Source organism: Ambystoma mexicanum, chromosome 9, assembly GCF_040938575.1.
Source record: "Ambystoma mexicanum isolate Mex_15411 chromosome 9, UKY_AmexF1_1, whole genome shotgun sequence".
Taxonomy (NCBI): domain Eukaryota; kingdom Metazoa; phylum Chordata; class Amphibia; order Caudata; family Ambystomatidae; genus Ambystoma; species Ambystoma mexicanum.
Window position 1 is genome coordinate 78,382,734 of NC_090931.1, and position 72,089 is coordinate 78,454,822.

Below are 72,089 nucleotides of genomic sequence, written 5' to 3' on the forward strand. Positions count from 1 at the left end.
ATGGAGCCACTCCCTCCTGACAGCAAAGCCCCTAGTTGGAGTCACTCCCTCCTGACAGCACGGTCCCTAGATGGAGCCACCTCCCGCTGACAGCACAGCCCCTAGATGGAGCCACTCCCTCTTGACAGCATGGCCCCTAGATGGAGTCACTCCCTCCTGACAACATGGCCCAAAATGGAGTCACCCCCTCCTGACAGTATGACCCCTAGATGGAGTCACTCCCTCCTGACAGTATGGCCCCTAGATGGAGACACTCCCTCCTGACAGCATGGCCCCTATATGGAGCCACTCCTTCCTGACAGCATGGCCCCCAGATGGAGCAAATCCCTCCTGACATCATGGCCCCTAGATGGAGTCACTCCCTCCTGACAGCACGGCCCCTATATGGAGTCACCTCCCCCTGACAGCACAGCCCCTAGATGGAGCCAATCCCTCTTGACAGGATGGCCCCTAGATAGAGTCACTCCCTCCTGACAGCATGGCCCCTGTATGGAGCCAGTCCCTTCTGACAGCATGGCCCCTATATGGAACCACTCCCTCTTGACAGAACGGCCCCCAGATGGAGCAACTCCCTCCTGACATCATAGCCCCTAGATGGAGTCACATGGCCCCTATATGGAGCCACTTCCCCCTGACAGCACAGCCCCTAGATGGAGCCAGTCGCTCTAGACAGCACGGTCCCTAGATGGAGTCACTCCCTCCTGACAGCATGAACCCTAGATGGAGCCACTCCTTCTTGACAGCATGGCCCCTAGATGGAGTCACTCCCTCCTGAGAGCATGGCCCCTGTATGGAGCCACTCCCTCCTGACAGCATGGCATCTGTATAGAGCCACTCCCTCCTGACAGCATGGCCACTGTATGGAGCCACTCCTTCCTGACAGCATGGCCCCTGTATGGAGCCACTCCCTCCTGACAGCATGGCCCCTAGATGGAGCCACCTCCCCCTGACAGCACAGCCCCTAGATGGAGCCACTCCCTCTTGACAGCATGGCCCCTAGATGGAGTCACTCCCTCCTGACAGCATGGCCCCTATATGGAGCCACTCCCTTCTGAAAGCATGGCCCCTAGATGGAGTCACTCCCTCCTGAGAGCATGGCCCCTGTATGGAGCCACTCCCTCCTGACAGCATGGCCCCTGTATGGAGCCACTCCCTCCTGACAACAAGGCCCCTAGATGGAGTCACTCCGTCCTGAGAGCATGGCCCCTGTATGGAGCCACTCCCTCCTGACAGCATGGCATCTGTATGGAGCCACTCCCTCCTGACAGCAAGGCCCCTAGTTGGAGTCACTCCCTCCTGACAGCACGGTCCCTAGATGGAGCCACCTCCCGCTGACAGCACAGCCCCTAGATGGAGCCACTCCCTCTTGACAGCATGGCCCCTAGATGGAGTCACTCCCTCCTGACAACATGGCCCAAAATGGAGTCACCCCCTCCTGACAGTATGGCCCCTAGATGGAGTCACTCCCTCCTGACAGCATGGTCCCTAGATGGAGTCACTCCCTCCCGAGAGCATGGCCCCTGTATGGAGCCACTCCCTCCTGACAGCATGGCCCCTGTATGGAGCCACTCCCTCTTGACCGCATGGCCCCTAGATGGAGTCACTCCCTCCTGACAGCATGGCCCCAAATGGAGTCACTCCCTCCTGACAGTATGGCCCCTAGATGGAATCACTCCCTCCTGACAGCATGGCCCCGATATGGAGCTCCTCCCTCCTGACAGCATGGCCCCCAGATGGAGCAAATCCCTCCTGACATCATGGCCCCTAGATGGAGTCACTCCCTCCTGACAGCACGGCCCCTAGATGGAGTCACCTCCCCCTGACAGCACAGCCCCTAAATGGAGCCAATCCCTCTTGACAGCATGGCCCCTAGATGGAGTCACTCCCTCCTGACAGCATGGCCCCTGTATGGAGCCAGTCCCTTCTGACAGCATGGCCCCTATATGGAACCACTCCCTCTTGACAGCATGGCCCCCAGATGGAGCAACTCCCTCCTGAAATCATAGCCCCTAGATGGAGTCACTCCCTCCTGACAGCATGGCCCCTAGATGGAGCCACCTCCCCCTGACAGCACAGCCCCTAGATGGAGCCAATCCCTCTAGACAGCATGGTCCCTAGATGGAGTCACTCCCTCCTGACAGCATGAACCCTAGATGGAGCCACTCCTTCTTGACATCATGGCCCCTAGATGGAGTCACTCCCTTCTGAGAGCATGGCCCATGTATGGAGCCACTCCCTCCTGACAGCATGGCATCTGTATGGAGCCACTCCCTCCTGACAGCATGGCCACTGTATGGAGCAACTCCTTCCTGACAGCATGGCCCCTGTATGGAGCCACTCCCTCCTGACAGCATGGTCCCTAGATGGAGTCACTCCCTCCTGAGAGCATGGCCCCTGTATGGAGCCACTCCCTCCTGACAGCATGGCCCCTGTATGGAGCCACTCCCTCTTGACCGCATGGCCCCTAGATGGAGTCACTCCCTCCTGACAGCATGGCCCCAAATGGAGTCACTCCCTACTGACAGTATGGCCCCTAGATGGAGTCACTCCCTCCTGACAGCATGGCCCCGATATGGAGCTCCTCCCTCCTGACAGCATGGCCCCCAGATGGAGCAAATCCCTCCTGACATCATGGCCCCTAGATGGAGTCACTCCCTCCTGACAGCACGGCCCCTAGATGGAGTCACCTCCCCCTGATAGCACAGCCCCTAGATGGAGCCAATCCCTCTTGACAGCATGGCCCCTAGATGGAGTCACTCCCTCCTGACAGCATGGCCCCCTGTATGGAGCCAGTCCCTTCTGACAGCATGGCCCCTATATGGAACCACTCCCTCTTGACAGCATGACCCCAAGATGGAGCAACTCCCTCCTGAAATCATAGCCCCTAGATGGAGTCACTCCCTCCTGACAACATGGCCCCTAGATGGAGCCACCTCCCCCTGACAGCACAGCCCCTAGATGGAGCCAATCCCTCTAGACAGCATGGTCCCTAGATGGAGTCACTCCCTCCGGACAGCATGAACCCTAGATGGAGCCACTCCTTCTTGACAGCATGGCCCCTAGATGGAGTCACTCCCTTCTGAGAGCATGGCCCATGTATGGAGCCACTCCCTCCTGACAGCATGGCATCTGTATGGAGCCACTCCCTCCTGACAGCATGGCCACTGTATGGAGCAACTCCTTCCTGACAGCATGGCCCCTGTATGGAGCCACTCCCTCCTGACAGCAAGGCCCCTAGTTGGAGTCACTCCCTCCTGACAGAACGGCCCCTATGTGGAGCCACCTCCCCCTGACAGCACAGCCCCTAGATGGAGCCACTCCCTCTTGACAGCATGGCCCCTAGATGGAGTCACTCCCTCCTGACAACATGGCCCAAAATGGAGTCACTCCCTCCTGACAGTATGGCCCCTAGATGGAGTCACTCCCTCCTGACAGCATGGTCCCTAGATGGAGTCACTCCCTCCTGACAGCATGGCCCCTATATGGAGCCACGCCCTTCTGACAGCATGGCCCCTAGATGGAGTCACTCCCTCCTGAGAGCATGGCCCCTGTATGGAGCCACTCCCTCCTGACAGCATGGCCCCTGTATGGAGCCACTCCCTCCTGACAACAAGGCCCCTAGATGGAGTCACTCCATCGTGAGAGCATGGCCCCTGTATGGAGCCACTCCCTCCTGACAGCATGGCATCTGTATGGAGCCACTCCCTCCTGACAGCAAGGCCCCTAGTTGGAGTCACTCCCTCCTGACAGCACGGTCCCTAGATGGAGCCACCTCCCGCTGACAGCACAGCCCCTAGATGGAGCCACTCCCTCTTGACAGCATGGCCCCTAGATGGAGTCACTCCCTCCTGACAACATGGCCCAAAATGGAGTCACCCCCTCCTGACAGTATGACCCCTAGATGGAGTCACTCCCTCCTGACAGCATGGTCCCTAGATGGAGCCACTCCCTCCTGACAGCACAGCCCCTAGTTGGAGTCACTCCCACCGGACAGCATGGCCCCTAGATGGAGCCACCTCCCCCTGACAGCACAGCTCCTAGATGGAGCCACTCCCTCTTGATAGCATGGCCCCTAGATGGAGTCACTCCCTCCTGACAGCATGACCTCAAATTAAGTCACTCCCTCCTGACAGCCTGGCCCCTAGATGGAGTCACTCCCTCCTGACAGCATGGTCCCTAGATGGAGTCACTCCATCCTGACAGCATGGCCACTGTCTGGAGCCACTCCCTCCTGATAGCATGGCCCCTAGTTGGAGTCACTCCCTCCTGACAGCAAGGCCCCTAGATGGTGCCACCTCCCCCTGACAGCAGAGCCCCTAGATGGAGCCACTCCCTCTTGACAGCAGGACCCCTAGATGGAGTCACTCCCTCCTGACAACATGGCCCAAAATGGAGTCACTCCCTCCTGACAGTATGGCCCCTAGATGGAGTCACTCCCTCCTGACAGCATGGCCCCTATATGGAGCCACGCCCTTCTGAGAGCATGGCCCCTAGATGGAGTCACTCCCTCCTGAGAGCATGGCCCCTGTATGGAGCCACTCCCTCCTGACAGCATGGCATCTGTATGGAGCCACTCCCTCCTGACAGCAAGGCCCCTAGTTGGAGTCACTCCCTCCTGACAGAACGGCCCCTAGATGGAGCCACCTCCCCCTGACAGCACAGCCCCTAGATGGAGCCACTCCCTCTTGACAGCATGGCCCCTAGATGGAGTCACTCCCTCCTGACAACATGGCCCAAAATGGCGTCACTTCCTCCTGACAGTATGGCCCCTAGATGGAGCCACTCCCTCGTGACAGCATGGTCCCTATATGGAGTCACTCCCTCTTGACAGCATGGCCCCTATATGGAGCCACTCCCTTCTGACAGCATGGCCCCTAGATGGAGTCACTCCCTCCTGAGAGCATGGCCCCTGTATGGAAACACTCCCTCCTGACAACATGGCCCCTTTATGGAGCCACTCCCTCCTGACAGCAAGGGTCCTAGTTGGAGTCACTCCATCCTGACAGCACGGTCCCTAGATGGAGCCACCTCCCACTGACAGCACAGCCCCTAGATGGAGCCACTCCCTCTTGACAGCATGGCCCCTAGATGGAGTCACTCCCTTCTGACAACATGGCCCAAAATGGAGTCACCCCCTCCTTACAGCATGGTCCGTAGATGGAGTCACTCCCCCCTGACAGCATGCCCCCTATATGGAGCCACTCCCTTCTGACAGCATGGCCCCTAGATGGAGTCAGTCCATCCTGAGAGCATGGCCCCTGTATGGAGCCACTCCCTCCTGACAGCATGGCCCCTGTATGGAGCCACTCCTTCTTGACCGCATGGCCCCTTGATGGAGTCACTCCCTCCTGACAGCATGGCCCCAAATGGAGTCACTCCCTCCTGACAGTATGGCCCCTAGATGGAGCCACTCCCTCCTGACAGCATGGCCCCCAGATGGAGCAAATCCCTCCTGACATCATGGCCCCTAGATGGAGTCACTCTCTCCTGACAGCATGTACCCTAGGTGGAGCTATTCCCTCTTGACAGCATGGCCCCTAGATGGAGTCACTCCCTCCCAAGAGCATGGCCCCTGTATGGAGCCACTCCCTCCTGACAGCATGGCATCTGTATGGAGCCACTCCCTCCTGACAGCATGCCCCCTGTATGGAGTCACTCCCTCTTGACAACATGGCCCCTAGATGGAGTCACTCTCTCCTGACAGCATGTACCCTAGGTGGAGCTGCTCCCTCTTGACAGCATGGCCCCTAGATGGAGTCACTCCCTCCCGAGAGCATGGCCCCTGTATGGAGCCACTCCCTCCTGACAGCATGCCCCCTGTATGGAGTCACTCCCTCCTGACAGCATGGCCCCAAATTAAGTCACTCCCTCCTGACAGCATGGCCCCTAGATGGAGTCACTCCCTCCTGAGAGCATGGCCCCTAGATGGAGTCACTCCCTACTGAGAGCATGGCCCCTGTATGGAGCCACTCCCTCGTGATAGCATGGCATCTGTATGGAGCCACTCCCTCCTGACAGCACGGCCCCTAGTTGGAGTCACTCCCTCCAGACAGCATGGCCCCTAGATGGAGCCACCTCCCCCTGACAGCACAGCTCCTAGATGGAGCCACTCCCTCTTGATAGCATGGCCCCTAGATGGAGTCACTCCCTCCTGACAGCATGGCTCCAAATTAAGTCACTCCCTCCTGACAGCATGGCCCCTAGATGGAGTCACTCCCTCCTGACAGCATGGTCCCTAGATGGAGTCACTCCATCCTGACAGCATGGCCCCTAGTTGGAGTCACTCCCTCCTGACAGCATGGCCCCTAGATGGAGTCACACCCTCCTGAGAGCATGGCCCCTAGATGGAGTCACTCCCTCCTGAGAGCATGGCCCCTGTATGGAGCCACTCCCTCCTGACAGCAAGGCACCTAGTTGGAGTCACTCCCTCCTGACAGAACGGCCCCTAGATGGAGCCACTCCCTCTTGACAGCATGGCCCCTAGATGGAGCCACTCCCTCTTGACAGCATGGCCCCTAGATGGAGTCACTCCCTCCTGACAACATGGCCCAAAATGGAGTCACTCCCTCCTGACAGCATGGTCCCTAGATGGAGTCACTCCCTCCTGACAGCATGGCCCCTATATGGAGCCACTCCCTTCTGACAGCATGGCCCCTAGATGGAGTCACTCCCTCCTGAGAGCATGGCCCCTGTATGGAGCCACTCCCTCCTGACAGCATGGCCCCTGTATGGAGCCACTCCCTCCTGACAGCAAGGCCCCTAGATGGAGTCACTCCCTCCTGAGAGCATGGCCCCTGTATGGAGCCACTCCCTCCTGACAGCATGGCATCTGTATGGAGCCACTCCCTCCTGACAGCAAGGCCCCTAGTTGGAGTCACTCCCTCCTAAAAGCACGGTCCCTAGATGGAGCCACCTCCCGCTGACAGCACAGCCCCTAGATGGAGCCACTCCCGCTTGACAGCATGGCCCCTAGATGGAGTCACTCCCATCTGACAACATGGCCCAGAATGGAGTCACCCCCTCCTGACAGTATGGCCCCTAGATGGAGTCACTCCCTCCTGACAGCATGGTCCCTAGATGGAGTCACTCCCTCCTGACAGCATGGCCCCTATATGGAGCCACTCCCTTCTGACAGCATGGCCCCTAGATGGAGTCACTCCCTGCTGAGGGCATGGCCCCTGTATGGAGCCACTCCCTCCTGACAGCATGGCCCCTGTATGGAGCCACTCCCTCTTGACCGCATGGCCCCTAGATGGAGTCATTCCCTCCTGGCAGCATGGCCCCAAATGGAGTCACTCCCTCCTGACAGTATGGCCCCTAGATGGAGTCACTCCCTCCTGACAGCATGGCCCCTATATGGAGCCACTCCCTCCTGACAGCATGGCCCCCAGATGGAGCAAATCCCTCCTGACATCATGGCCCCTAGATGGAGTCACTCCCTCCTGACAGCACGGCCCCTAGATGGAGTCACCTCCCCCTGACAGCACAGCCCCTAGATGGAGCCAATCCCTCTTGACAGCATGGCCCCTAGATAGAGTCACTCCCTCCTGACAGCATGGCCCCTGTATGGAGCCAGTCCCTTCTGACAGCATGGCCCCTATATGGAACCACTCCCTCTTGACAGCATGGCCCCCAGATGGAGCAACTCCCTCCTGACATCATAGCCCTAGATGGAGTCACTCCCTCCTGACAGCATGGCCCCTAGATGGAGCCACCTCCTCCTGACAGCAGAGCCCCTAGATGGAGCCAATCCCTCTAGACAGCATGGTCCCTAGATGGAGTCACTCCCTCCTGACAGCATGAATCCTAGATGGAGCCACTCCTTCTTGACAGCATGGCCCCTAGATGGAGTCACTCCCTCCTGAGAGCATGGCCCATGTATGGAGCCACTCCCTCTTGACAGCATGGCATCTGTATGGAGCCACTCCCTCCTGACAGCATGGCCACTGCATGGAGCCACTCCTTCCTGACAGAATGGCCCCTGTATGGAGCCACTCCCTCCTGACAGCAAGGCCCCTAGTTGGAGTCACTCCCTCCTGACAGAACGGCCCCTAGATGGAGCCACCTCCCCCTGACAGCACAGCCCCTAGATGGAGCCACCCCCTCTTGACAGCATGGCCCCTAGATGGAGTCACTCCCTCCTGACAACATGGCCCAAAATGGAGTCACTCCCTCCTGACAGCATGGCCCCTATATGGAGCCACTCCCTCCTGACAGCATGGCCCCTAGATGGAGTCACTCCCTCCTGAGAGCATGGCCCCTGTATGGAGCCACTCCCTCCTGACAGCATGGCCCCTGTATGGAGCCACTCCCTCCTGACAGCAAGGCCCCTAGATGGATTCACTCCCTCCTGAGAGCATGGCCCCTGTATGGAGCCACTCCCTCCTGACAGCATGGCATCTGTATGGAGCCACTCCCTCCTGACAGAAAGGCCCCTAGTTGGAGTCACTCCCTCCTGACAGAACGGCCCCTAGATGGAGCCACCTCCCCCTGACAGCACAGCCCCTAGATGGAGCCACCCCCTCTTGACAGCATGGCCCCTAGATGGAGTCACTCCCTCCTGACAACATGGCCCAAAATGGAGTCACTCCCTCCTGACAGCATGGCCCCTATATGGAGCCACTCCCTCCTGACAGCATGGCCCCTAGATGGAGTCACTCCCTCCTGAGAGCATGGCCCCTGTATGGAGCCACTCCCTCCTGACAGCATGGCCCCTGTATGGAGCCACTCCCTTCCTGACAGCAAGGCCCCTAGATGGAGTCACTCCCTCCTGAGAGCATGGCCCCTGTATGGAGCCACTCCCTCCTGACAGCATGGCATCTGTATGGAGCCACTCCCTCCTGACAGCAAGGCCCCTAGTTGGAGTCACTGCCTCCTGACAGCACGGTCGATAGATGGAGCCACCTCCCGCTGACAGCACAGCCCCTAGATGGAGCCACTCCCGCTTGACAGCATGGCCCCTAGATGGAGTCAGTCCCATCTGACAACATGGCCCAAAATGGAGTCACCCCCTCCTGACAGTATGGCCCCTAGATGGAGTCACTCCCTCCTGACAGCATGGTCCCTAGATGGAGTCACTCCCTCCTGACAGCATGGCCCCTATATGGAGCCACTCCCTTCTGACAGCATGGCCCCTAGATGGAGTCACTCCCTGCTGAGAGCATGTCCCCTGTATGGAGCCACTCCCTCCTGACAGCATGGCCCCTGTATGGAGCCACTCCCTCTTGAATTCATGCCCCCTAGGTGGCGTCACTCCCTCCTGACAGCAGAACCCCAAATTGAGTCACTCCCTCCTGACAGTATGGCCCCTAGATGGAGTCACTCCCTCCTGACAGCATGGCCCCTAGATGGAGTCACTCCCTCCTGACAGCATGGACCCTGTATGGAGCCACTCCCTCCTGACAGCATGGCCCCTGTATGGAGCCACTCCCTCCTGACAGCAAGGCCCCTAGATGGAGTCACTCCCTCCTGAGAGCATGGCCCCTGTATGGAGCCACTCCCTCCTGACAGCATGGCATCTGTATGGAGCCACTCCCTCCTGACAGCAAGGCCCCTAGTTGGAGTCACTCCCTCTTGACAGCACGGTCCCTAGATGGAGCCACCTCCCGCTGACAGCACAGCCCCTAGATGGAGCCACTCCCTCTTGACAGCATGGCCCCTAGATGGAGTCACTCCCTCCTGACAACATGGCCCAAAATGGAGTCACCCCCTCCTGACAGTATGGCCCCTAGATGGAGTCACTCCCTCCTGACAGCATGGTCCCTAGATGGAGTCACTCCCTCCTGAGAGCATGGCCCCTGTATGGAGCCACGCCCTCCTGACAGCATGGCCCCTGTATGGAGCCACTCCCTCTTGACCGCATGGCCCCTAGATGGAGTCACTCCCTCCTGACAGCATGGCCCCAAATGGAGTCACTCCCTCCTGACAGTATGGCCCCTAGATGGAGTCACTCCCTCCTGACAGCATGGCCCCGATATGGAGCTCCTCCCTCCTGACAGCATGGCCCCCAGATGGAGCAAATCCCTCCTGACATCATGGCCCCTAGATGGAGTCACTCCCTCCTGACAGCACGACCCCTAGATGGAGTCACCTCCCCCTGACAGCACAGCCCCTAGATGGAGCCAATCCCTCTTGACAGCATGGCCCCTAGATGGAGTCACTCCCTCCTGACAGCATGGCCCCAAATGGAGTCACTCCCTCCTGACAGTATGGCCCCTAGATGGAGTCACTCCCTCCTGACAGCATGGCCCCGATATGGAGCTCCTCCCTCCTGACAGCATGGCCCCCAGATGGAGCAAATCCCTCCTGACATCATGGCCCCTAGATGGAGTCACTCCCTCCTGACAGCACGACCCCTAGATTGAGTCACCTCCCCCTGACAGCACAGCCCCTAGATGGAGCCAATCCCTCTTGACAGCATGGCCCCTAGATGGAGTCACTCCCTCCTGACAGCATGGCCCCTGTATGGAGCCAGTCCCTTCTGACAGCATGGCCCCTATATGGAACCACTCCCTCTTGACAGCATGGCCCCCAGATGGAGCAACTTCCTCCTGAAATCATAGCCCCTAGATGGAGTCACTCCCTCCTGACAGCATGACCCCTAGATGGAGCCACTTCCCCCTGACAGCACAGCCCCTAGATGGAGCCAATCCCTCTAGACAGCATGGTCCCTAGATGGAGTCACTCCCTCCTGACAGCATGAACCCTAGATGGAGCCACTCCTTCTTGACAGCATGGCCCCTAGATGTAGTCACTCCCTCTTGAGAGCATGGCCCATGTACGGAGCCACTCCCTCCTGACAGCATGGCATCTGTATGGAGCCACTCCCTCCTGACAGCATGGCCACTGTATGGAGCAACTCCTTCCTGACAGCATGGCCCCTGTATGGAGCCACTCCCTCCTGACAGCAAGGGCCCTAGTTGGAGTCACTCCCTCCTGACAGAACGGCCCCTATGTGGAGCCACCTCCCCCTGACAGCACAGCCCCTAGATGGAGCCACTCCCTCTTGACAGCATGGCCCCTAGATGGAGTCACTCCCTCCTGACAACATGGCCCAAAATGGAGTCACTCCCTCCTGACAGTATGGCCCCTAGATGGAGTCACTCCCTCCTGACAGCATGGTCCCTAGATGGAGTCACTCCCTCCTGACAGCATGGCCCCTATATGGAGCCACTCCCTTCTGACAGCATGGCCCCTAGATGGAGTCACTCCCTCCTGAGAGCATGGCCCCTGTATGGAGCCACCTCCCGCTGACAGCACAGCCCCTAGATGGAGCCACTCCCTCTTGACAGCATGGCCCCTAGATGGAGTCACTCCCTCCTGACAACATGGCCCAAAATGGAGTCACCCCCTCCTGACAGTATGACCCCTAGATGGAGTCACTCCCTCCTGACAAGAAGGCCCCTAGATGGAGTCACTCCGTCCTGAGAGCATGGCCCCTGTATGGAGCCACTCCCTCCTGACAGCATGGCATCTGTATGGAGCCACTCCCTCCTGACAGCAAAGCCCCTAGTTGGAGTCACTCCCTCCTGACAGCACGGTCCCTAGATGGAGCCACCTCCCGCTGACAGCACAGCCCCTAGATGGAGCCACTCCCTCTTGACAGCATGGCCCCTAGATGGAGTCACTCCCTCCTGACAACATGGCCCAAAATGGAGTCACCCCCTCCTGACAGTATGACCCCTAGATGGAGTCACTCCCTCCTGACAGCATGGTCCCTAGATGGAGTCACTCCCTTCTGACAGCATGGCCCCTAGGTGGAGTCACTCCCTCCTGAGAGCATTGCCCCTGTATGGAGCCACTCCCTCCTGACAGCATGGCCCCTGTATGGAGCCACTCCCTCTTGACCGCATGGCCCCTAGATGGAGTCACTCCCTCCTGACAGCATGGCCCCAAATGGAGTCACTCCCTCCTGACAGTATGGCCCCTAGATGGAGACACTCCCTCCTGACAGCATGGCCCCTATATGGAGCCACTCCTTCCTGACAGCATGGCCCCCAGATGGAGCAAATCCCTCCTGACATCATGGCCCCTAGATGGAGTCACTCCCTCCTGACAGCACGGCCCCTAGATGGAGTCACCTCCCCCTGACAGCACAGCCCCTAGATGGAGCCAATCCCTCTTGACAGGATGGCCCCTAGATAGAGTCACTCCCTCCTGACAGCATGGCCCCTGTATGGAGCCAGTCCCTTCTGACAGCATGGCCCCTATATGGAACCACTCCCTCTTGACAGCACGGCCCCCAGATGGAGCAACTCCCTCCTGACATCATAGCCCCTAGATGGAGTCACATGGCCCCTATATGGAGCCACTTCCCCCTGACAGCACAGCCCCTAGATGGAGCCAATCCCTCTAGACAGCACGGTCCCTAGATGGAGTCACTCCCTCCTGACAGCATGAACCCTAGATGGAGCCACTCCTTCTTGACAGCATGGCCCCTAGATGGAGTCACTCCCTCCTGAGAGCATGGCCCCTGTATGGAGCCACTCCCTCCTGACAGCATGGCATCTGTATGGAGCCACTCCCTCCTGACAGCATGGCCACTGTATGGAGCCACTCCTTCCTGACAGCATGGCCCCTGTATGGAGCCACTCCCTCCTGACAGCATGGCCCCTAGATGGAGCCACCTCCCCCTGACAGCACAGCCCCTAGATGGAGCCACTCCCTCTTGACAGCATGGCCCCTAGATGGAGTCACTCCCTCCTGACAGCATGGCCCCTATATGGAGCCACTCCCTTCTGAAAGCATGGCCCCTAGATGGAGTCACTCCCTCCTGAGAGCATGGCCCCTGTATGGAGCCACTCCCTCCTGACAGCATGGCCCCTGTATGGAGCCACTCCCTCCTGACAACAAGGCCCCTAGATGGAGTCACTCCGTCCTGAGAGCATGGCCCCTGTATGGAGCCACTCCCTCCTGACAGCATGGCATCTGTATGGAGCCACTCCCTCCTGACAGCAAGGCCCCTAGTTGGAGTCACTCCCTCCTGACAGCACGGTCCCTAGATGGAGCCACCTCCCGCTGACAGCACAGCCCCTAGATGGAGCCACTCCCTCTTGACAGCATGGCCCCTAGATGGAGTCACTCCCTCCTGACAACATGGCCCAAAATGGAGTCACCCCCTCCTGACAGTATGGCCCCTAGATGGAGTCACTCCCTCCTGACAGCATGGTCCCTAGATGGAGTCACTCCCTCCCGAGAGCATGGCCCCTGTATGGAGCCACTCCCTCCTGACAGCATGGCCCCTGTATGGAGCCACTCCCTCTTGACCGCATGGCCCCTAGATGGAGTCACTCCCTCCTGACAGCATGGCCCCAAATGGAGTCACTCCCTCCTGACAGTATGGCCCCTAGATGGAGTCACTCCCTCCTGACAGCATGGCCCCGATATGGAGCTCCTCCCTCCTGACAGCATGGCCCCCAGATGGATCAAATCCCTCCTGACATCATGGCCCCTAGATGGAGTCACTCCCTCCTGACAGCACGGCCCCTAGATGGAGTCACCTCCCCCTGACAGCACAGCCCCTAAATGGAGCCAATCCCTCTTGACAGCATGGCCCCTAGATGGAGTCACTCCCTCCTGACAGCATGGCCCCTGTATGGAGCCAGTCCCTTCTGACAGCATGGCCCCTATATGGAACCACTCCCTCTTGACAGCATGGCCCCCAGATGGATCAAATCCCTCCTGACATCATGGCCCCTAGTTGGAGTCACTCCCTCCTGACAAAACGGCCCCTAGATGGAGCCACCTCCCCCTGACAGCACAGCCCCTAGATGGAGCCACTCCCTCTTGACAGCATGGCCCCTAGATGGAGTCACTCCCTCCTGACAACATGGCCCAAAATGGCGTCACTTCCTCCTGACAGTATGGCCCCTAGATGGAGCCACTCCCTCGTGACAGCATGGTCCCTATATGGAGTCACTCCCTCTTGACAGCATGGCCCCTATATGGAGCCACTCCCTTCTGACAGCATGGCCCCTAGATGGAGTCACTCCCTCCTGAGAGCATGGCCCCTGTATGGAAACACTCCCTCCTGACAACATGGCCCCTTTATGGAGCCACTCCCTCCTGACAGCAAGGGTCCTAGTTGGAGTCACTCCATCCTGACAGCACGGTCCCTAGATGGAGCCACCTCCCACTGACAGCACAGCCCCTAGATGGAGCCACTCCCTCTTGACAGCATGGCCCCTAGATGGAGTCACTCCCTTCTGACAACATGGCCCAAAATGGAGTCACCACCTCCTGACAGCATGGTCCGTAGATGGAGTCACTCCCCCCTGACAGCATGCCCCCTATATGGAGCCACTCCCTTCTGACAGCAAGGCCCCTAGATGGAGTCAGTCCATCCTGAGAGCATGGCCCCTGTATGGAGCCACTCCCTCCTGACAGCATGGCCCCTGTATGGAGCCACTCCCTCTTGACCGCATGGCCCCTTGATGGAGTCACTCCCTCCTGACAGCATGGCCCCAAATGGAGTCACTCCCTCCTGACAGTATGGCCCCTAGATGGAGCCACTCCCTCCTGACAGCATGGCCCCCAGATGGAGCAAATCCCTCCTGACATCATGGCCCCTAGATGGAGTCACTCTCTCCTGACAGCATGTACCCTAGGTGGAGCTATTCCCTCTTGACAGCATGGCCCCTAGATGGAGTCACTCCCTCCCAAGAGCATGGCCCCTGTATGGAGCCACTCCCTCCTGACAGCATGCCCCCTGTATGGAGTCACTCCCTCTTGACAACATGGCCCCTAGATGGAGTCACTCTCTCCTGACAGCATGTACCCTAGGTGGAGCTACTCCCTCTTGACAGCATGGCCCCTAGATGGAGTCACTCCCTCCCGAGAGCATGGCCCCTGTATGGAGCCACTCCCTCCTGACAGCATGCCCCCTGTATGGAGTCACTCCCTCCTGACAGCATGGCCCCAAATTAAGTCACTCCCTCCTGACAGCATGGCCCCTAGATGGAGTCACTCCCTCCTGAGAGCATGGCCCCTAGATGGAGTCACTCCCTCCTGAGAGCATGGCCCCTGTATGGAGCCACTCCCTCGTGATAGCATGGCATCTGTATGGAGCCACTCCCTCCTGACAGCACGGCCCCTAGTTGGAGTCACTCCCTCCAGACAGCATGGCCCCTAGATGGAGCCACCTCCCCCTGACAGCACAGCTCCTAGATGGAGCCACTCCCTCTTGATAGCATGGCCCCTAGATGGAGTCACTCCCTCCTGACAGCATGGCTCCAAATTAAGTCACTCCCTCCTGACAGCATGGCCCCTAGATGGAGTCACTCCCTCCTGACAGCATGGTCCCTAGATGGAGTCACTCCATCCTGACAGCATGGCCCCTAGTTGGAGTCACTCCCTCCTGACAGCATGGCCCCTAGATGGAGTCACACCCTCCTGAGAGCATGGCCCCTAGATGGAGTCACTCCCTCCTGAGAGCATGGCCCCTGTATGGAGCCACTCCCTCCTGACAGCAAGGCACCTAGTTGGAGTCACTCCCTCCTGACAGAACGGCCCCTAGATGGAGCCACCTCCCCCTGACAGCACAGCCCCTAGATGGAGCCACTCCCTCTGGACAGCATGGCCCCTAGATGGAGTCACTCCCTCCTGACAACATGGCCCAAAATGGAGTCACTCCCTCCTGACAGCATGGTCCCTAGATGGAGTCACTCCCTCCTGACAGCATGGCCCCTATATGGAGCCACTCCCTTCTGACAGCATGGCCCCTAGATGGAGTCACTCCCTCCTGAGAGCATGGCCCCTGTATGGAGCCACTCCCTCCTGACAGCATGGCCCCTGTATGGAGCCACTCCCTCCTGACAGCAAGGCCCCTAGATGGAGTCACTCCCTCCTGAGAGCATGGCCCCTGTATGGAGCCACTCCCTCCTGACAGCATGGCATCTGTATGGAGCCACTCCCTCCTGACAGCAAGGCCCCTAGTTGGAGTCACTCCCTCCTAAAAGCACGGTCCCTAGATGGAGCCACCTCCCGCTGACAGCACAGCCCCTAGATGGAGCCACTCCCGCTTGACAGCATGGCCCCTAGATGGAGTCACTCCCATCTGACAACATGGCCCAGAATGGAGTCACCCCCTCCTGACAGTATGGCCCCTAGATGGAGTCACTCCCTCCTGACAGCATGGTCCCTAGATGGAGTCACTCCCTCCTGACAGCATGGCCCCTATATGGAGCCACTCCCTTCTGACAGCATGGCCCCTAGATGGAGTCACTCCCTGCTGAGGGCATGGCCCCTGTATGGAGCCACTCCCTCCTGACAGCATGGCCCCTGTATGGAGCCACTCCCTCTTGACCGCATGGCCCCTAGATCGAGTCATTCCCTCCTGGCAGCATGGCCCCAAATGGAGTCACTCCCTCCTGACAGTATGGCCCCTAGATGGAGTCACTCCCTCCTGACAGCATGGCCCCTATATGGAGCCACTCCCTCCTGACAGCATGGCCCCCAGATGGAGCAAATCCCTCCTGACATCATGGCCCTTAGATGGAGTCACTCCCTCCTGACAGCACGGCCCCTAGATGGAGTCACCTCCCCCTGACAGCACAGCCCCTAGATGGAGCCAATCCCTCTTGACAGCATGGCCCCTAGATAGAGTCACTCCCTCCTGACAGCATGGCCCCTGTATGGAGCCAGTCCCTTCTGACAGCATGGCCCCTATATGGAACCACTCCCTCTTGACAGCATGGCCCCCAGATGGAGCAACTCCCTCCTGACATCATAGCCCTAGATGGAGTCACTCCCTCCTGACAGCATGGCCCCTAGATGGAGCCACCTCCTCCTGACAGCAGAGCCCCTAGATGGAGCCAATCCCTCTAGACAGCATGGTCCCTAGATGGAGTCACTCCCTCCAGACAGCATGAATCCTAGATGGAGCCACTCCTTCTTGACAGCATGGCCCCTAGATGGAGTCACTCCCTCCTGAGAGCATTACCCATGTATGGAGCCACTCCCTCTTGACAGCATGGCATCTGTATGGAGCCACTCCCTCCTGACAGCATGGCCACTGCATGGAGCCACTCCTTCCTGACAGCATGGCCCCTGTATGGAGCCACTCCCTCCTGACAGCAAGGCCCCTAGTTGGAGTCACTCCCTCCTGACAGAACGGCCCCTAGATGGAGCCACCTCCCCCTGACAGCACAGCCCCTAGATGGAGCCACCCCCTCTTGACAGCATGGCCCCTAGATGGAGTCACTCTCTCCTGACAACCTGGCCCAAAATGGAGTCACTCCCTCCTGACAGCATGGCCCCTATATGGAGCCACTCCCTCCTGACAGCATGGCCCCTAGATGGAGTCACTCCCTCCTGAGAGCATGGCCCCTGTATGGAGCCACTCCCTCCTGACATCATGGCCCCTTTATGGAGCCACTCCCTCCTGACAGCAAGGCCCCTAGATGGAGTCACTCCCTCCTGAGAGCATGGCCCCTGTATGGAGCCACTCCCTCCTGACAGCATGGCATCTGTATGGAGCCACTCCCTCCTGACAGCAAGGCCCCTAGTTGGAGTCACTCCCTCCTGACAGAACGGCCCCTAGATGGAGCCATCTCCCCCTGACAGCACAGCCCCTAGATGGAGCCACCCCCTCTTGACAGCATGGCCCCTAGATGGAGTCACTCCCTCCTGACAACATGGCCCAAAATGGAGTCACTCCCTCCTGACAGCATGGCCCCTATATGGAGCCACTCCCTCCTGACAGCATGGCCCCTAGATGGAGTCACTCCCTCCTGAGAGCATGGCCCCTGTATGGAGCCACTCCCTCCTGACAGCATGGCCCCTGTATGGAGCCACTCCCTCCTGACAGCAAGGCCCCTAGATGGAGTCACTCCCTCCTGAGAGCATGGCCCCTGTATGGAGCCACTCCCTCCTGACAGCATGGCATCTGTATGGAGCCACTCCCTCCTGACAGCAAGGCCCCTAGTTGGAGTCACTGCCTCCTGACAGCACGGTCGATAGATGGAGCCACCTCCCGCTGACAGCACAGCCCCTAGATGGAGCCACTCCCGCTTGACAGCATGGCCCCTAGATGGAGTCAGTCCCATCTGACAACATGGCCCAAAATGGAGTCACCCCCTCCTGACAGTATGGCCCCTAGATGGAGTCACTCCCTCCTGACAGCATGGTCCCTAGATGGAGTCACTCCCTCCTGACAGCATGGCCCCTATATGGAGCCACTCCCTTCTGACAGCATGGCCCCTAGATGGAGTCACTCCCTGCTGAGAGCATGGCCCCTGTATGGAGCCACTCCCTCCTGACAGCATGGCCCCTGTATGGAGCCACTCCCTCTTGAATTCATGCCCCCTAGGTGGCGTCACTCCCTCCTGACAGCAGAACCCCAAATTGAGTCACTCCCTCCTGACAGTATGGCCCCTAGATGGAGTCACTCCCTCCTGACAGCATGGCCCCTAGATGGAGTCACTCCCTCCTGACAGCATGGACCCTGTATGGAGCCACTCCCTCCTGACAGCAAGGCCCCTAGTTGGAGTCACTCCCTCTTGACAGCACGGTCCCTAGATGGAGTCACCTCCCGCTGACAGCACAGCCCCTAGATGGAGCCACTCCCTCTTGACAGCATGGCCCCTAGATGGAGTCACTCCCTCCTGACAACATGGCCCAAAATGGAGTCACCCCCTCCTGACAGTATGGCCCCTAGATGGAGTCACTCCCTCCTGACAGCATGGTCCCTAGATGGAGTCACTCCCTCCTGAGAGCATGGCCCCTGTATGGAGCCACGCCCTCCTGACAGCATGGCCCCTGTATGGAGCCACTCCCTCTTGACCGCATGGCCCCTAGATGGAGTCACTCCCTCCTGACAGCATGGCCCCAAATGGAGTCACTCCCTCCTGACAGTATGGCCCCTAGATGGAGTCACTCCCTCCTGACAGCATGGCCCCGATATGGAGCTCCTCCCTCCTGACAGCATGGCCCCCAGATGGAGCAAATCCCTCCTGACATCATGGCCCCTAGATGGAGTCACTCCCTCCTGACAGCACGACCCCTAGATGGAGTCACCTCCCCCTGACAGCACAGCCCCTAGATGGAGCCAATCCCTCTTGACAGCATGGCCCCTAGATGGAGTCACTCCCTCCTGACAGCATGGCCCCTGTATGGAGCCAGTCCCTTCTGACAGCATGGCCCCTATATGGAACCACTCCCTCTTGACAGCATGGCCCCCAGATGGAGCAACTTCCTCCTGAAATCATAGCCCCTAGATGGAGTCACTCCCTCCTGACAGCATGGCCCCTAGATGGAGCCACTTCCCCCTGACAGCACAGCCCCTAGATGGAGCCAATCCCTCTAGACAGCATGGTCCCTAGATGGAGTCACTCCCTCCTGACAGCATGAACCCTAGATGGAGCCACTCCTTCTTGACAGCATGGCCCCTAGATGTAGTCACTCCCTCCTGAGAGCATGGCCCATGTACGGAGCCACTCCCTCCTGACAGCATGGCATCTGTATGGAGCCACTCCCTCCTGACAGCATGTCCACTGTATGGAGCAACTCCTTCCTGACAGCATGGCCCCTGTATGGAGCCACTCCCTCCTGACAGCAAGGGCCCTAGTTGGAGTCACTCCCTCCTGACAGAACGGCCCCTATGTGGAGCCACCTCCCCCTGACAGCACAGCCCCTAGATGGAGCCACTCCCTCTTGACAGCATGGCCCCTAGATGGAGTCACTCCCTCCTGACAACATGGCCCAAAATGGAGTCACTCCCTCCTGACAGTATGGCCCCTAGATGGAGTCACTCCCTCCTGACAGCATGGTCCCTAGATGGAGTCACTCCCTCCTGACAGCATGGCCCCTATATGGAGCCACTCCCTTCTGACAGCATGGCCCCTAGATGGAGTCACTCCCTCCTGAGAGCATGGCCCCTGTATGGAGCCACTCCCTCCTGACAGCATGGCCCCTGTATGGAGCCACTCCCTCCTGACAAGAAGGCCCCTAGATGGAGTCACTCCGTCCTGAGAGCATGGCCCCTGTATGGAGCCACTCCCTCCTGACAGCATGGCATCTGTATGGAGCCACTCCCTCCTGACAGCAAAGCCCCTAGTTGGAGTCACTCCCTCCTGACAGCACGGTCCCTAGATGGAGCCACCTCCCGCTGACAGCACAGCCCCTAGATGGAGCCACTCCCTCTTGACAGCATGGCCCCTAGATGGAGTCACTCCCTCCTGACAACATGGCCCAAAATGGAGTCACCCCCTCCTGACAGTATGACCCCTAGATGGAGTCACTCCCTCCTGACAGTATGGCCCCTAGATGGAGACACTCCCTCCTGACAGCATGGCCCCTATATGGAGCCACTCCTTCCTGACAGCATGGCCCCCAGATGGAGCAAATCCCTCCTGACATCATGGCCCCTAGATGGAGTCACTCCCTCCTGACAGCACGGCCCCTATATGGAGTCACCTCCCCCTGACAGCACAGCCCCTAGATGGAGCCAATCCCTCTTGACAGGATGGCCCCTAGATAGAGTCACTCCCTCCTGACAGCATGGCCCCTGTATGGAGCCAGTCCCTTCTGACAGCATGGCCCCTATATGGAACCACTCCCTCTTGACAGAACGGCCCCCAGATGGAGCAACTCCCTCCTGACATCATAGCCCCTAGATGGAGTCACATGGCCCCTATATGGAGCCACTTCCCCCTGACAGCACAGCCCCTAGATGGAGCCAGTCGCTCTAGACAGCACGGTCCCTAGATGGAGTCACTCCCTCATGACAGCATGAACCCTAGATGGAGCCACTCCTTCTTGACAGCATGGCCCCTAGATGGAGTCACTCCCTCCTGAGAGCATGGCCCCTGTATGGAGCCACTCCCTCCTGACAGCATGGCATCTGTATAGAGCCACTCCCTCCTGACAGCATGGCCACTGTATGGAGCCACTCCTTCCTGACAGCATGGCCCCTGTATGGAGCCACTCCCTCCTGACAGCATGGCCCCTAGATGGAGCCACCTCCCCCTGACAGCACAGCCCCTAGATGGAGCCACTCCCTCTTGACAGCATGGCCCCTAGATGGAGTCACTCCCTCCTGACAGCATGGCCCCTATATGGAGCCACTCCCTTCTGAAAGCATGGCCCCTAGATGGAGTCACTCCCTCCTGAGAGCATGGCCCCTGTATGGAGCCACTCCCTCCTGACAGCATGGCCCCTGTATGGAGCCACTCCCTCCTGACAACAAGGCCCCTAGATGGAGTCACTCCGTCCTGAGAGCATGGCCCCTGTATGGAGCCACTCCCTCCTGACAGCATGGCATCTGTATGGAGCCACTCCCTCCTGACAGCAAGGCCCCTAGTTGGAGTCACTCCCTCCTGACAGCACGGTCCCTAGATGGAGCCACCTCCCGCTGACAGCACAGCCCCTAGATGGAGCCACTCCCTCTTGACAGCATGGCCCCTAGATGGAGTCACTCCCTCCTGACAACATGGCCCAAAATGGAGTCACCCCCTCCTGACAGTATGGCCCCTAGATGGAGTCACTCCCTCCTGACAGCATGGTCCCTAGATGGAGTCACTCCCTCCCGAGAGCATGGCCCCTGTATGGAGCCACTCCCTCCTGACAGCATGGCCCCTGTATGGAGCCACTCCCTCTTGACCGCATGGCCCCTAGATGGAGTCACTCCCTCCTGACAGCATGGCCCCAAATGGAGTCACTCCCTCCTGACAGTATGGCCCCTAGATGGAATCACTCCCTCCTGACAGCATGGCCCCGATATGGAGCTCCTCCCTCCTGACAGCATGGCCCCCAGATGGAGCAAATCCCTCCTGACATCATGGCCCCTAGATGGAGTCACTCCCTCCTGACAGCACGGCCCCTAGATGGAGTCACCTCCCCCTGACAGCACAGCCCCTAAATGGAGCCAATCCCTCTTGACAGCATGGCCCCTAGATGGAGTCACTCCCTCCTGACAGCATGGCCCCTGTATGGAGCCAGTCCCTTCTGACAGCATGGCCCCTATATGGAACCACTCCCTCTTGACAGCATGGCCCCCAGATGGAGCAACTCCCTCCTGAAATCATAGCCCCTAGATGGAGTCACTCCCTCCTGACAGCATGGCCCCTAGATGGAGCCACCTCCCCCTGACAGCACAGCCCCTAGATGGAGCCAATCCCTCTAGACAGCATGGTCCCTAGATGGAGTCACTCCCTCCTGACAGCATGAACCCTAGATGGAGCCACTCCTTCTTGACATCATGGCCCCTAGATGGAGTCACTCCCTTCTGAGAGCATGGCCCATGTATGGAGCCACTCCCTCCTGACAGCATGGCATCTGTATGGAGCCACTCCCTCCTGACAGCATGGCCACTGTATGGAGCAACTCCTTCCTGACAGCATGGCCCCTGTATGGAGCCACTCCCTCCTGACAGCATGGTCCCTAGATGGAGTCACTCCCTCCTGAGAGCATGGCCCCTGTATGGAGCCACTCCCTCCTGACAGCATGGCCCCTGTATGGAGCCACTCCCTCTTGACCGCATGGCCCCTAGATGGAGTCACTCCCTCCTGACAGCATGGCCCCAAATGGAGTCACTCCCTACTGACAGTATGGCCCCTAGATGGAGTCACTCCCTCCTGACAGCATGGCCCCGATATGGAGCTCCTCCCTCCTGACAGCATGGCCCCCAGATGGAGCGAATCCCTCCTGACATCATGGCCCCTAGATGGAGTCACTCCCTCCTGACAGCACGGCCCCTAGATGGAGTCACCTCCCCCTGATAGCACAGCCCCTAGATGGAGCCAATCCCTCTTGACAGCATGGCCCCTAGATGGAGTCACTCCCTCCTGACAGCATGGCCCCCTGTATGGAGCCAGTCCCTTCTGACAGCATGGCCCCTATATGGAACCACTCCCTCTTGACAGCATGACCCCAAGATGGAGCAACTCCCTCCTGAAATCATAGCCCCTAGATGGAGTCACTCCCTCCTGACAACATGGCCCCTAGATGGAGCCACCTCCCCCTGACAGCACAGCCCCTAGATGGAGCCAATCCCTCTAGACAGCATGGTCCCTAGATGGAGTCACTCCCTCCGGACAGCATGAACCCTAGATGGAGCCACTCCTTCTTGACAGCATGGCCCCTAGATGGAGTCACTCCCTTCTGAGAGCATGGCCCATGTATGGAGCCACTCCCTCCTGACAGCATGGCATCTGTATGGAGCCACTCCCTCCTGACAGCATGGCCACTGTATGGAGCAACTCCTTCCTGACAGCATGGCCCCTGTATGGAGCCACTCCCTCCTGACAGCAAGGCCCCTAGTTGGAGTCACTCCCTCCTGACAGAACGGCCCCTATGTGGAGCCACCTCCCCCTGACAGCACAGCCCCTAGATGGAGCCACTCCCTCTTGACAGCATGGCCCCTAGATGGAGTCACTCCCTCCTGACAACATGGCCCAAAATGGAGTCACTCCCTCCTGACAGTATGGCCCCTAGATGGAGTCACTCCCTCCTGACAGCATGGTCCCTAGATGGAGTCACTCCCTCCTGACAGCATGGCCCCTATATGGAGCCACGCCCTTCTGACAGCACGGCCCCTAGATGGAGTCACTCCCTCCTGAGAGCATGGCCCCTGTATGGAGCCACTCCCTCCTGACAGCATGGCCCCTGTATGGAGCCACTCCCTCCTGACAACAAGGCCCCTAGATGGAGTCACTCCATCGTGAGAGCATGGCCCCTGTATGGAGCCACTCCCTCCTGACAGCATGGCATCTGTATGGAGCCACTCCCTCCTGACAGCAAGGCCCCTAGTTGGAGTCACTCCCTCCTGACAGCACGGTCCCTAGATGGAGCCACCTCCCGCTGACAGCACAGCCCCTAGATGGAGCCACTCCCTCTTGACAGCATGGCCCCTAGATGGAGTCACTCCCTCCTGACAACATGGCCCAAAATGGAGTCACCCCCTCCTGACAGTATGACCCCTAGATGGAGTCACTCCCTCCTGACAGCATGGTCCCTAGATGGAGCCACTCCCTCCTGACAGCACAGCCCCTAGTTGGAGTCACTCCCACCGGACAGCATGGCCCCTAGATGGAGCCACCTCCCCCTGACAGCACAGCTCCTAGATGGAGCCACTCCCTCTTGATAGCATGGCCCCTAGATGGAGTCACTCCCTCCTGACAGCATGACCTCAAATTAAGTCACTCCCTCCTGACAGCCTGGCCCCTAGATGGAGTCACTCCCTCCTGACAGCATGGTCCCTAGATGGAGTCACTCCATCCTGACAGCATGGCCACTGTCTGGAGCCACTCCCTCCTGATAGCATGGCCCCTAGTTGGAGTCACTCCCTCCTGACAGCAAGGCCCCTAGATGGTGCCACCTCCCCCTGACAGCAGAGCCCCTAGATGGAGCCACTCCCTCTTGACAGCAGGACCCCTAGATGGAGTCACTCCCTCCTGACAACATGGCCCAAAATGGAGTCACTCCCTCCTGACAGTATGGCCCCTAGATGGAGTCACTCCCTCCTGACAGCATGGCCCCTATATGGAGCCACGCCCTTCTGAGAGCATGGCCCCTAGATGGAGTCACTCCCTCCTGAGAGCATGGCCCCTGTATGGAGCCACTCCCTCCTGACAGCATGGCATCTGTATGGAGCCACTCCCTCCTGACAGCAAGGCCCCTAGTTGGAGTCACTCCCTCCTGACAGAACGGCCCCTAGATGGAGCCACCTCCCCCTGACAGCACAGCCCCTAGATGGAGCCACTCCCTCTTGACAGCATGGCCCCTAGATGGAGTCACTCCCTCCTGACAACATGGCCCAAAATGGCGTCACTTCCTCCTGACAGTATGGCCCCTAGATGGAGCCACTCCCTCGTGACAGCATGGTCCCTATATGGAGTCACTCCCTCTTGACAGCATGGCCCCTATATGGAGCCACTCCCTTCTGACAGCATGGCCCCTAGATGGAGTCACTCCCTCCTGAGAGCATGGCCCCTGTATGGAAACACTCCCTCCTGACAACATGGCCCCTTTATGGAGACACTCCCTCCTGACAGCAAGGGTCCTAGTTGGAGTCACTCCATCCTGACAGCACGGTCCCTAGATGGAGCCACCTCCCACTGACAGCACAGCCCCTAGATGGAGCCACTCCCTCTTGACAGCATGGCCCCTAGATGGAGTCACTCCCTTCTGACAACATGGCCCAAAATGGAGTCACCCCCTCCTTACAGCATGGTCCGTAGATGGAGTCACTCCCCCCTGACAGCATGCCCCCTATATGGAGCCACTCCCTTCTGACAGCATGGCCCCTAGATGGAGTCAGTCCATCCTGAGAGCATGGCCCCTGTATGGAGCCACTCCCTCCTGACAGCATGGCCCCTGTATGGAGCCACTCCTTCTTGACCGCATGGCCCCTTGATGGAGTCACTCCCTCCTGACAGCATGGCCCCAAATGGAGTCACTCCCTCCTGACAGTATGGCCCCTAGATGGAGCCACTCCCTCCTGACAGCATGGCCCCCAGATGGAGCAAATCCCTCCTGACATCATGGCCCCTAGATGGAGTCACTCTCTCCTGACAGCATGTACCCTAGGTGGAGCTATTCCCTCTTGACAGCATGGCCCCTAGATGGAGTCACTCCCTCCCAAGAGCATGGCCCCTGTATGGAGCCACTCCCTCCTGACAGCATGGCATCTGTATGGAGCCACTCCCTCCTGACAGCATGCCCCCTGTATGGAGTCACTCCCTCTTGACAACATGGCCCCTAGATGGAGTCACTCTCTCCTGACAGCATGTACCCTAGGTGGAGCTGCTCCCTCTTGACAGCATGGCCCCTAGATGGAGTCACTCCCTCCCGAGAGCATGGCCCCTGTATGGAGCCACTCCCTCCTGACAGCATGCCCCCTGTATGGAGTCACTCCCTCCTGACAGCATGGCCCCAAATTAAGTCACTCCCTCCTGACAGCATGGCCCCTAGATGGAGTCACTCCCTCCTGAGAGCATGGCCCCTAGATGGAGTCACTCCCTACTGAGAGCATGGCCCCTGTATGGAGCCACTCCCTCGTGATAGCATGGCATCTGCATGGAGCCACTCCCTCCTGACAGCACGGCCCCTAGTTGGAGTCACTCCCTCCAGACAGCATGGCCCCTAGATGGAGCCACCTCCCCCTGACAGCACAGCTCCTAGATGGAGCCACTCCCTCTTGATAGCATGGCCCCTAGATGGAGTCACTCCCTCCTGACAGCATGGCTCCAAATTAAGTCACTCCCTCCTGACAGCATGGCCCCTAGATGGAGTCACTCCCTCCTGACAGCATGGTCCCTAGATGGAGTCACTCCATCCTGACAGCATGGCCCCTAGTTGGAGTCACTCCCTCCTGACAGCATGGCCCCTAGATGGAGTCACACCCTCCTGAGAGCATGGCCCCTAGATGGAGTCACTCCCTCCTGAGAGCATGGCCCCTGTATGGAGCCACTCCCTCCTGACAGCAAGGCACCTAGTTGGAGTCACTCCCTCCTGACAGAACGGCCCCTAGATGGAGCCACTCCCTCTTGACAGCATGGCCCCTAGATGGAGCCACTCCCTCTTGACAGCATGGCCCCTAGATGGAGTCACTCCCTCCTGACAACATGGCCCAAAATGGAGTCACTCCCTCCTGACAGCATGGTCCCTAGATGGAGTCACTCCCTCCTGACAGCATGGCCCCTATATGGAGCCACTCCCTTCTGACAGCATGGCCCCTAGATGGAGTCACTCCCTCCTGAGAGCATGGCCCCTGTATGGAGCCACTCCCTCCTGACAGCATGGCCCCTGTATGGAGCCACTCCCTCCTGACAGCAAGGCCCCTAGATGGAGTCACTCCCTCCTGAGAGCATGGCCCCTGTATGGAGCCACTCCCTCCTGACAGCATGGCATCTGTATGGAGCCACTCCCTCCTGACAGCAAGGCCCCTAGTTGGAGTCACTCCCTCCTAAAAGCACGGTCCCTAGATGGAGCCACCTCCCGCTGACAGCACAGCCCCTAGATGGAGCCACTCCCGCTTGACAGCATGGCCCCTAGATGGAGTCACTCCCATCTGACAACATGGCCCAGAATGGAGTCACCCCCTCCTGACAGTATGGCCCCTAGATGGAGTCACTCCCTCCTGACAGCATGGTCCCTAGATGGAGTCACTCCCTCCTGACAGCATGGCCCCTATATGGAGCCACTCCCTTCTGACAGCATGGCCCCTAGATGGAGTCACTCCCTGCTGAGGGCATGGCCCCTGTATGGAGCCACTCCCTCCTGACAGCATGGCCCCTGTATGGAGCCACTCCCTCTTGACCGCATGGCCCCTAGATGGAGTCATTCCCTCCTGGCAGCATGGCCCCAAATGGAGTCACTCCCTCCTGACAGTATGGCCCCTAGATGGAGTCACTCCCTCCTGACAGCATGGCCCCTATATGGAGCCACTCCCTCCTGACAGCATGGCCCCCAGATGGAGCAAATCCCTCCTGACATCATGGCCCCTAGATGGAGTCACTCCCTCCTGACAGCACGGCCCCTAGATGGAGTCACCTCCCCCTGACAGCACAGCCCCTAGATGGAGCCAATCCCTCTTGACAGCATGGCCCCTAGATAGAGTCACTCCCTCCTGACAGCATGGCCCCTGTATGGAGCCAGTCCCTTCTGACAGCATGGCCCCTATATGGAACCACTCCCTCTTGACAGCATGGCCCCCAGATGGAGCAACTCCCTCCTGACATCATAGCCCTAGATGGAGTCACTCCCTCCTGACAGCATGGCCCCTAGATGGAGCCACCTCCTCCTGACAGCAGAGCCCCTAGATGGAGCCAATCCCTCTAGACAGCATGGTCCCTAGATGGAGTCACTCCCTCCTGACAGCATGAATCCTAGATGGAGCCACTCCTTCTTGACAGCATGGCCCCTAGATGGAGTCACTCCCTCCTGAGAGCATGGCCCATGTATGGAGCCACTCCCTCTTGACAGCATGGCATCTGTATGGAGCCACTCCCTCCTGACAGCATGGCCACTGCATGGAGCCACTCCTTCCTGACAGCATGGCCCCTGTATGGAGCCACTCCCTCCTGACAGCAAGGCCCCTAGTTGGAGTCACTCCCTCCTGACAGAACGGCCCCTAGATGGAGCCACCTCCCCCTGACAGCACAGCCCCTAGATGGAGCCACCCCCTCTTGACAGCATGGCCCCTAGATGGAGTCACTCCCTCCTGACAACATGGCCCAAAATGGAGTCACTCCCTCCTGACAGCATGGCCCCTATATGGAGCCACTCCCTCCTGACAGCATGGCCCCTAGATGGAGTCACTCCCTCCTGAGAGCATGGCCCCTGTATGGAGCCACTCCCTCCTGACAGCATGGCCCCTGTATGGAGCCACTCCCTCCTGACAGCAAGGCCCCTAGATGGATTCACTCCCTCCTGAGAGCATGGCCCCTGTATGGAGCCACTCCCTCCTGACAGCATGGCATCTGTATGGAGCCACTCCCTCCTGACAGAAAGGCCCCTAGTTGGAGTCACTCCCTCCTGACAGAACGGCCCCTAGATGGAGCCACCTCCCCCTGACAGCACAGCCCCTAGATGGAGCCACCCCCTCTTGACAGCATGGCCCCTAGATGGAGTCACTCCCTCCTGACAACATGGCCCAAAATGGAGTCACTCCCTCCTGACAGCATGGCCCCTATATGGAGCCACTCCCTCCTGACAGCATGGCCCCTAGATGGAGTCACTCCCTCCTGAGAGCATGGCCCCTGTATGGAGCCACTCCCTCCTGACAGCATGGCCCCTGTATGGAGCCACTCCCTTCCTGACAGCAAGGCCCCTAGATGGAGTCACTCCCTCCTGAGAGCATGGCCCCTGTATGGAGCCACTCCCTCCTGACAGCATGGCATCTGTATGGAGCCACTCCCTCCTGACAGCAAGGCCCCTAGTTGGAGTCACTGCCTCCTGACAGCACGGTCGATAGATGGAGCCACCTCCCGCTGACAGCACAGCCCCTAGATGGAGCCACTCCCGCTTGACAGCATGGCCCCTAGATGGAGTCAGTCCCATCTGACAACATGGCCCAAAATGGAGTCACCCCCTCCTGACAGTATGGCCCCTAGATGGAGTCACTCCCTCCTGACAGCATGGTCCCTAGATGGAGTCACTCCCTCCTGACAGCATGGCCCCTATATGGAGCCACTCCCTTCTGACAGCATGGCCCCTAGATGGAGTCACTCCCTGCTGAGAGCATGTCCCCTGTATGGAGCCACTCCCTCCTGACAGCATGGCCCCTGTATGGAGCCACTCCCTCTTGAATTCATGCCCCCTAGGTGGCGTCACTCCCTCCTGACAGCAGAACCCCAAATTGAGTCACTCCCTCCTGACAGTATGGCCCCTAGATGGAGTCACTCCCTCCTGACAGCATGGCCCCTAGATGGAGTCACTCCCTCCTGACAGCATGGACCCTGTATGGAGCCACTCCCTCCTGACAGCATGGCCCCTGTATGGAGCCACTCCCTCCTGACAGCAAGGCCCCTAGATGGAGTCACTCCCTCCTGAGAGCATGGCCCCTGTATGGAGCCACTCCCTCCTGACAGCATGGCATCTGTATGGAGCCACTCCCTCCTGACAGCAAGGCCCCTAGTTGGAGTCACTCCCTCTTGACAGCACGGTCCCTAGATGGAGCCACCTCCCGCTGACAGCACAGCCCCTAGATGGAGCCACTCCCTCTTGACAGCATGGCCCCTAGATGGAGTCACTCCCTCCTGACAACATGGCCCAAAATGGAGTCACCCCCTCCTGACAGTATGGCCCCTAGATGGAGTCACTCCCTCCTGACAGCATGGTCCCTAGATGGAGTCACTCCCTCCTGAGAGCATGGCCCCTGTATGGAGCCACGCCCTCCTGACAACATGGCCCCTGTATGGAGCCACTCCCTCTTGACCGCATGGCCCCTAGATGGAGTCACTCCCTCCTGACAGCATGGCCCCAAATGGAGTCACTCCCTCCTGACAGTATGGCCCCTAGATGGAGTCACTCCCTCCTGACAGCATGGCCCCGATATGGAGCTCCTCCCTCCTGACAGCATGGCCCCCAGATGGAGCAAATCCCTCCTGACATCATGGCCCCTAGATGGAGTCACTCCCTCCTGACAGCACGACCCCTAGATGGAGTCACCTCCCCCTGACAGCACAGCCCCTAGATGGAGCCAATCCCTCTTGACAGCATGGCCCCTAGATGGAGTCACTCCCTCCTGACAGCATGGCCCCAAATGGAGTCACTCCCTCCTGACAGTATGGCCCCTAGATGGAGTCACTCCCTCCTGACAGCATGGCCCCGATATGGAGCTCCTCCCTCCTGACAGCATGGCCCCCAGATGGAGCAAATCCCTCCTGACATCATGGCCCCTAGATGGAGTCACTCCCTCCTGACAGCACGACCCCTAGATTGAGTCACCTCCCCCTGACAGCACAGCCCCTAGATGGAGCCAATCCCTCTTGACAGCATGGCCCCTAGATGGAGTCACTCCCTCCTGACAGCATGGCCCCTGTATGGAGCCAGTCCCTTCTGACAGCATGGCCCCTATATGGAACCACTCCCTCTTGACAGCATGGCCCCCAGATGGAGCAACTTCCTCCTGAAATCATAGCCCCTAGATGGAGTCACTCCCTCCTGACAGCATGACCCCTAGATGGAGCCACTTCCCCCTGACAGCACAGCCCCTAGATGGAGCCAATCCCTCTAGACAGCATGGTCCCTAGATGGAGTCACTCCCTCCTGACAGCATGAACCCTAGATGGAGCCACTCCTTCTTGACAGCATGGCCCCTAGATGTAGTCACTCCCTCTTGAGAGCATGGCCCATGTACGGAGCCACTCCCTCCTGACAGCATGGCATCTGTATGGAGCCACTCCCTCCTGACAGCATGGCCACTGTATGGAGCAACTCCTTCCTGACAGCATGGCCCCTGTATGGAGCCACTCCCTCCTGACAGCAAGGGCCCTAGTTGGAGTCACTCCCTCCTGACAGAACGGCCCCTATGTGGAGCCACCTCCCCCTGACAGCACAGCCCCTAGATGGAGCCACTCCCTCTTGACAGCATGGCCCCTAGATGGAGTCACTCCCTCCTGACAACATGGCCCAAAATGGAGTCACTCCCTCCTGACAGTATGGCCCCTAGATGGAGTCACTCCCTCCTGACAGCATGGTCCCTAGATGGAGTCACTCCCTCCTGACAGCATGGCCCCTATATGGAGCCACTCCCTTCTGACAGCATGGCCCCTAGATGGAGTCACTCCCTCCTGAGAGCATGGCCCCTGTATGGAGCCACCTCCCGCTGACAGCACAGCCCCTAGATGGAGCCACTCCCTCTTGACAGCATGGCCCCTAGATGGAGTCACTCCCTCCTGACAACATGGCCCAAAATGGAGTCACCCCCTCCTGACAGTATGACCCCTAGATGGAGTCACTCCCTCCTGACAAGAAGGCCCCTAGATGGAGTCACTCCGTCCTGAGAGCATGGCCCCTGTATGGAGCCACTCCCTCCTGACAGCATGGCATCTGTATGGAGCCACTCCCTCCTGACAGCAAAGCCCCTAGTTGGAGTCACTCCCTCCTGACAGCACGGTCCCTAGATGGAGCCACCTCCCGCTGACAGCACAGCCCCTAGATGGAGCCACTCCCTCTTGACAGCATGGCCCCTAGATGGAGTCACTCCCTCCTGACAACATGGCCCAAAATGGAGTCACCCCCTCCTGACAGTATGACCCCTAGATGGAGTCACTCCCTCCTGACAGCATGGTCCCTAGATGGAGTCACTCCCTTCTGACAGCATGGCCCCTAGGTGGAGTCACTCCCTCCTGAGAGCATTGCCCCTGTATGGAGCCACTCCCTCCTGACAGCATGGCCCCTGTATGGAGCCACTCCCTCTTGACCGCATGGCCCCTAGATGGAGTCACTCCCTCCTGACAGCATGGCCCCAAATGGAGTCACTCCCTCCTGACAGTATGGCCCCTAGATGGAGACACTCCCTCCTGACAGCATGGCCCCTATATGGAGCCACTCCTTCCTGACAGCATGGCCCCCAGATGGAGCAAATCCCTCCTGACATCATGGCCCCTAGATGGAGTCACTCCCTCCTGACAGCACGGCCCCTAGATGGAGTCACCTCCCCCTGACAGCACAGCCCCTAGATGGAGCCAATCCCTCTTGACAGGATGGCCCCTAGATAGAGTCACTCCCTCCTGACAGCATGGCCCCTGTATGGAGCCAGTCCCTTCTGACAGCATGGCCCCTATATGGAACCACTCCCTCTTGACAGCACGGCCCCCAGATGGAGCAACTCCCTCCTGACATCATAGCCCCTAGATGGAGTCACATGGCCCCTATATGGAGCCACTTCCCCCTGACAGCACAGCCCCTAGATGGAGCCAATCCCTCTAGACAGCACGGTCCCTAGATGGAGTCACTCCCTCCTGACAGCATGAACCCTAGATGGAGCCACTCCTTCTTGACAGCATGGCCCCTAGATGGAGTCACTCCCTCCTGAGAGCATGGCCCCTGTATGGAGCCACTCCCTCCTGACAGCATGGCATCTGTATGGAGCCACTCCCTCCTGACAGCATGGCCACTGTATGGAGCCACTCCTTCCTGACAGCATGGCCCCTGTATGGAGCCACTCCCTCCTGACAGCATGGCCCCTAGATGGAGCCACCTCCCCCTGACAGCACAGCCCCTAGATGGAGCCACTCCCTCTTGACAGCATGGCCCCTAGATGGAGTCACTCCCTCCTGACAGCATGGCCCCTATATGGAGCCACTCCCTTCTGAAAGCATGGCCCCTAGATGGAGTCACTCCCTCCTGAGAGCATGGCCCCTGTATGGAGCCACTCCCTCCTGACAGCATGGCCCCTGTATGGAGCCACTCCCTCCTGACAACAAGGCCCCTAGATGGAGTCACTCCGTCCTGAGAGCATGGCCCCTGTATGGAGCCACTCCCTCCTGACAGCATGGCATCTGTATGGAGCCACTCCCTCCTGACAGCAAGGCCCCTAGTTGGAGTCACTCCCTCCTGACAGCACGGTCCCTAGATGGAGCCACCTCCCGCTGACAGCACAGCCCCTAGATGGAGCCACTCCCTCTTGACAGCATGGCCCCTAGATGGAGTCACTCCCTCCTGACAACATGGCCCAAAATGGAGTCACCCCCTCCTGACAGTATGGCCCCTAGATGGAGTCACTCCCTCCTGACAGCATGGTCCCTAGATGGAGTCACTCCCTCCCGAGAGCATGGCCCCTGTATGGAGCCACTCCCTCCTGACAGCATGGCCCCTGTATGGAGCCACTCCCTCTTGACCGCATGGCCCCTAGATGGAGTCACTCCCTCCTGACAGCATGGCCCCAAATGGAGTCACTCCCTCCTGACAGTATGGCCCCTAGATGGAGTCACTCCCTCCTGACAGCATGGCCCCGATATGGAGCTCCTCCCTCCTGACAGCATGGCCCCCAGATGGATCAAATCCCTCCTGACATCATGGCCCCTAGATGGAGTCACTCCCTCCTGACAGCACGGCCCCTAGATGGAGTCACCTCCCCCTGACAGCACAGCCCCTAAATGGAGCCAATCCCTCTTGACAGCATGGCCCCTAGATGGAGTCACTCCCTCCTGACAGCATGGCCCCTGTATGGAGCCAGTCCCTTCTGACAGCATGGCCCCTATATGGAACCACTCCCTCTTGACAGCATGGCCCCCAGATGGAGCAACTCCCTCCTGAAATCATAGCCCCTAGATGGAGTCACTCCCTCCTGACAGCATGGCCCCTAGATGGAGCCACCTCCCCCTGACAGCACAGCCCCTAGATGGAGCCAATCCCTCTAGACAGCATGGTCCCTAGATGGAGTCACTCCCTCCTGACAGCATGAACCCTAGATGGAGCCACTCCTTCTTGACAGCATGGCCCCTAGATGGAGTCACTCCCTTCTGAGAGCATGGCCCATGCATGGAGCCACTCCCTCCTGACATCATGGCATCTGTATGGAGCCACTCCCTCCTGACAGCATGGCCACTGTATGGAGCAACTCCTTCCTGACAGCATGGCCCCTGTATGGAGCCACTCCCTCCTGACAGCATGGTCCCTAGATGGAGTCACTCCCTCCTGAGAGCATGGCCCCTGTATGGAGCCACTCCCTCCTGACAGCATGGCCCCTGTATGGAGCCACTCCCTCTTGACCGCATGGCCCCTAGATGGAGTCACTCCCTCCTGACAGCATGGCCCCAAATGGAGTCACTCCCTCCTGACAGTATGGCCCCTAGATGGAGTCACTCCCTCCTGACAGCATGGCCCCGATATGGAGCTCCTCCCTCCTGACAGCATGGCCCCCAGATGGAGCAAATCCCTCCTGACATCATGGCCCCTAGATGGAGTCACTCCCTCCTGACAGCACGGCCCCTAGATGGAGTCACCTCCCCCTGACAGCACAGCCCCTAGATGGAGCCAATCCCTCTTGACAGCATGGCCCCTAGATGGAGTCACTCCCTCCTGACAGCATGACCCCTGTATGGAGCCAGTCCCTTCTGACAGCATGGCCCCTATATGGAACCACTCCCTCTTGACAGCATGGCCCCAAGATGGAGCAACTCCCTCCTGAAATCATAGCCCCTAGATGGAGTCACTCCCTCCTGACAACATGGCCCCTAGATGGAGCCACCTCCCCCTGACAGCACAGCCCCTAGATGGAGCCAATCCCTCTAGACAGCATGGTCCCTAGATGGAGTCACTCCCTCCTGACAGCATGAACCCTAGATGGAGCCACTCCTTCTTGACAGCATGGCCCCTAGATGGAGTCACTCCCTTCTGAGAGCATGGCCCATGTATGGAGCCACTCCCTCCTGACAGCATGGCATCTGTATGGAGCCACTCCCTCCTGACAGCATGGCCACTGTATGGAGCAACTCCTTCCTGACAGCATGGCCCCTGTATGGAGCCACTCCCTCCTGACAGCAAGGCCCCTAGTTGGAGTCACTCCCTCCTGACAGAACGGCCCCTATGTGGAGCCACCTCCCCCTGACAGCACAGCCCCTAGATGGAGCCACTCCCTCTTGACAGCATGGCCCCTAGATGGAGTCACTCCCTCCTGACAACATGGCCCAAAATGGAGTCACTCCCTCCTGACAGTATGGCCCCTAGATGGAGTCACTCCCTCCTGACAGCATGGTCCCTAGATGGAGTCACTCCCTCCTGACAGCATGGCCCCTATATGGAGCCACGCCCTTCTGACAGCATGGCCCCTAGATGGAGTCACTCCCTCCTGAGAGCATGGCCCCTGTATGGAACCACTCCCTCCTGACAGCATGGCCCCTGTATGGAGCCACTCCCTCCTGACAACAAGGCCCCTAGATGGAGTCACTCCATCGTGAGAGCATGGCCCCTGTATGGAGCCACTCCCTCCTGACAGCATGGCATCTGTATGGAGCCACTCCCTCCTGACAGCAAGGCCCCTAGTTGGAGTCACTCCCTCCTGACAGCACGGTCCCTAGATGGAGCCACCTCCCGCTGACAGCACAGCCCCTAGATGGAGCCACTCCCTCTTGACAGCATGGCCCCTAGATGGAGTCACTCCCTCCTGACAACATGGCCCAAAATGGAGTCACCCCCTCCTGACAGTATGACCCCTAGATGGAGTCACTCCCTCCTGACAGCATGGTCCCTAGATGGAGTCACTCCCTTCTGACAGCATGGCCCCTAGATGGAGTCACTCCCTCCTGAGAGCATTGCCCCTGTATGGAGCCACTCCCTCCTGACAGCATGGCCCCTCTATGGAGCCACTCCCTCTTGACCGCATGGCCCCTAGATGGAGTCACTCCCTCCTGACAGCATGGCCCCTAGATGGAGACACTCCCTCCTGACAGCATGGCCCCTATATGGAGCCACTCCTTCCTGACAGCATGGCCCCCAGATGGAGCAAATCCCTCCTGACATCATGGCCCCTAGATGGAGTCACTCCCTCCTGACAGCACGGCCCCTAGATGGAGTCACCTCCCCCTGACAGCACAGCCCCTAGATGGAGCCAATCCCTCTTGACAGCATGGCCCCTAGATAGAGTCAATCCCTCCTGACAGCATGGCCCCTGTATGGAGCCAGTCCCTTCTGACAGCATGGCCCCTATATGGAACCACCCCCTCTTGACAGCACGGCCCCCAGATGGAGCAACTCCCTCCTGACATCATAGCCCCTAGATGGAGTCACTCCCTCCTGACAGCATGGCCCCTAGATGGAGCCACTTCCCCCTGACAGCACAGCCCCTAGATGGAGCCAATCCCTCTAGACAGCACGGTCCCTAGATGGAGTCACTCCCTCCTGACAGCATGAACCCTAGATGGAGCCACTCCTTCTTGACAGCATGGCCCCTAGATGGAGTCACTCCCTCCTGAGAGCATGGCCCCTGTATGGAGCCACTACCTCCTGACAGCATGACATCTGTATGGAGCCACTCCCTCCTGACAGCATGGCCACTGTATGGAGCCACTCCTTCCTGACAGCATGGCCCCTGTATGGAGCCACTCCCTCCTGACAGCATGGCCCCTAGATGGAGCCACCTCCCCCTGACAGCACAGACCCTAGATGGAGCCACTCCCTCTTGAATTCATGCCCCCTAGGTGGCGTCACTCCCTCCTGACAGCAGAACCCAAATGGAGTCACTCCCTCCTGACAGTATGGCCCCTAGATGGAGTCACTCCCTCCTGACAGCATGGCCCCTAGATGGAGTCACTCCCTCCTGACAGCATGGACCCTGTATGGAGCCACTCCCTCCGGACAGCATAGCCCCTGTATGGAGCCACTCCCTCCTGACAGCAAGGCCCCTAGATGGAGTCACTCCCTCCTGAGAGCATGGCATCTGTATGGAGCCACTCCCTCCTGACAGCATGGCATCTGTATGGAGCCACTCCCTCCTGACAGCATGGCCCCTATATGGAGCCACTCCCTTCTGACAGCATGGCCCCTAGATGGAGTCACTCCCTCCTGAGAGCATGGCCCCTGTATGGAGCCACTCCCTCCTGACAGCATGGCCCCTGTATGGAGCCACTCCCTCCTGACAACAAGGCCCCTAGATGGAGTCACTCCATCCTGAGAGCATGGCCCCTGTATGGAGCCACTCCCTCCTGACAGCATGGCATCTGTATGGAGCCACTCCCTCCTGACAGCAAGGCCCCTAGTTGGAGTCACTCCCTCCTGACAGCATGGCCCCTAGATGGAGTCACTCCCTCCTGACAACATGGCCCAAAATGGAGTCACCCCCTCCTGACAGTATGACCCCTAGATGGAGTCACTCCCTCCTGACAGCATGGTCCCTAGATGGAGTCACTCCCTTCTGACAGCATGGCCCCTAGATGGAGTCACTCCCTCCTGAGAGCATTGCCCCTGTATGGAGCCACTCCCTCCTGACAGCATGGCCCCTGTATGGAGCCACTCCCTCTTGACCGCATGGCCCCTAGATGGAGTCACTCCCTCCTGACAGCATGGCCCCTAGATGGAGACACTCCCTCCTGACAGCATGGCCCCTATATGGAGCCACTCCTTCCTGACAGCATGGCCCCCAGATGGAGCAAATCCCTCCTGACATCATGGCCCCTAGATGGAGTCACTCCCTCCTGACAGCACAGCCCCTAGATGGAGTCACCTCCCCCTGACAGCACAGCCCCTAGATGGAGCCAATCCCTCTTGACAGCATGGCCCCTAGATAGAGTCACTCCCTCCTGACAGCATGGCCCCTGTATGGAGCCAGTCCCTTCTGACAGCATGGCCCCTATATGGAACCACTTCCTCTTGACAGCACGGCCCCCAGATGGAGCAACTCCCTCCTGACATCATAGCCCCTAGATGGAGTCACTCCCTCCTGACAGCATGGCCCCTAGATGGAGCCACTTCCCCCTGACAGCACAGCCCCTAGATGGAGCCAATCCCTCTAGACAGCACGGTCCCTAGATGGAGTCACTCCCTCCTGACAGCATGAACCCTAGATGGAGCCACTCCTTCTTGACAGCATGGCCCCTAGATGGAGTCACTCCCTCCTGAGAGCATGGCCCCTGTATGGAGCCACTACCTCCTGACAGCATGGCATCTGTATGGAGCCACTCCCTCCTGACAGCATGGCCACTGTATGGAGCCACTCCTTCCTGACAGCATGGCCCCTGTATGGAGCCACTCCCTCCTGACAGCATGGCCCCTAGATGGAGCCACCTCCCCCTGACAGCACAGACCCTAGATGGAGCCACTCCCTCTTGAATTCATGCCCCCTAGGTGGCATCACTCCCTCCTGACAGCAGAACCCAAATGGAGTCACTCCCTCCTGACAGTATGGCCCCTAGATGGAGTCACTCCCTCCTGACAGCATGGCCCCTAGATGGAGTCACTCCCTCCTGACAGCATGGACCCTGTATGGAGCCACTCCCTCCGGACAGCATAGCCCCTGTATGGAGCCACTCCCTCCTGACAGCAAGGCCCCTAGATGGAGTCACTCCCTCCTGAGAGCATGGCATCTGTATGGAGCCACTCCCTCCTGACAGCATGGCATCTGTATGGAGCCACTCCCTCCTGACAGCAAGGCCCCTAGTTGGAGTCACTCCCTCCTGACAGCACGGTCCCTAGATGGAGCCACCTCCCGCTGACAGCACAGCCCTCTAGATGGAGCCACTCCCTCTTGACAGCATGGCCCCTAGATGTAGTCACTCCCTCCTGACAACATGGCCCAAAATGGAGTCACCCCCTCCTGACAGTATGGCCCCTAGATGGAGTCACTCCCTCCTGACAGCATGGTCCCTAGATGGAGTCACTCCCTCTTGACAGCATGGCCCCTATATGGAGCCACTCCCTCTGACAGCATGGCCCCTAGATGGAGTCACTCCCTCCTGACAGCATGGCCCCTATATGGAGCCACTCCCTCCTGACAGCATGGCCCCTGTATGGAGCCACTCCCTCTTGACTGCATGGCCCCTAGATGGAGTCACTCCCTCCTGACAGCATGGCCCCAAATGGAGTCACTCCCTCCTGACAGTATGGCCCCTAGATGGAGTCACTCCCTCCTGACAGCATGGCCCCTATATGGAGCCACTCCCTCCTGACAGCATGGCCCCCAGATGGAGCAAATCCCTCCTGACATCATGGCCCCTAGATGGAGTCACTCCCTCCTGACAGCACGGCCCCTAGATGGAGTCACCTCCCCCTGACAGCACATCCCCTAGATGGAGCCAATCCCTCTTGACAGCATGGCCCCTAGATAGAGTCACTCCCTCCTAACAGCATGGCCCCTGTATGGAGCCAGTCCCTTCTGACAGCATGGACCCTTTATGGAACCACTCCCTCTTGACAGCATGGCCCCCAGATGGAGCCACTCCCTCCTGACATCATAGCACCTAGATGGAGTCACTCCCTCCTGACAGCATGGCCCCTAGATGGAGCCACCTCCCCATGACAGCACAGCACCTAGATGGAGCCAATCCCTCTAGACGGCATGGTCCCTAGATGGAGTCACTCCCTCCTGACAGCATGAACCCTATATGGAGCCACTCCTTCTTGACAGCATGCCCCCTAGATGGAGTCACTCCCTCCTGAGAGCATGGCCCATGTATGGAGCCACTCCCTCTTGACAGCATGGCATCTGTATGGAGCCACTCCCTTCTGACAGCATGGCCACTGTATGGAGCCACTCCTTCCTGACAGTATGGCCCCTGTATGGAGCCACTCCCTCCTGACAGCAAGGCCCCTAGTTGGAGTCACTCCCTCCTGACAGAATGGCTCCTAGATGGAGCCACCCCCCCTGACAGCACAGCCCCTAGATGGAGCCACTCCCTCTTGACAGCATGGCCCCTAGATGGAGCCACTCCCTCCTGACAACATGGCCCAAAAAGGAGTCACTCCCTCTTGACAGTATGGCCCCTAGATGGAGTCACTCCCTCCTGACAGCATGGTCCCTAGATGGAGTCACTCCCTCCTGACAGCATGGCCCCTATATGGAGCCACTCCCTTCTGACAGCATGGCCCCTAGATGGATTCACTCCCTCCTGAGAGCACGGCCCCTGTATGGAGCCACTCCCTCGTGACAGCATGGCCCCTGTATGGAGCCACTCCCTCCTGACAGCAAGGCCCCTAGATGGAGTCACTCCCTCCTGAGGTCATGGCCCCTGTATGGAGCCACTCCCTCCTGACAGCATGGCATCTGTATGGAGCCACTCCCTCCTGACAGCAAGGCCCCTAGTTGGAGTCACTCCCTCCTGACAACACAGTCCCTAGATGGAGCCACCTCCCGCTGACAGCACAGCCCCTAGATGGAGCCACGCCCTCTTGACAGCATGGCCCCTAGATGGAGTCACTCCCTCCTGACAAGATGGTGCAAAATGGAGACACCCCCTCCTGACAGTATGGCCCCTAGATGGAGTCACTCCTTCCTGACAGCATGGTCCCTAGATGGAGTCACTCCCTCCTGACAGCATGGCCCCTATATGGAGCCACTCCCTTCTGACAGCATGGCCCCTAGATGGAGTCACTCCGTCCTGAGAGCATGGCCCCTGTATGGAGCCACTCCCTCCTGACAGCATGGCCCCTGTATGGAGCCACTCCATCTTGACCGCATGGCCCCTAGATGGAGTCACTCCCTCCTGACAGCATGGCCCCAAATGGAGTCACTCCCTCCTGACAGTATGGCCCCTAGATTGAGTCACTCCCTCCTGACAGCATGGCCCCTATATGGAGCCACTCCCTCCTGACAGCATGGCCCCCAGATGGAGCAAATCCCTCCTGACATCATGGCCCCTAGATGAAGTCACTCCCTCCTGACAGCACGTCCCCTAGATGGAGTCACCTCCCCCTGACAGCACAGCCCCTAGATGGAGCAAATCCCTCTTGGCAGCATGGCCCCTAGATAGAGTCACTCCCTCCTGACAGCATGGCCCCTGTATGGAGCCAGTCCCTTCTGACAGCATGGCCCCTATATGGAAGCACTCCCTCTTGACAGCATGGCCCCCAGATGGAGCAACTCCCTCCTGACATCATAGCCCCTAGATGGAGCCACTCCCTCCTGACAGCATGGCCCCTAGATGGAGCCACCTCCCCCTGACAGCACAGCCCATAGATGGAGCCACTCCCTCTAGACAGCACGGTCCCTAGATGGAGTCACTCCCTCCTGACAGCATGAACCCTAGATGGAGCCACTCCTTCTTGACAGCATGGCCCCTAGATGGAGTCACTCCCTCCTGACAGCATGTCCCCAAATGGAGTCACTCCCTCCTGACAGTATGGCCCCTAGATTGAGTCACTCCCTCCTGACAGCATGGCCCCTATAGGGAGCCACTCCCCCCTGACAGCATGGCCCCCAGATGGAGCAAATCCCTCCTGACATCATGGCCCCTAGATGGAGTCACTCCCTCCTGACTGCACGGCCCCTAGATGGAGTCACCTCCCCCTGACAGCACAGCCCCTAGATGGAGCCAATCCCTCTTGGCAGCATGGCCCCTAGATAGAGTCACTCCCTCCTGACAGCATGGCCCCTGTATGGAGCCAGTCCCTTCTGACAGCATGGCGCCTATATGGAACCACTCCCTCTTGACAGCATGGCCCCCAGATGGAGCAACTCCCTCCTGACATCATAGCCCCTAGATGGAGCCACTCCCTTCTGACAGCATGGCCCCTAGATGGAGCCACCTCCCCCTGACAGCACAGCCCCTAGATAGAGCCAATCCCTCTAGACAGCACGGTCCCTAGATGGAGTCACTCCCTCCTGACAGCATGAACCCTAGATGGACCCACTCCTTCTTGACAGCATGGCCCCTAGATGGAGTCACTCCCTCCTGAGAGCATGGCCCCTGTATGGAGCCACTCCCTCCTGACAGCATGCCATCTGTATGGAGCCACTCCCTCCTGACAGCATGGCCACTGTATGGAGCCACTCCTTCCTGACAGCATGGCCTCTGTATGGAGCCACTCCCTCCTGACAGCACGGCCCCTAGATGGAGCCACCTCCCCCTGACAGCACAGCCCCTAGATGGAGCCACTCCCTCTTGAATTCATGCCCCCTCGGTGGCGTCACTCCCTCCTGACAGCAGAACCCCAAATGGAGTCACTCCCTACTGACAGTATGGCCCCTAGATGGAGTCACTCCCTCCTGACAGCATGGCCCCTAGATGGAGTCACTCCCTCCTTACAGCATGGACCCTAGAAGGAGCCACTCCCTCTTGACAGCATGGCCCTTAGATGGAGTCACTCCCTCCTGACAGCATGGACCCTAGACGGAGCCACTCCCTCTTGACAGCATGGTCCCTAGATGGAGTCACTCCCTCCTGACAGCATGGACCCTAGATGGAGCCACTCCCTCTGACAGCATGGCCCCTAGATGGAGCCACTCCCTCCTGACAGCATGGCCCCTGTATGGAGCCACTCCCTCCTGACAGCATGGCCCCTAGTTGGAGTCACTCCCTCCTGACAGCACGGCCCCTAGATGGAGCCACCTCCCCCTGACAACACGGTCCCTAGATGGTGTCACTCCCTCTTGACAGCATGCCCCTAGATAGAGTAACTCCCTCCTGACAGTATGGCCCCTAGATGGAGCCACTCCCTCCTGACAGCATCGTCCCTAGATGGAGTCACTCCCTCCTGACAGCATGGCCCCTATATGGAGTCTCTCCCTCCTGACTGCATTGCCCCTAGATGGAGCCACTCCGTCCTGGCAGAATGGCCCCAAGATGGAGGCACTCCCTCCTGACATCATGACCCTAAGATGGAGCCACTCCCTCCTGACAGAACTGCCCCTGGATGGAGCCAGTCCCTTCTGACAGCATGGCCCCTATATGGAGCCACTTTATCCTGACAATATGGCCCCCAGATGGAGCAACTCCATCCTGATATCATGGCCCCTAGATGGAGTCACTCCCTCCTGAAAGCACAACCCCATAGATGGAGCCACCTCCCCCTGACAGCACAGCCCCTACATGGAGCCAATCCCTCTTGACAGCATGGACACTAGATAGAGCCACTCCCTCCTACAGAACTGCCCCTGAAGGGAGCCAGTCCCTTCTGAAAGCATGGCCCCTATATGGAGCTACTCCCTCCAGACAGCATGACCCCCACATGGAGCAACTCCCTCCTGACATCATGGCCCCTAGATGGAGTCACTCCCTCCTGACAACATGGCCCCTAGATGGAGCCACATCCCTCTGACAGCATAGCCCCTAGATGGAGCCAATCCCTCTTGACAGCATGGCCCCTAGAAAGAGTCATTCCCCTTGATAGCATGGACCCTAGATGGAGCCACTCCCTCTTGACAGCGTGGCCCCTAGATGTAGTCACTCCCTCCTGAGAGCATGGCCCCTGTATGGAGCCACTCCCTCCTGACAGCATGGCATCTGTATGGAGCCACTCCCTCCTGACAGCATGGCCCCTGTATGGAGCCTCTCCCTCCTGACAGCTTGGCCCCTAGTTGGATTAACTCCCTCTTGACAGCATGGCCCCTAGATGGAGCCACCTCACCCTGACAGCATGGCCCCTAGATGGAGTCACTCCCTCCTCACAGCATGGCCCCAAATGGAGTCACTCCCTCCTGACAGTATATCCCCTAGATGGAGTCACTCCCTCCTGACAGCATGGTCCCTAGATGGAGTCACTCCCTCCTGACAGCGTGGCCCCTATATGGAGCCACTCCCTTCTGACAGCATGGCCCCCAGATGGAGCAACTCCCTTCTGACATCATGGCCCCTAGATAGAGCGTCTCCCTCCTGACAGAACGCCCCCTAGATGGAGCTACTCTCTCCTGACAGCATGGGCCCTAGATGGAGCCACTCCCTCCGACACCACGGATCCCAGATGGAGTCACTCCCTCCTGACAGCACGGCCCCTAGATGGAGTCACTCCCTCCTCACAGCACAGCCCCTAGATGTAGCCACTTCCTCCTGACAGCACATCCCCTAGATGGAGTCACTCCATCCTGACAGCATGGCCCCTAGATGGATCCACTCTCTCCTAACAGCATGGTTCCCAGATGGAGCCACTCCCTGCAGACAGCACGGCCCCTAGATGTAGCCACTCCCTCCTGACAGCACGGCCCCTAGATGGAGTCACTCCCTCCTGACAGCATGGCCCCTAGATGGAGTCACTCTCTCCTGACAGCATGGACCCTAGATGGAGCCACTCCCTCCTGACAGCATCACCCCTAGATGGAGTCACTCCCTCCTGACAGCTTGGCCCCTAGTTGGATTAACTCCCTCTTGACAGCATGGCCCCTAGATGGAGCCACCTCACCCTGACAGCATGGCCCCTAGATGGATTCACTCCCTCCTGACAGCATGGCCCCAAATGGAGTCACTCCCTCCTGACAGTATATCCCCTAGATGGAGTCACTCCCTCCTGACAGCATGGTCCCTAGATGGAGTCACTCCCTCCTGACAGCGTGGCCCCTATATGGAGCCACTCCCTTCTGACAGCATGGCCCCCAGATGGAGCAACTCCCTTCTGACATCATGGCCCCTAGATAGAGCGTCTCCCTCCTGACAGAACGCCCCCTAGATGGAGCTACTCTCTCCTGACAGCATGGGCCCTAGATGGAGCCACTCCCTCCGACACCACGGATCCCAGATGGAGTCACTCCCTCCTGACAGCACGGCCCCTATATGGAGTCACTCCCTCCTCACAGCACAGCCCCTAGATGTAGCCACTTCCTCCTGACAGCACATCCCCTAGATGGAGTCACTCCATCCTGACAGCATGGCCCCTAGATGGATCCACTCTCTCCTAACAGCATGGTTCCCAGATGGAGCCACTCCCTGCTGACAGCACGGCCCCTAGATGTAGCCACTCCCTCCTGACAGCACGGCCCCTAGATGGAGTCACTCCCTCCTGACAGCATTGCCCCTAGATGGAGTCACTCTCTCCTGACAGCATGGACCCTAGATGGAGCCACTCCCTCCTGACAGCATCACCCCTAGATGGAGTCACTCCCTCCTGACAGCATTGCCCCTAGATAGAGCCACTCCATCCTGACAGAACGGCCCCAAGATGGAGTCACTCCCTCCTGATAGCATGGCCCTAAGATGGAGCCACTCCCTCCTGACATAACAGCCCCTGGATGGAGCCACTCCCTCCTGAAAGCACAGCCTCTAGATGGAGCCACTCCCCCCTGACAGCATGGCCCCTAGATGGAGCCACTCCCTCCTGAAAGCACGGCCCATAGATAGGGGCAACTCACTCCTGGAAGCACAGCCTCTAGATAGAGCCACTCCCTCCTGAGAGCACGGCCCCTAGATCGAGCCACTCACTCCTGGAAGCACAGCCTCTAGATGGAGCCACTCCCTCCTGAGAGCACGGACCCTAGATGGAGCCACTCACTCCTGACAGTATGGCCCCTAGATGGAGCCACTCCCTCCTGAAAGCACGGCCCATAGATAGGGGCAACTCACTCCTGGAAGCACAGCCTCTAGATAGAGCCACTCCTTCCTGAAAGCACGGACCTAGATCGAGCCACTCACTCCTGGAAGCACAGCCTCTAGATGGAGCCACTCCCTCCTGAGAGCACGGCCCCTAGATGGAGCCAATCCCTCCTGACAGCACGGCCTCTAGATGGAGTCACTCCCTCCTGACAGTACGGCCCCTAGATGGAGTCACTCCCTCCTGACAGTATGGCCCCTAGATGGAGCCACTCCCTCCTGACAGTACGGCCCCTAGATGGAGTCACTCCCTCCTGACAGTACGGCCCCTAGATGGAGCCACTCCCTCCTGACATATTGGCCCCTAGATGGAGTCACTCCCTCCTGACAGTACGGCCCCTAGATGGAGCCACTCCCTCCTGACAGTATGGCCCCTAGATGGAGCCACTCCCTCCTGACATAACAGCCCCTGGATGGAGCCACTCCCTCCTGACAGTATGGCCCCTAGATGGAGTCACTCCCTCCTGACAGTACGGCCCCTAGATGGAGCCACTCTCTCCTGACAGTATGGCCCCTAGATGGAGCCACTCCCTCCTGACATAACAGCCCCTGGATGGAGCCACTCCCTCCTGACAGTATGGCCACTGGCTGTAGTTGAAAGGACCAGGCTGCATTTTCTGCTTCTTCATTATCGGATGCGTTTGTTCTGTAGTTGAGGTGGCATGTCGGAGACAGACTACATTAGTTAGAGTGGCCTGTGATTAGCCTGCTTCACGCATGCGCCTGGCCTAACGCAGGTGCAGGTCGCCTTGGGAAAGCACCCCACTGGGATGCCCTTTGTACCTGAGTGCATTGTGAAGAGGGGTGAGTGATGGAGGGACTGCGTACACATGTGCAATGCTGCATTTCTTCAAGTCTCTAGTGGCTGGAACTTTGTGGTGAACAGACGCTAGTGCAGTAGTTGTTGGGCACACATTATTTGAGTGCGCACTGCATTTTATTTATGGAATAGAAACCACTGGGACGCAATCACATTCTGCTTTTTCGACCGACACCTGACCATGAACTAATCCAATGGACGCACAAACGCAACGCGTAGTATTGCGCTTCTATTAAAAGATGACTGCCCAAATACTGGCGACCCAAACCTTGTACAGTGCTCCGCTGCTCTCAAGCTAGGTCCGCCTTTTAATCAATAAAATAAAAAAATACCAATTGTGCCAGGAATGAGTAGCAGGCATTAACAAAGCCACTTAGTTTACAGCATACTTTCTATCTGTTTTTTTATTTTTTATTTTAATGATTTTTATTGTTAAAATATTGATTTTGATACAGATATCAACAGGTTACAGACTTTGAATAAAACAAGAACAACAGAGAAATGACATAGTAATTGATTTTGATCCTTTGTAATAGTATTTCTATAAGGCTAAATCATTTGTTAAATTCACTTGCGAATGTAATATGAACTATAATAGATATAAACCGCATTAATATAACATGTAGTTTAGAATTAATTATATCACAGGTCTGCAACGAGTGATTTATATGTAGTGAAAATAGAGATTTGGGGGGAGACGTACAGGGAGACAGACTAGAGACATATAAGGATAAGGAGGGAAGAGGATAGGGGGGGGAATGGGTATATTGGATTATTTCATCAAAATAATCTAATCATTTCAAACATTATCAAGTTCTAGCATTTTTGAATAAGTATGGCAATATGAATAATGATGCTAATATAAGAATGTAAATTTATGTACCATGAGCAGTTGCATTAAAACAGTTAAGATACCTGGTGAAAAAATACCATTTAGCATTATATTTAGGAATTGTGTTGTGATTATTGGCCATGCACATCTCTAGTTTATGAGTGTTACAAATGGTGTTCCACCAGATTTTGGTGGAAAGTGAACTAGAGTCTTTCCAGTTAGCCGTAATACATTTTAAAGCTATACAGATGAATAAGTCATAAAGTCTTGCAGAGTCAGATGGGAAATAAGTTGTAATGGCTATACTTCCTAAAAATATGTTAACAAAGGAAAAGGGCACATCAACACAGAAGATACATTTAAGAAGCTTCCAGATTTCCTGCCAAAATTTAACAGTAAATGAACATTCAAAAAACATATGCATATACGTGGCGGGAGATATGCCACATGACCAACATTTAGCATTATAATTCGGATTAGACTTAGCCAATTTGGCTGGAGTAATAAATGCTCTGTGCATGAAGAAATAATAGTGTTGTGATATATTTGCTGATACCGATATTTGTTTAATTTTAGCAAACAGACGATGCCATATTTCATCTTCAAACATGAAGCCCAAATCAAGTTCCCATTTCAGACGTATAGGGCAAATCTTAAAATTTGAGGTGAGCATATTGTAAATTTTTGAGGCTCGAACTTCTGTACTACTGGGCACCCTCAAGGATCTAACATCCAAATGGTCTCCACTATACCTCTCCTGGTGGGGGCGCTTAGATACTATCAAGATGATGCTTACTCCCATAATACTATACTATCTGCAACTTCTCTCCGTCCCATTATCCCTTTCCTTTTTCAAATCCATTTACTCTATACTACTTAATTTTCTATGGGGAAAAGGAAAAAGTAAGAGAATTGCCCTGACAAAACTGAAAGCCCCCTATGATATGGGGGGAGTTAGATTCCCTGACTTTAAATCATATCATCATGCATTTCTTATAAAACAATCTCGTCAATGGTTCATTGATCCTATATCCGCTGATATCCCAACCTGGTGTACATTAGAAAAACAAGTAGTTTTACCACACGAAATCACGGACTACATATACATTTTCAAACATTCAACTAAAAAGATTTCAGACCCTATTAAAGCTTCAATATCTGCTCTACAAACCTTTCTTTTTCCTCACACTATAACTCCTAGTAAGCATCTTTCCCCACTATTATGGCATAATAAGAACATAGTAATTAATAACAAGATCCTTAACCGCAAAACATGGATTCAAAAGGGTATCAGATTCGTCCAACAGATTATAGATGACACATATGTCCTTTCCTTTCAGCAATTCTCCACCACTTTTAACATTACTAAGAAAGACTTTCAATTTTATAACAACTTAATTAATTCCTGCCTTGATGCACTTGCCCAATTTTCCAATGAAATTCTTACTCCTGATGCCCTTAGACTAATGCACCTTACTACAGCATACTTTCTGAGGCCTCCTGCAGCCCTCTCTGCTTCTTCTGAGTTCTCTGTCTCAGCCATCTATGCATACCCTCTGAGTATCCCCTTCCAGCCCGCTGCACACCCACTTAGAGCTCCCTTCCAGCCCTCTCCAAACACTCTCACAGCTCTCTCCCAGCCCTCTGCACACCCTCTCAGAGCTCCCTTCCAGCCCTCTGCACACCCTCTCAGAGCTCCCTTCCAGCTCTCGGCACACCCTCTCAGAACTCCCTTCCAACCTTCTGCACACCCTCTCAGAGCTCTCTACCAGCCCTCTGCACACCCTCTCAGAGCTCCCTTCCAGCCCTCTGCACACCCTCTCAGAACTCCCTTCCAGCCCTCTGCACACCCTCTCAGAGCTCCCTTCTAGCCCCCTGCTCACCCTCTCAGAGCTCCCTTCCAGCTCTCTGCACACACTATCAGAGCTCACTTCCAGCCCTCTGCACACGCTTTCAGAGCTCCCTTCCAGCCCTCTGCACATTCTCTCAGAGCTCCCTTCCAGCCCTCTCCACACCCTCTCAGAACTCCCTTCCAGCTCTCTGCACACACTATCAGAGCTCCCTTCCAGTCCTCTGCACACCCTCTCAGAGCTCCCTTCCAGTCCTCGGCACACCCTCTCAGAGCTCCCTTCCAGTCCTCTGCACACCCTCTCAGAGCTCCCTTCCATCCCTCGGCACACCCTCTCAGAGCTCCCTTCCAACCTTCTGCACAACCTCTCAGAGCTCCCTACCAGCCCTCTGCACACCCTCTCAGAGCGCCCTTCCAGCCCTCTCCACACCCTCTCAGAACTCCCTTCCACCTCTCTGCACACAATATCAGAGCTCCCTTCCAGCCCTCTGCACACCCTCTCAGAGCTCCCTTCCAGTCCTCTGCACACCCTTTCCCCTCTGCACACCCTCTCAGAGCTCCCCTCCAGCCCTCTGCACACCCTCTCAGAGCTCGCTTCCAGCCCTCTGCACACCCTCTCAGAGCTCTGTTCCAGCCCTCTGCAGACCATCTCAGAGCACCCTTCCAACCCTCTGCACACCCCCTCAGAACTCCCTTCCAACCTTCTGCACACCCTCTCAGAGCTCCCTACCAGCCCTCTGCACACCCTCTCAGAGCTCCCTTCCAGCTCTCGGCACACCCTCTCAGAGCTCCCTTCCAGTCCTCGACACACCCTCTCAGAGCTCCCTTCCAGCTCTCGGCACACCCTCTCAGAGCTCCCTTCCAGCCCTCTGCACACCCCATCAGAGCACCCTTCCAGCCCTCTGCATACCCTTTCCCCTCTGCACACCCTCTCAGAGCTCCCTTCCAGCCCTCTGCAGGCCCTCTCAGAGCTGCCTTCCAGCCCTCTGCACACCCTCTCAGAGCTCCCTTCTAGCCCCCTGCTCACCCTCTCAGAGCTCCATTCCAGCTCTCTGAACACACTATCAGAGCTCCCTTCCAGCCCTCTGCACACCCTTTCAGAGCTCCCTTCCAGCCCTCTGCACACTCTCTCAGAGCTCCCTTCCAGCCCTCTCCACACCCTCTCAGAACTCCCTTCCAGCTCTCTGCACACACTATCAGAGCTCCCTTCCAGACCTCTGCACACCCTCTCAGAGCTCCCTTCCAGCTCTCGGCACACCCTCTCAGAGCTCCCTTCCAGTCCTCTGCACACCCTCTCAGAGCTCCCTTCCATCCCTCGGCACACCCTCTCAGAGCTCCCTTCCAACCTTCTGCACAACCTCTCAGAGCTCTCTACCAGCCCTCTGCACACCCTCTCAGAGCGCCCTTCCAGCCCTCTCCACACCCTCTCAGAACTCCCTTCCAGCTCTCTGCACACAATATCAGAGCTCCCTTCCAGCCCTCTGCACACCCTCTCAGAGCTCCCTTCCAGTCCTCTGCACACCCTTTCCGCTCTGCACACCCTCTCAGAGCTCCCCTCCAGCCCTCTGCACGCCCTCTCAGAGCTCGCTTCCAGCCCTCTGCAGACCCTCTCAGAGCTCCGTTCCAGCCCTCTGCAGACCATCTCAGAGCTCCCTACCAGCCCTCTGCACACCCTCTTAGAGCTCCCTTCCAGCTCTCGACACACCCTCTCAGAGCTCCCTTCCAGTCCTCTGCACACCCTCTCAGAGCTCCCTTCCAGCTCTCGGCACACCCTCTCAGAGCTCCCTTCCAGCCCTCTGCCCACCCTCTCAGAGCTCACTTCCAGCCCTCTGCACACCCTTTCCCCTCTGCACACCCTCTCAGAGCTCCCTTCTAGCCCTCTGCAGGTCCTCTCAGAGCTCCCTTCCAGCCCTCTGCACACCCTCTCAGAGCTCCCTTCCAGTCCTCTGCACACCCTCTCAGAGCTCCCTTCCAGCTCTCGGCACACCCTCTCAGAGCTCCCTTCCAACCTTCTGCACACCCTCTCAGAGCTCTCTACCAGCCCTCTGCACACCCTCTCAGAGCTCCCTTCAAGCCCTCTCCACACCCTCTTAGAGCTCCCTTCCAGCTCTCTGCACACACTATCAGAGCTCCCTTCCAGCCCTCTGCACACCCTCTCAGAGCTCCCTTCCAGCCCTCTGCACACCCTCTCAGAGCTCCATTCTAGCCCCCTGCCCACCCTCTCAGAGCTCCCTTCCAGCTCTCTGTACACACTATCAGAGCTCCCTTCCAGCCCTCTGCACACCCTTTCAGAGCTCCCTTCCAGCCCTCTGCACACTCTCTCAGAGCTCTCTTCCAGCCCTCTCCACACGCTCTCAGAACTCCCTTCCAGCTCGCTGCACACACTATCAGAGCTCCCTTCCAGCCCTCTGCACACCCTCTTAGAGCTTCCTTCCAGTCCTCTGCACACCCTCTCAGAGCTCCCTTCCAGCCCTCGGAACACCCTCTCAGAGCTCCCTTCCAGTCCTCTGCACACCCTCTCAGAGCTCCCTTCCAGTCCTCTGCACACCCTCTCAGAGCTCCCTTCCAGCCCTCGGAACACCCTCTCAGAGCTCCCTTCCAACCTTCTGCACAACCTCTCAGAGCTCCCTACCAGCCCTCTGCACACCCTATCAGAGCGCCCTTCCAGCCCTCACCACACCCTATCAGAACTCCCTTCCAGCTCTCTGCACACAATATCAGAGCTCCCTTCCAGCTGTCTGCACACCCTCTCAGAGCTTCCTTCCAGCCCTCTGCACACCCCCTCAGAGCTCCCTTCCAGCCCTCTGCACAGCCTCTCAGAGCTCCCTTCTAGCCCTCTGCACACCCTCTCAGAGCTCCGTTCCAGCTCTCTGCACACACTATCAGAGCTCCCTTCCAGCCCTCTCCACACCCTCTTAGAACTCCCTTTCAGCTCTCTGCACACACTATCAGAGCTCCCGTCCAGCCCTCTGCACACCCTCTCAGAGCTCCCTTCCAGCCCTCTGGACACCCTCTCTCCTCTGAACACCATCTCAGAGCTCCCTTCCAGCCCTCTCCACACCCTCTCAGAGCTCACTTCCAGCCCTCTGCACGCCCTCTCAGAGCTCCCTTCCAGTTCTCTGCACACCCTCTCAGAGCTCCCTCCCAGCCCTCTGAACACCATCTCAGAGCTCCCTTCTAGCCCTCTGCACACCCTCTCAGAGCTCCCTTCCAGCTCTCAGCAAACCCTTTCAGAGCTCCCTTCCAGGCCTCTGCACACCTTCTCAGAGCTCCCTTCCAGGCCTCTGCATGTCCTCTCATAGCTCCCTTCCAATCCTCTGCACACCATCTCAGAGCTCCCTTCCAGCTCTCTGCACACCCTTTCAGAGCTCCCTTCCAGCCCTCTGCACCCACTCTCTCAGAGCTCCCTTCCAGCCCTCTCCACACCCTCTCAGAACTCCCTTCCAGCTCTCTGCACACACTATCAGAGCTCCATTCCAGCCCTCTGCACACCCTCTCAGAGCTCCCTTCCAGTCCTCTGCACACCCTCTCAGAGCTCCCTTCCAGCTCTCGGCACACCCTCTCAGAGCTCCCTTCCAGTCCTCTGCACACCCTCTCAGAGCTCCCTTCCATCCCTTGGCACACCCTCTCAGAGCTCCCTTCCAACCTTCTGCACAACCTCTCAAAGCTCCCTTCCAGTCCTCTGCACACCCTTTCCTCTTTGCACACCCTCTCAGAGCTCCCCTCCAGCCCTCTGCATGCCCTATCAGAGCTCGCTTCCAGCCCTCTGCACACCCTCTCAGAGCTCCGTCTGCACACCCTCTCAGAGCTCCCTACCAGCCCTCTGCACACCCTCTCAGAGCTCCCTTCCAGCTCTCGGCACACCCTCTCAGAGCTCCCTTCCAGTCCTCTGCACACTTTCTCACAGCTCCCTTCCAGCTTTCGGCACACCCTCTCAGAGCTCCCTTCCAGCCCTCTGCACACCCTCTCAGAGCTCCCTTCCAGCCCTCTGCACACCCTTTCCCCTCTGCACACCCTCTCAGAGCTCCCTTCCAGCCCTCTGCAGGCCCTCTCAGAGCTCCCTTCCAACTCTCGGCACACCCTCTCAGAGCTCCCTTCCAACCTTCTGCACACCCTCTCAGAGCTCTCTACCAGCCCTCTGCACACCCTCTCAGAGCTCCCTTCCAGCCCTCTCCACACCCTCTTAGAACTCCATTCCAGCTCTCTGCACACACTATCAGAGCTCCCTTCCAGCCCTCTGCACACCCTCTCAGAGCTCACTTCCAGCCCTCTGCACACCCTCTCAGAGCTCCCTTCTAGCCCCCTGCTCACCCTCTCAGAGCTCCCTTCCAGCTCTCTGCACACACTATCAGAGCTCCCTTCCAGCCCTCTGCACACCCTTTCAGAGCTCCCTTCCAGCCCTCTGCACACTCTCTCAGAGCTCCCTTCCAGCCCTCTCCACACCCTCTCAGAACTCCATTCCAGCTCTCTGCACACACTATCAGAGCTCCCTTCCAGCCCTCTGCACACCCTCTCAGAGCTCCCTTCCAGTCCTCTGCACACCCTCTCAGAGCTCCCTTCCAGCTCTCGGCACACCCTCTCAGAGCTCCCTTCCAGTCCTCTGCACACCCTCTCAGAGCTCCCTTCCAGCCCTCGGCACACCCTCTCAGAGCTCCCTTCCAACCTTCTGCACAACCTCTCAGAGCTCCCTACCAGCCCTCTGCACACCCTCTCAGAGCGCCCTTCCAGCCCTCTCCACACCCTCTCAGAAATCCCTTCCAGCTCTCTGCACACAATATCAGAGCTCCCATCCAGCTGTCTGCACACCCTCTCAGAGCTCCCTTCCAGCCCTCTGCACACCCCCTCAGAGCTCCTTTCCAGCCCTCTGCACAGCCTCTCAGAGCTCCCTTCTAGCCCTCTGCACACCCTCTCAGAGCTCCCTTCCAGCTCTCTGCACACACTATCATAGCTCCCTTCCAGCCCTCTGCACACCCTTTCAGAGCTCCCTTCCAGCCCTCTGCACACCCTCTCATAGCTCCCTTCCAGCCCTCTCCACACCCTCTTAGAACTCCCTTTCAGCTCTCTGCACACACTATCAGAGCTCCCTTCCAGCCCTCTGCACACCCTTTCAGAGCTCCCTTCCAGCCCTCTGCACACCCTCTCTCCACTGAACACCCTCTCAGAGCTCCCTTCCAACCCTCTCCACACCCTCTCAGAGCTCCCTTCCAACTCTCTGCACGCCCTCTCAGAGCTCCCTTCCAGCCCTCTGCACGCCCTCTCAGAGCTCCCTTCCAGTTCTCTGCACACCCTCTCAGAGCTCCCTTCCAGCCCTCTGAACACCATCTCAGAGCTCCCTTCTAGCCCTCTGCACACCCTCTCAGAGCTCCCTTCCAGCTCTCTGCAAACCCTTTCAGACCTCCCTTCCAGCCCTCTGCACACCTTCTCAGAGCTCCCTTCCAGGCCTCTGCATGCCCTCTCAGAGCTCCCTTCCAATCCTCTGCACACCCTCTCAGAGCTCCATTCCAGCCCTCTGCACGCCCTCACAGAGCTCCCTTGCAGCCCTCTGAACGCCCACTTAGAGCTCCCTTCCAGCCTTCTGCACACCCTCTCAGAGCTCCCTTCCAGCTCTCTGAACGCCCTCTCAGAGCTCCCTTCCAATCCTCTGCAAACCCTCTCAAAGCTCCCTTCCATCCCTATGCACACCCTCTCAGAGCAGAGCTCCCTTCCAGCTCTCTGCACACCCTCTCAGAGCTCCTTTCCAGCCCTCTGCACACCCTCTCAGAGCTCCCTTCCAGCCCTCTGCAGACCCTCTCAGAGCACCCTTCCAACCTTCTGCACACCCTCTCAGAACTACCTACCAGCCCTCTGCACACCCTCTCAGAGCTCCCTTCCAGCCCTCTCCACACCCTCTCAGAACTCCCTTCCAGCTCTCTCCACACACTATCAGAGTTCCCTTCCAGCCCTTTGCACACCGTCTCAGAGCTTCCTTCCAGCCCTCTGCACACCATCTCAGAGCTCCATTCCAGCCCTTTGCACACCTTCTCAGAGCTCCATTCCAGCTCTCTGCACACCCTCTCAGAGCTCCCTTCCAGCCCTCTGCACACCCTCTCAGAGCGCCCTTCCAGCCCTCTCCACACCCTCCCAGAACTCCCTTCCAGCTCTCTGCACACAATATCAGAGCTCCCTTCCAGCCCTCTGCACACCCTCTCAGAGCTCCCTTCCAGCCCTCTGCACACCATCTCAGAGCTCCATTCCAGCCCTTTGCACACCTTCTCAGAGCTCCATTCCAGCTCTCTGCACACCCTCTCAGAGCTCCCTTCCAGCCCTCTGCACACCCTCTCAGAGCTCCCGTCCAGCCCTTTGCAGACCCTCTCAGAGCACCCTTCCAACCTTCTGCACACCCTCTCAGAGCTCCCTACCAGCCCTCTGCACACCCTCTCAGAGCGCCCTTCCAGCCCTCTCCACACCCTCTCAGAACTCCCTTCCAGCTCTCTGCACACAATATCAGAGGTCCCTTCCAGCCCTCTGCACACCCTCTCTCCTCTGCACACCCTCTCAGAGCTCGCTTCCAGCCCTCTCCACACCCTCTCAGAGCTCCATTCCAACTCTCTGCACGCCCTCTCAGAGCTCCCTTCCAGCCCTCTGCACACCCTCTCAGAGCTTTCTTCCAGCCCTCTGCACACCATCTCAGAGCTCCCTTCTAGCCTTCTGCACACCCTCTCAGAGCGCCCTTCCAGCTCTCTGCAAACCTTTTCAGAGCTCCCTTCCAGCCCTCTGCACACCTTCTCAGAGCTCCCTTACAGGCCTCTGCATGCCCTCTCAGAGCTCCCTTCCAATCCTCTGCACACCCTCTCAGAGCTCCCTTCCAGCCCTCTGCACACCCTCACAGAGCTCCCTTGCAGCCATCTGAACGCCCTCTCAGAGCTCCCTTCCAGCCTTCTGCACACCCTCTCAGAGCTCCCTTCCAGCTCTCTGCACGCCCTCTCAGAGCTCCCTTCCAATCCTCTGCAAACCCTCTCAGAGCTCCCTTCCATCCATATGCACACCCTCTCAGAGCAGAGCTCCCTTCCAGCTCTCTGCACACCCTCTCAAAGCTCCCTTCCAGCCCTCTGCACACCCTCTCAGAGCGCCCTTTCAGCCCTCTGCAGACCCTCGCAGAGCACCCTTCCAACCTTCTGCACATCCTCTCAGAACTCCCTACCAGCCCTCTGCACACCCTCTCACAGCTCCCTTCCAGCCCTTTGCACACCGTCTCAGAGCTCCCTTCCAGCCCTCTGCACACCCTCTCAGAGCAACCTTCCAGCCCTCTCCACACCCTCTCAGAACTCCCTTCGAGCTCTCTGCACACACTATCAGAGTTCCCTTCCAGCCCTTTGCACACCATCTCAGAGCTCCGTTCCAGCCATCTGCACACTATCTCAGAGCTCCCTTCCAGCCCTCTGCACACCTTCTAGGAGCTCCCTTCTAGCCCTCTGCACACCCTCTCAGAGCTCCCTTCCAGCTCTCTGCAAACCTTCTCAGAGCTCCCTTCCAGCCCTTTGCACACCCTCTCACAGCTCCCTTCCAGCCCTCTTCACACCCTCTCAGAACTCCCTTCCAGCTCTCTGCACACACTATCAGAGTTCCCTTCCAGCCCTCTGCACACCTTCTCAGAGCTCCCTTCCAGGCCTCTGCATGCCCTCTCAGAGCTCCCTTCCAATCCTCTGCACACCCTCTCAGAGCTCCCTTCCAGCCCTCTGCACGCCCTCACAGAGCTCCCTTGCAGCCCTCTGAACGCTCTCTCAGAGCTCCCTTCCAGCCTTCTGCACACCCTCTCAGAGCTCCCTTCCAGCTCTCTGCACACCCTCTCAAAGCTCCCTTCCAGCCCTCTGCACACCCTCTCAGAGCTCCCTTCCAGCCCTCTGCAGACCCTCTCAGAGCACCCTTCCAACCTTCTGCACACCCTCGCAGAACTCCCTACCAGCCCTCTGCACACCCTCTCACAGCTCCCTTCCAGCCCTCTTCACACCCTCTCAGAACTCCCTTCCAGCTCTCTGCACACACTATCAGAGTTCCCTTCCAGCCCTTTGCACACCGTCTCAGAGCTCCCTTCCAGCCCTCTGCACACCCTCTCAGAGCTCCCTTCCAGCCCTCTCCACACCCTCTCAGAACTCCCTTCGAGCTCTCTGCACACACTATCAGAGTTTCCTTCCAGCCCTTTGCACGCCGTCTCAGAGCTCCCTTCCAGCCCTCTGCACACCATCTCAGAGCTCCCTTCCAGCCCTCTGCACACCTTCTCAGAGCTCCCTTCTAGCCCTCTGCACACCCTCCCAGAGCTCCCTTCCAGCTCTCTGCAAACCCTCTCAGAGCTCCCTTCCAGCCCTTTGCACACCTTCTCAGAGCTCCATTCCAGCCCTTTGCACACCTTCTCAGAGCTCCATTCCAGCTCTCTGCACACCCTCTCAGAGCTCCCTTCCAACCTTCTGCACACCCTCTCAGAACTCCCTTCCAGCTCTCTGCACACAATATCAGAGCTCCCTTCCAGCCCTCTGCACACCCTCTCAGAGCTCCCTTCCAGCCCTCTGCACACCCCCTCAGAGCTCCCTTCCAGCCCTCTGCACAGCCTCTCAGAGCTCCCTTCTAGCCCTTTGCACACCTTCTCAGAGCTCCATTCCAGCTCTCTGCACACCCACTCAGAGCTCCATTCCAGCCCTCTCCACACCCTCCCAGAACTCCCTTCCATCTCTCTGCACACAATATCAGAGCTCCCTTCCAGCCCTCTGCACACCCTCTCAGAGCTCCCTTCCAGCCCTCTGCAGACCATCTCAGAGCTCCATTCCAGCCCTTTGCACACCTTCTCAGAGCTCCATTCCAGCTCTCTGCACACCCTCTCAGAGCTCCCTTCCAGCCCTCTGCACACCCTCTCAGAGCTCCCTTCCAGCCCTCTGCAGACCCTCTCAGAGCACCCTTCCAACCTTCTGCACACCCTCTCAGAGCTCCCTACCAGCCCTCTGCACACCCTCTCAGAGCGCCCTTCCAGCCCTCTCCACACCCTCTCAGAACTCCCTTCCAGCTCTCTGCACACAATATCAGAGCTCCCTTCCAGCCCTCTGCACACCCTCTCAGAGCTCCCTTCCAGCCCTCTGCAGAGCCTCTCAGAGCTCCCTTCTAGCCCTCTGCACACCCTCTCAGAGCTCCATTCCAGCTCTCTGCACACACTATCAGAGCTCCCTTCCAGCCCTCTGCACCCCCTCTCTCCTCTGCACACCCTCTCAGAGCTCCCTTCCAGCCCTCTCCACACCCTCTCAGAGCTCCCTTCCAACTCTCTGCACGCCTTCTCTGAGCTCCCTTCCAGCCCTCTGCACGCCGTCTCAGAGCTCCCTTCCAGCCCTCTGCACACCCTCTCAGAGCTCCCTTCCAGCCCTCTGCACACCATCTCAGAGCTCCCTTCTAGCCTTCTGCACACCCTCTCAGAGCGCCCTTCCAGCTCTCTGCAAACCCTTTCAGAGCTCCCTTCCAGCCCTCTGCACACCTTCTCAGAGCTCCCTTCCAGCCCTCTGCACGCCCTCACAGAGCTCCCTTGCAGCCCTCTGAACACCCTCTCAGAGCTCCCTTCCAGCCCTCTGCACACCCTCTCAGAGCTCCCTTCCAGCCCTCTGCACAGCCTCTCAGAGCTCCCTTCTAGCCCTCTGCACACCCTCTCAGAGCTCCCTTCCAGCTCTCTGCACACACCATCAGAGCTCCCTTCCAGCCCTCTGCACACCCTCTCTCCTCTGCACACCCTCTCAGAGCTCCCTTCCAGCCCTCTCCATACCCTCTCAGAGCTCCCTTCCAACTCTCTGCACGCCCTCACAGAGCTCCCTTCCCTCCATATGCACACCCTCTCAGAGCAGAGCTCCCTTCCAGCTCTCTGCACACCCTCTCAGAGCTCCCTTCCAGCCCTCTGCGCACCCTCTCAGAGCTCCCTTCCAGCCCTCTGCAGACCCTCTCAGAGCACCCTTCCAACCTTCTGCACACCCTCTCAGAAGTCCCTACCAGCCCTCTGCACACCCTCTCAGAGCTCCCTTCTAGCCCTCTGCACACCCTCTCAGAGCTCCCTTCCAGCTCTCTGCAAACCCTCTCAGAGCTCCCTTCCAGCCCTTTGCACACCTTCTCAGAGCTCCATTCCAGCCCTTTGCACACCTTCTCAGAGCTCCATTCCAGCTCTCTGCACACCCTCTCAGAGCTCCCTTCCAGCCCTCTGCACACCCTCTCAGAGCTCCCTTCCAGCCCTCTGAAGACCCTCTCAGAGCACCCTTCCAACCTTCTGCACAGCCTCTCAGAACTCCCTACCAGCCCTCTGCACACCCTCTCACAGCTCCCTTCCAGCCCTCTTCACACCGTCTCAGAACTCCCTTCCAGCTCTCTGCACACACTATCAGAGTTCCCTTCCAGCCCTTTGCACACCGTCTCAGAGCTGCCTTCCAGCCCTCTGCACACCCTCTCAGAGCTCCCTTCCAGCCCTCTCCACATCCTCTCAGAACTCCCTTCCAGCTCTCTGCACACACTATCAGAGTTCCCTTCCAGCACTTTGCACACCATCTCAGAGCTCCCTTCCAGCCCTCTGCACACCATCTCAGAGCTCCATTCCAGCCCTCTGCACACCCTCTCAGAGCTCCCTTCTAGCCCTCTGCACACCCTCTCAGAGCTCCCTTCCAGCTCTCTGCAAACCCTCTCAGAGCTCCCTTCCAGCCCTTTGCACACCTTCTCAGAGCTCCATTCCAGCTCTCTGCACACCCTCTCAGAGCTCCCTTCCAACCTTCTGCACACCCTCTCAGAACTCCCTACCAGCTCTCTGCACACAATATCAGAGCTCCCTTCCAGCCCTCTGCACACCCTCTCAGAGCTCCCTTCCAGCCCTCTGCACACCCCCTCAGAGCTCCCTTCCAGCCCTCGGCACAGCCTCTCAGAGCTCCCTTCCAGCTCTCTGCACACACTATCAGAGCTCCCTTCCAGCCCTCTGCACACCATCTCAGAGCTCCATTCCAGCCCTTTGCACACCTTCTCAGAGCTCCATTCCAGCTCTCTGCACACCCTCTCAGAGCTCCCTTCCAGCCCTCTGCACACCCTCTCAGAGCTCCCTTCCAGCCCTCTGCAGACCCTCTCAGAGCACCCTTCCAACCTTCTGCACACCCTCTCAGAGCTCCCTACCAGCCCTCTGCACACCCTCTCAGAGCGCCCTTCCAGCCCTCTCCACACCCTCTCAGAACTCCCTTCCAGCTCTCTGCACACAATATCAGAGCTCCCTTCCAGCCCTCTGCACACCCTCTCAGAGCTCCCTTCCAGCCCTCTGCAGAGCCTCTCAGAGCTCCCTTCTAGCCCTCTGCACACCCTCCCAGAGCTCCCTTCCAGCTCTCTGCACACACTATCAGAGCTCCCTTCCAGCCCTCTGCACACCCTCTCTCCTCTGCACACCCTCTCAGAGCTCCCTTCCAGCCCTCTCCACACCCTCTCAGAGCTCCCTTCCAACTCTCTGCACGCCTTCTCAGAGCTCCCTTCCAGCCCTCTGCACGCCGTCTCAGAGCTCCCTTCCAGCCCTCTGCACACCCTCTCAGAGCTCCCTTCCAGCCCTCTGCACACCATCTCAGAGCTCCCTTCTAGCCTTCTGCACACCCTCTCAGAGCGCCCTTCCAGCTCTCTGCAAACCCTTTCAGAGCTCCCTTCCAGCCCTCTTCACACCTTCTCAGAGCTCCCTTCCAGCCCTCTGCACGCCCTCACAGAGCTCCCTTGCAGCCCTCTGAACACCCTCTCAGAGCTCCCTTCCAGCCCTCTGCACACCGTCTCAGAGCTCCCTTCCAGCCCTCTGCACAGCCTCTCAGAGCTCCCTTCTAGCCCTCTGCACACCCTCTCAGAGCTCCCTTCCAGTCCTCTGCACACCCTCTCAGAGCTCCCTTCCAGCTCTCGGCACACCCTCTCAGAGCTCCCTTCCAGCCCTCTGCACACCCCATCAGAGCACCCTTCCAGCCCTCTGCATACCCTTTCCCCTCTGCACACCCTCTCAGAGCTCCCTTCCAGCCCTCTGCAGGCCCTCTCAGAGCTGCCTTCCAGCCCTCTGCACACCCTCTCAGAGCTCCCTTCTAGCCCCCTGCTCACCCTCTCAGAGCTCCATTCCAGCTCTCTGAACACACTATCAGAGCTCCCTTCCAGCCCTCTGCACACCCTTTCAGAGCTCCCTTCCAGCCCTCTGCACACTCTCTCAGAGCTCCCTTCCAGCCCTCTCCACACCCTCTCAGAACTCCCTTCCAGCTCTCTGCACACACTATCAGAGCTCCCTTCCAGACCTCTGCACACCCTCTCAGAGCTCCCTTCCAGCTCTCGGCACACCCTCTCAGAGCTCCCTTCCAGTCCTCTGCACACCTTCTCAGAGCTCCCTTCCATCCCTTGGCACACCCTCTCAGAGCTCCCTTCCAACCTTCTGCACAACCTCTCAGAGCTCTCTACCAGCCCTCTGCACACCCTCTCAGAGCGCCCTTCCAGCCCTCTCCACACCCTCTCAGAACTCCCTTCCAGCTCTCTGCACACAATATCAGAGCTCCCTTCCAGCCCTCTGCACACCCTCTCAGAGCTCCCTTCCAGTCCTCTGCACACCCTTTCCCCTCTGCACACCCTCTCAGAGCTCCCCTCCAGCCCTCTGCACGCCCTCTCAGAGCTCGCTTCCAGCCCTCTGCAGACCCTCTCAGAGCTCCGTTCCAGCCCTCTGCAGACCATCTCAGAGCACCCTTCCAACCCTCTGCACACCCCCTCAGAACTCCCTTCCAACCTTCTGCACACCCTCTCAGAGCTCCCTACCAGCCCTCTGCACACCCTCTTAGAGCTCCCTTCCAGCTCTCGACACACCCTCTCAGAGCTCCCTTCCAGTCCTCTGCACACCCTCTCAGAGCTCCCTTCCAGCTCCCGGCACACCCTCTCAGAGCTCCCTTCCAGCCCTCTGCCCACCCTCTCAGAGCTCACTTCCAGCCCTCTGCACACCCTTTCCCCTCTGCACACCCTCTCAGAGCTCCCTTCTAGCCCTCTGCAGGTCCTCTCAGAGCTCCCTTCCAGCCCTCTGCACACCCTCTCAGAGCTCCCTTCCAGTCCTCTGCACACCCTCTCAGAGCTCCCTTCCAGCTCTCGGCACACCCTCTCAGAGCTCGCTTCCAACCTTCTGCACACCCTCTCAGAGCTCTCTACCAGCCCTCTGCACACCCTCTCAGAGCTCCTTTCAAGCCCTCTCCACACCCTCTTAGAGCTCCCTTCCAGCTCTCTGCACACACTATCAGAGCTCCCTTCCAGCCCTCTGCACACCCTCTCAGAGCTCCCTTCCAGCCCTCTGCACACCCTCTCAGAGCTCCATTCTAGCCCCCTGCTCACCCTCTCAGAGCTCCCTTCCAGCTCTCTGTACACACTATCAGAGCTCCCTTCCAGCCCTCTGCACACCCTTTCAGAGCTCCCTTCCAGCCCTCTGCACACTCTCTCAGAGCTCTCTTCCAGCCCTCTCCACACGCTCTCAGAACTCCCTTCCAGCTCGCTGCACACACTATCAGAGCTCCCTTCCAGCCCTCTGCACACCCTCTTAGAGCTTCCTTCCAGTCCTCTGCACACCCTCTCAGAGCTCCCTTCCAGCTCTCGGCACACCCTCTCAGAGCTCCCTTCCAGTCCTCTGCACACCCTCTCAGAGCTCCCTTCCAGCCCTCGGAACACCCTCTCAGAGCTCCCTTCCAACCTTCTGCACAACCTCTCAGAGCTCCCTACCAGCCCTCTGCACACCCTATCAGAGCGCCCTTCCAGCCCTCACCACACCCTATCAGAACTCCCTTCCAGCTCTCTGCACACAATATCAGAGCTCCCTTCCAGCTGTCTGCACACCCTCTCAGAGCTTCCTTCCAGCCCTCTGCACACCCCTCAGAGCTCCCTTCCAGCCCTCTGCACAGCCTCTCAGAGCTCCCTTCTAGCCCTCTGCACACCCTCTCAGAGCTCCCTTCCAGCTCTCTGCACACACTATCAGAGCTCCCTTCCAGCCCTCTCCACACCCTCTTAGAACTCCCTTTCAGCTCTCTGCACACACTATCAGAGCTCCCTTCCAGCCCTCTGCACACCCTCTCAGAGCTCCCTTCCAGCCCTCTGCACACCCTCTCTCCTCTGAACACCATCTCAGAGCTCCCTTCCAGCCCTCTCCACACCCTCTCAGAGCTCACTTCCAGCCCTCTGCACGCCCTCTCAGAGCTCCCTTCCAGTTCTCTGCACACCCTCTCAGAGCTCCCTCCCAGCCCTCTGAACACCATCTCAGAGCTCCCTTCTAGCCCTCTGCACACCCTCTCAGAGCTCCCTTCCAGCTCTCAGCAAACCCTTTCAGAGCTCCCTTCCAGGCCTCTGCACACCTTCTCAGAGCTCCCTTCCAGGCCTCTGCATGTCCTCTCAGAGCTCCCTTCCAATCCTCTGCACACCATCTCAGAGCTCCCTTCCAGCTCTCTGCACACCCTTTCAGAGCTCCCTTCCAGCCCTCTGCACCCACTCTCTCAGAGCTCCCTTCCAGCCCTCTCCACACCCTCTCAGATCAGAACTCCCTTCCAGCTCTCTGCACACACTATCAGAGCTCCATTCCAGCCCTCTGCACACCCTCTCAGAGCTCCCTTCCAGTCCTCTGCACACCCTCTCAGAGCTCCCTTCCATCCCTTGGCACACCCTCTCAGAGCTCCCTTCCAACCTTCTGCACAACCTCTCAAAGCTCCCTTCCAGTCCTCTGCACACCCTTTCCCCTTTGCACACCCTCTCAGAGCTCCCCTCCAGCCCTCTGCATGCCCTATCAGAGCTCGCTTCCAGCCCTCTGCACACCCTCTCAGAGCTCTGTCTGCACACCCTCTCAGAGCTCCCTACCAGCCCTCTGCACACCCTCTCAGAGCTCCCTTCCAGCTCTCGGCACACCCTCTCAGAGCTCCCTTCCAGTCCTGTGCACACTTTCTCAGAGCTCCCTTCCAGCTTTCGGCACACCCTCTCAAAGCTCCCTTCCAGCCCTCTGCACACCCTCTCAGAGCTCCCTTCCAGCCCTCTGCACACCCTTTCCCCTCTGCACACCCTCTCAGAGCTCCCTTCCAGCCCTCTGCAGGCCCTCTCAGAGCTCCCTTCCAGCTCTCGGCACACCCTCTCAGAGCTCCCTTCCAACCTTCTGCACACCCTCTCAGAGCTCCCTACCAGTCCTCTGCACACCCTGTCAGAGCTCCCTTCCAGCTCTCGGCACACCCTCTCAGAGCTCCCTTCCAGTCCTGTGCACACTTTCTCAGAGCTCCCTTCCAGCTTTCGGCACACCCTCTCAGAGCTCCCTTCCAGCCCTCTGCACACCCTCTCAGAGCTCCCTTCTAGCCCCCTGCTCACCCTCTCAGAGCTCCCTTCCAGGTCTCTGCACACACTATCAGAGCTCCCTTCCAGCCCTCTGCACACCCTTTCAGAGCTCCCTTCCAGTCCTCTGCACACTCTCTCAGAGCTCCCTTCCAGCCCTCTCCACACCCTCTCACAACTCCATTCCAGCTCTCTGCACACACTATCAGAGCTCCCTTCCAGCCCTCTGCACACCCTCTCTCCTCTGCACACCCTCTCAGAGCTCCCTTCCAGCCCTCTCCATACCCTCTCAGAGCTCCCTTCCAGCTCTCTGCACACACCATCAGAGCTCCCTTCCAGCCCTCTGCACACCCTCTCTCCTCTGCACACCCTCTCAGAGCTCCCTTCCAGCCCTCTCCATACCCTCTCAGAGCTCCCTTCCAACTCTCTGCACGCCCTCACAGAGCTCCCTTCCCTCCATATGCACACCCTCTCAGAGCAGAGCTCCCTTCCAGCTCTCTGCACACCCTCTCAGAGCTCCCTTCCAGCCCTCTGCGCACCCTCTCAGAGCTCCCTTCCAGCCCTCTGCAGACCCTCTCAGAGCACCCTTCCAACCTTCTGCACACCCTCTCAGAAGTCCCTACCAGCCCTCTGCACACCCTCTCAGAGCTCCCTTCTAGCCCTCTGCACACCCTCTCAGAGCTCCCTTCCAGCTCTCTGCAAACCCTCTCAGAGCTCCCTTCCAGCCCTTTGCACACCTTCTCAGAGCTCCATTCCAGCCCTTTGCACACCTTCTCAGAGCTCCATTCCAGCTCTCTGCACACCCTCTCAGAGCTCCCTTCCAGCCCTCTGCACACCCTCTCAGAGCTCCCTTCCAGCCCTCTGCAGACCCTCTCAGAGCACCCTTCCAGCCCTCTTCACACCGTCTCAGAACTCCCTTCCAGCTCTCTGCACACACTATCAGAGTTCCCTTCCAGCCCTTTGCACACCGTCTCAGAGCTGCCTTCCAGCCCTCTGCACACCCTCTCAGAGCTCCCTTCCAGCCCTCTCCACATCCTCTCAGAACTCCCTTCCAGCTCTCTGCACACACTATCAGAGTTCCCTTCCAGCACTTTGCACACCATCTCAGAGCTCCCTTCCAGCCCTCTGCACACCATCTCAGAGCTCCATTCCAGCCCTCTGCACACCCTCTCAGAGCTCCCTTCCAGTCCTCTGCACACCCTTTCCCCTCTGCACACCCTCTCAGAGCTCCCCTCCAGCCCTCTGCACGCCCTCTCAGAGCTCGCTTCCAGCCCTCTGCAGACCCTCTCAGAGCTCCGTTCCAGCCCTCTGCAGACCATCTCAGAGCACCCTTCCAACCCTCTGCACACCCCCTCAGAACTCCCTTCCAACCTTCTGCACACCCTCTCAGAGCTCCCTACCAGCCCTCTGCACACCCTCTTAGAGCTCCCTTCCAGCTCTCGACACACCCTCTCAGAGCTCCCTTCCAGTCCTCTGCACACCCTCTCAGAGCTCCCTTCCAGCTCCCGGCACACCCTCTCAGAGCTCCCTTCCAGCCCTCTGCCCACCCTCTCAGAGCTCACTTCCAGCCCTCTGCACACCCTTTCCCCTCTGCACACCCTCTCAGAGCTCCCTTCTAGCCCTCTGCAGGTCCTCTCAGAGCTCCCTTCCAGCCCTCTGCACACCCTCTCAGAGCTCCCTTCCAGTCCTCTGCACACCCTCTCAGAGCTCCCTTCCAGCTCTCGGCACACCCTCTCAGAGCTCCCTTCTAACCTTCTGCACACCCTCTCAGAGCTCTCTACCAGCCCTCTGCACACCCTCTCAGAGCTCCCTTCAAGCCCTCTCCACACCCTCTTAGAGCTCCCTTCCAGCTCTCTGCACACACTATCAGAGCTCCCTTCCAGTCCTCTGCACACCCTCTCAGAGCTCCCTTCCAGCCCTCTGCACACCCTCTCAGAGCTCCATTCTAGCCCCCTGCTCACCCTCTCAGAGCTCCCTTCCAGCTCTCTGTACACACTATCAGAGCTCCCTTCCAGCCCTCTGCACACCCTTTCAGAGCTCCCTTCCAGCCCTCTGCACACTCTCTCAGAGCTCTCTTCCAGCCCTCTCCACACGCTCTCAGAACTCCCTTCCAGCTCGCTGCACACACTATCAGAGCTCCCTTCCAGCCCTCTGCACACCCTCTTAGAGCTTCCTTCCAGTCCTCTGCACACCCTCTCAGAGCTCCCTTCCAGCTCTCGGCACACCCTCTCAGAGCTCCCTTCCAGTCCTCTGCACACCCTCTCAGAGCTCCCTTCCAGCCCTCGGAACACCCTCTCAGAGCTCCCTTCCAACCTTCTGCACAACCTCTCAGAGCTCCCTACCAGCCCTCTGCACACCCTATCAGAGCGCCCTTCCAGCCCTCACCACACCCTATCAGAACTCCCTTCCAGCTCTCTGCACACAATATCAGAGCTCCCTTCCAGCTGTCTGCACACCCTCTCAGAGCTTCCTTCCAACCCTCTGCACACCCCCTCAGAGCTCCCTTCCAGCCCTCTGCACAGCCTCTCAGAGCTCCCTTCTAGCCCTCTGCACACACTCTCAGAGCTCCCTTCCAGCTCTCTGCACACACTATCAGAGCTCCCTTCCAGCCCTCTCCACACCCTCTTAGAACTCCCTTTCAGCTCTCTGCACACACTATCAGAGCTCCCTTCCAGCCCTCTGCACACCCTCTCAGAGCTCCCTTCCAGCCCTCTGCACACCCTCTCTCCTCTGAACACCATCTCAGAGCTCCCTTCCAGCCCTCTCCACACCCTCTCAGAGCTCACTTCCAGCCCTCTGCACGCCCTCTCAGAGCTCCCTTCCAGTTCTCTGCACACCCTCTCAGAGCTCCCTCCCAGCCCTCTGAACACCATCTCAGAGCTCCCTTCTAGCCCTCTGCACACCCTCTCAGAGCTCCCTTCCAGCTCTCAGCAAACCCTTTCAGAGCTCCCTTCCAGGCCTCTGCGCACCTTCTCAGAGCTCCCTTCCAGGCCTCTGCATGTCCTCTCAGAGCTCCCTTCCAATCCTCTGCACACCATCTCAGAGCTCCCTTCCAGCTCTCTGCACACCCTTTCAGAGCTCCCTTCCAGCCCTCTGCACCCACTCTCTCAGAGCTCCCTTCCAGCCCTCTCCACACCCTCTCAGAACTCCCTTCCAGCTCTCTGCACACACTATCAGAGCTCCATTCCAGCCCTCTGCACACCCTCTCAGAGCTCCCTTCCAGTCCTCTGCACACCCTCTCAGAGCTCCCTTCCAGCTCTCGGCACACCCTCTCAGAGCTCCCTTCCAGTCCTCTGCACACCCTCTCAGAGCTCCCTTCCATCCCTTGGCACACCCTCTCAGAGCTCCCTTCCAACCTTCTGCACAACCTCTCAAAGCTCCCTTCCAGTCCTCTGCACACCCTTTCCCCTTTGCACACCCTCTCAGAGCTCCCCTCCAGCCCTCTGCATGCCCTATCAGAGCTCGCTTCCAGCCCTCTGCACACCCTCTCAGAGCTCCGTCTGCACACCCTCTCAGAGCTCCCTACCAGCCCTCTGCACACCCTCTCAGAGCTCCCTTCCAGCCCTCTCCACACCCTCTTAGAACTCCATTCCAGCTCTCTGCACACATTATCAGAGCTCCCTTCCAGCCCTCTGCACACCCTCTCAGAGCTCACTTCCAGCCCTCTGCACACCCTCTCAGAGCTCCCTTCTAGCCCCCTGCTCACCCTCTCAGAGCTCCCTTCCAGCTCTCTGCACACACTATCAGAGCTCCCTTCCAGCCCTCTGCACACCCTTTCAGAGCTCCCTTCCAGTCCTCTGCACACTCTCTCAGAGCTCCCTTCCAGCCCTCTCCACACCCTCTCACAACTCCATTCCAGCTCTCTGCACACACTATCAGAGCTCCCTTCCAGCCCTCTGCACACCCTCTCAGAGCTCCCTTCCAGTCCTCTGCACACCCTCTCAGAGCTCCCTTCCAGCTCTCGGCACACCCTCTCAGAGCTCCCTTCCAGTCCTCTGCACACCCTCTCAGAGCTCCCTCCCAGCCCTCTGAACACCATCTCAGAGCTCCCTTCTAGCCCTCTGCACACCCTCTCAGAGCTCCCTTCCAGCTCTCAGCAAACCCTTTCAGAGCTCCCTTCCAGGCCTCTGCACACCTTCTCAGAGCTCCCTTCCAGGCCTCTGCATGTCCTCTCAGAGCTCCCTTCCAATCCTCTGCACACCACCTCAGAGCTCCCTTCCAGCTCTCTGCACACCCTTTCAGAGCTCCCTTCCAGCCCTCTGCACCCACTCTCTCAGAGCTCCCTTCCAGCCCTCTCCACACCCTCTCAGAACTCCCTTCCAGCTCTCTGCACACACTATCAGAGCTCCATTCCAGCCCTCTGCACACCCTCTCAGAGCTCCCTTCCAGTCCTCTGCACACCCTCTCAGAGCTCCCTTCCAGCTCTCGGCACACCCTCTCAGAGCTCCCTTCCAGTCCTCTGCACACCCTCTCAGAGCTCCCTTCCATCCCTCTGAACACCATCTCAGAGCTCCCTTCTAGCCCTCTGCACACCCTCTCAGAGCTCCCTTCCAGCTCTCAGCAAACCCTTTCAGAGCTCCCTTCCAGGCCTCTGCACACCTTCTCAGAGCTCCCTTCCAGGCCTCTGCATGTCCTCTCAGAGCTCCCTTCCAATCCTCTGCACACCACCTCAGAGCTCCCTTCCAGCTCTCTGCACACCCTTTCAGAGCTCCCTTCCAGCCCTCTGCACCCACTCTCTCAGAGCTCCCTTCCAGCCCTCTCCACACCCTCTCAGAACTCCCTTCCAGCTCTCTGCACACACTATCAGAGCTCCATTCCAGCCCTCTGCACACCCTCTCAGAGCTCCCTTCCAGTCCTCTGCACACCCTCTCAGAGCTCCCTTCCAGCTCTCGGCACACCCTCTCAGAGCTCCCTTCCAGTCCTCTGCACACCCTCTCAGAGCTCCCTTCCATCCCTTGGCACACCCTCTCAGAGCTCCCTTCCAACCTTCTGCACAACCTCTCAAAGCTCCCTTCCAGTCCTCTGCACACCCTTTCCCCTTTGCACACCCTCTCAGAGCTCCCCTCCAGCCCTCTGCATGCCCTATCAGAGCTCGCATCCAGCCCTCTGCACACCCTCTCAGAGCTCCGTCTGCACACCCTCTCAGAGCTCCCTACCAGCCCTCTGCACACCCTCTCAGAGCTCCCTTCCAGCTCTCGGCACACCCTCTCAGAGCTCCCTTCCAGTCCTGTGCACACTTTCTCAGAGCTCCCTTCCAGCTTTCGGCACACCCTCTCAGAGCTCCCTTCCAGCCCTCTGCACACCCTCTCAGAGCTCCCTTCCAGCCCTCTGCACACCCTTTCCCCTCTGCACACCCTCTCAGAGCTCCCTTCCAGCCCTCTGCAGGCCCTCTCAGAGCTCCCTTCCAGCTCTCGGCACACCCTCTCAGAGCTCCCTTCCAACCTTCTGCACACCCTCTCAGAGCTCTCTACCAGCCCTCTGCACACCCACTCAGAGCTCCCTTCCAGCCCTCTCCACACCCTCTTAGAACTCCATTCCAGCTCTCTGCACACACTATCAGAGCTCCCTTCCAGCCCTCTGCACACCCTCTCAGAGCTCACTTCCAGCCCTCTGCACACCCTCTCAGAGCTCCCTTCTAGCCCCCTGCTCACCCTCTCAGAGCTCCCTTCCAGCTCTCTGCACACACTATCAGAGCTCCCTTCCAGCCCTCTGCACACCCTTTCAGAGCTCCCTTCCAGCCCTCTGCACACTCTCTCAGAGCTCCCTTCCAGCCCTCTCCACACCCTCTCAGAACTCCATTCCAGCTCTCTGCACACACTATCAGAGCTCCCTTCCAGCCCTCTGCACACCCTCTCAGAGCTCCCTTCCAGTCCTCTGCACACCCTCTCAGAGCTCCCTTCCAGCTCTCGGCACACCCTCTCAGAGCTCCCTTCCAGTCCTCTGCACACCCTCGCAGAGCTCCCTTCCAGCCCTCGGCACACCCTCTCAGAGCTCCCTTCCAACCTTCTGCACAACCTCTCAGAGCTCCCTACCAGCCCTCTGCACACCCTCTCAGAGCGCCTTTCCAGCCCTCTCCACACCCTCTCAGAAATCCCTTCCAGCTCTCTGCACACAATATCAGAGCTCCCATCCAGCTGTCTGCACACCCTCTCAGAGCTCCCTTCCAGCCCTCTGCACACCCCCTCAGAGCTCCTTTCCAGCCCTCTGCACAGCCTCTCAGAGCTCCCTTCTAGCCCTCTGCACACCCTCTCAGAGCTCCCTTCCAGCTCTCTGCACACACTATCATAGCTCCCTTCCAGCCCTCTGCACACCCTCTCAGAGCTCCCTTCCAGCCCTCTGCACACCCTCTCATAGCTCCCTTCCAGCCCTCTCCACACCCTCTTAGAACTCCCTTTCAGCTCTCTGCATACACTATCAGAGCTCCCTTCCAGCCCTCTGCACACCCTTTCAGAGCTCCCTTCCAGCCCTCTGCACACCCTCTCTCCTCTGAACACCCTCTCAGAGCTCCCTTCCAACCCTCTCCACACCCTCTCAGAGCTCCCTTCCAACTCTCTGCACGCCCTCTCAGAGCTCCCTTCCAGCCCTCTGCACGCCCTCTCAGAGCTCCCTTCCAGTTCTCTGCACACCCTCTCAGAGCTCCCTTCCAGCCCTCTGAACACCATCTCAGAGCTCCCTTCTAGCCCTCTGCACACCCTCTCAGAGCTCCCTTCCAGCTCTCTGCAAACCCTTTCAGACCTCCCTTCCAGCCCTCTGCACACCTTCTCAGAGCTCCCTTCCAGGCCTCTGCATGCCCTCTCAGAGCTCCCTTCCAATCCTCTGCACACCCTCTCAGAGCTCCATTCCAGCCCTCTGCACGCCCTCACAGAGCTCCCTTGCAGCCCTCTGAACGCCCACTTAGAGCTCCCTTCCAGCCTTCTGCACACCCTCTCAGAGCTCCCTTCCAGCTCTCTGAACGCCCTCTCAGAGCTCCCTTCCAATCCTCTGCAAACCCTCTCAAAGCTCCCTTCCATCCCTATGCACACCCTCTCAGAGCTCCCTTCCAGCTCTCAGCAAACCCTTTCAGAGCTCCCTTCCAGGCCTCTGCGCACCTTCTCAGAGCTCCCTTCCAGGCCTCTGCATGTCCTCTCAGAGCTCCCTTCCAATCCTCTGCACACCATCTCAGAGCTCCCTTCCAGCTCTCTGCACACCCTTTCAGAGCTCCCTTCCAGCCCTCTGCACCCACTCTCTCAGAGCTCCCTTCCAGCCCTCTCCACACCCTCTCAGAGCTCCCTTCCAGTCCTCTGCACACCCTCTCAGAGCTCCCTTCCAGCTCTCGGCACACCCTCTCAGAGCTCCCTTCCAGTCCTCTGCACACCCTCTCAGAGCTCCCTTCCATCCCTTGGCACACCCTCTCAGAGCTCCCTTCCAACCTTCTGCACAACCTCTCAAAGCTCCCTTCCAGTCCTCTGCACACCCTTTCCCCTTTGCACACCCTCTCAGAGCTCCCCTCCAGCCCTCTGCATGCCCTATCAGAGCTCGCTTCCAGCCCTCTGCACACCCTCTCAGAGCTCCGTCTGCACACCCTCTCAGAGCTCCCTACCAGCCCTCTGCACACCCTCTCAGAGCTCCCTTCCGGCCCTCTCCACACCCTCTTAGAACTCCATTCCAGCTCTCTGCACACACTATCAGAGCTCCCTTCCAGCCCTCTGCACACCCTCTCAGAGCTCACTTCCAGCCCTCTGCACACCCTCTCAGAGCTCCCTTCTAGCCCCCTGCTCACCCTCTCAGAGCTCCCTTCCAGCTCTCTGCACACACTATCAGAGCTGCCTTCCAGCCCTCTGCACACCCTTTCAGAGCTCCCTTCCAGTCCTCTGCACACTCTCTCAGAGCTCCCTTCCAGCCCTCTCC